The sequence below is a fragment of the Choloepus didactylus genome, chromosome 6 (genome assembly GCF_015220235.1).
Source record: "Choloepus didactylus isolate mChoDid1 chromosome 6, mChoDid1.pri, whole genome shotgun sequence".
NCBI classification, from domain to species: Eukaryota; Metazoa; Chordata; class Mammalia; order Pilosa; family Megalonychidae; genus Choloepus; species Choloepus didactylus.
In genome coordinates, this window is record NC_051312.1 from 83,840,172 (window position 1) to 83,912,260 (window position 72,089).

The window sequence follows — 72,089 nt, forward strand, 5'->3', positions numbered from 1 at the left end:
CCTTCTGCTTCATGGTCTCCAGAATGCCCTTCTGCCAGAGCCAGGTCATTCCTCAATCATACTGTGAGCACATGGCTGTGCTGAAGCTGGTGTGTGCTGATACCAGAGTAAATCGTGGATATGGGCTCTTTGTGGCCTTCTCTGTGGTTGGTTTTGATATAATTGTCATCAGTGTATCCTATGTCATGATCTTGAGAGCTGTGCTGCAGCTGCCCTCAGGTGAAGTCTGGATCAGGGCTTTTGGCACATGTGCCTCCCATATCTGTGTTATCTTAACTTTTTATATCCCAGCCCTCTTTACTTTCCTCACCCACCGCTTTGGCCATCATGTGCCCCAAGTGGTACACATCATATTTGCTAATGTCTATCTACTGGTTCCTCCCATGCTCAACCCCATCATCTATGGAGTTAGAACCAAACAGATCTGGGACAGAGTTATACTGGGATTTTGTGGGAAAGACCCCTGAGCCAAGGGTCATAGCATTGTCATCACTCTAGTCACCCCACCATCCTGGGGACATTAGTGAGAACATTTGCAAAGGCATCACTTATCAATGCAAATTCACATCTGTGAACAAGCAGCCCAGATGTTGGCAACCTTTCTGAATCAAAGGAACAATTGCAGAACAAGAGAGAGGTCTGTGGTCCAGATTCTCTGATGCAGAGAGATGAGATTGATAATAAAAAATTTAGTTGACCTATGTTCCTCATTACAAGAGAATAAAAAATACTTTCATTGGTCAAATGATTTAAGATTTTTAAAAGGTTATCTTCCACAGATGATTAAGTTGAAAACAATTATTTGTATACTGTAGGCAAAGTATACATTGGTACAACATTACTTATGGGAAATTTGCCTTAAGACAACTAAAAGTACATTTATTTCTCATCATCTGGGAATCTCTATAGATATAGAATTTGTGAAAAAAAGCATGTACAAATATTTCATAAAATCACTAAGTATAAAAAATAAAGGAAATAATTCAAATGTTGGACTATATGAAACAAGATGATGCAAAGTAAATTGAGTATTTTTTGTCATTTACCCACTGGCATACCTTCTTTTATTGTGCTTTTCCTTATTGTACTTTGCAGGTATAACATTTTTTCAAATTGAAATTTTGTGGCAACCCTGCATCAAGCAATCTATTGGACCTATTTTTCCAAGAGCATGTGTGTATTTGTCTCTGTCACATTTTGGCAATTCTCACAACATTTCTAACTTTTCCATTATCATTGTGTCTGTTATGGTGATCTGTGAACTTTGACATTACTATTGTAATTGTTTAGGTTAGCTGTGAACCACATCCATAGAAGGCAGTGACAATAGTCAATAAATTTTATGTATCATCTGACTGCTCCACCAAATGCCATTCCCCTTTCTCTCCCTCTCCTCAGGCCTCCCTATTTCTGCAGACATAACAATATTGAAATTAATAACACTACAATGGCCTTTAAGTGTTCAAATGAAAGGAAGAGCTTTTAAAATCAAAAGCTAGAAGTAATTAAGCTTGGTGAGTAAGGCATGTCAAAATTCTTCATAGGCCAATAGCTAGGCCTCTTGCACCAAGCAGTCTGCAAAGTTGTGAAGGCTAAGGAAAAATTCTTGAAGAAAATTAAAAATGCTACTCCAGTGATACACATGAATGATAAGAAAGTGAAACAGCCTTATTTCTCATATGGAGAAAGTTTTAGTGGTTGGATAGAAGATCAAACCAGCCACAATATTTCCATAAGCCAAAGCCTAATCCAGAGGAAGGCCTTAACTCTCTTCAAGTCTATGAAGACTGAAGGAGGTCAGGAAGATGCAGAAGGAAAGTTTTTAGCTAGTAGAGGTTGGTGATTGACATTTAATGAAAGAAGCCATCTCCATAACATAAAATGCAAGGTGAAATAGCAAGTGTTGATATAGAAGCTGCAGCAAGTTATTCCAAAGATCTAGCTAAGATAATTGATGAAGGTGGCTGCACTAAACAACAGCTCTTCAGTGTACACAGAACAGCCTTCTGGTGGAAGAAGATGCCATCTAGGATTTTCATAGTGCAAAGCTTCAAAGGACAGGTTAATAGTCTTGTTAGAGGCTAATGCAGCTGGTGACTTTCAGTGGAAGCCATTGTTCATTGAGGGTTCTGAAAATCTGAGGGCCCTTAAGAATTATGGTAAATCAGAGACTCAGTTTCCCATTTGGAAGATGAGCAGAGTCATCACAGCACCAGTCTCCCCTCAAGTAACACACATCTAAAACATGAAATAGTGACTAAGAAAGACAGAACCTAACAACGTCAGCCCCTGCCAGGTCATCTCCTAGTCATTTTTAAACATTCATCAGCGTACATCTGTGATCTCTGTGTCCACATCTAGACTATTTTCAGAAGGAGTATTTTCATCTGTACCATGTACTCTTCAATGAACCAAACACAGAATTATTAGTAGGATGTCATTTCAAAGTCAAATTCAACAAGCATTTCTTGATGGTTTAATATGAGCCTAGTGCTAGGGGTGTTGCTGTGAATGTAGAGATAAAAATGCATAGCTCCTCCTAGAAACTTTTCTTTGTGTTCCTACAGCTTCTGCTATATTCCATTCTCATCACAGTCAATGCTTTATCTCTAATGATCTGCTTGTGTGTCTGAGTGCACACTAACCCCCTTGAGGAAAATGGTGAGTTAGTCACCTCAGATCCCAATGCAATGCTAATGCAAAGCAGGCATCAATACATGTGTCAAAATTAATAGTATTCTATTTAATGGAGATGATAGGCATGTCAATAGATAACTAAAATACATCATTTCAACACTATACATTAATATGCATTACTGTATATTGTAGTGGATTGAATGTGTCCCCACAAAAGATGTATTCAATTCCTTACTCCTAGTACCTGTGAATATGATGTTGTTGGGAAATACAGTCCTTGCAGATGTAATTAGATTAAGATGAGGTTAGACTGGTATAGGCTGGGTGCCAAATACAATGAACTGGTGGCTTTATTAAAAAAATGTAGAGGGAGATTTGGATGCAGGGACTTAGGTCACACATGGAGAAGAAGGCCATGTGAAGACAAAGACTGAGTAATGCAGCTGCAAGCCACAGAAGTCCTGGGGCCACAAGAAGCTGGAAAAGCAAGGAAGCATTGTCTCTAGGGCCTTCAGAGGGAAAGTAATCCTTTGAACACCTTGATTTTAGACTTCTGGCTTCTAGAACCATGAGAGAATAGATTTCCACTGTTTTAACCCATGCAGTTACTGGTAGTTTGTTACAGAAGCCTGAGGAAACTAAGAACAATATCATGGATATTTATGCTGTGTGGGCATGGATGTGTTGCATTCATTTTCTCCTTTCATCTTCATAACAACTCCCTGAGTTAAGTATAACTTTTTGTTAGATGAGGAAACTGGAGTTGAAAGTGATTTATTACTTCCAATAGAGTAAACATCTTATGAGTGACTTAGAGTTCAACTGAAAATTTGAATAACATTTTAAAATTCTATGAAGATGTGAACATATATGCTAAATCTGCAGGTAAATATTTCATTGTGGGAAAGGAAAAAAGAGCATTCTAGGACTAGAGAAAGAATCTAAAAAAGCATAGAAGTTGAAAATACCTGGCAATTTTGGTGAACAATCATTCTAAGGATAGAGGTGAGGAAAGGGAAAGAGCACCAAGGATGCTAAGAATAGTGCTGGTTATCTTGGAGACCATGAGGTAGGGATGAGGTTAGTGATTCAGTTGGTGATGTGGGGTCAGATGTAACCAGAGTGTTAGGAATTGGAATGAGGACAGGATGGATCCCTTTTACTATCCAAACTAGTCAGAGGGAATTCCTCCTTTAGTCTGTCCTGAATTGAAAATCCTCATTCACCATGATTTCTCAGATCTCCAGAAAAAAAAAAAAAAGCCATTTTTGTTCAAAGGCAACAGTGAGGAATCACAGTGGTATTGGGTTCACCAGAAGGAGTTTGCTGGAACAGCTCATCAGTGTGTTCTAAGCCAATAAGCAATGCACTAAGGAGGGCTGTAACCATACTCCCTGCTTTGACACCAGCCTTCCCTACATAACAGTAACAGGGCTGTTTACTGGGAAGAGTAAATGCTGCTCTGACAAAAATAAAAAATAAGTCTAACATGATAATATAGGTGCTGGACCACTTGGGTTGGTGGCTCAACTCACAGAGAAACTTCTTTTTGAAGATTTGTCTACTGTGCCACAAGTGTACAGAGACTCATTCATTCCTTAATATATTCAATAACATTTCAGTGAACTCATCATGTGTCCCCTGTCTCACTAACCCTTAGCAACCATGGTTTTATATCCTCTCCAAATTGGTCATGAGTTTTCTGAGGGCAGCAACCTAATCATCCTTATTACTGCATGTCCAACCTAGACAGTGGCCTGGAATAGGGCATCTTCTTAACAAATACTTCTTGACTGAGCAAATAAGTAATGATGAATGCTGTGCTCTAAAAGGCTCTCTGTATAAGACTTTAAAAATAAAAAAAAATCCTCATTAAGCTCTTACTTTCACAGGGCAAATAAGTACATAAACCACAAAGTGTATACAAGTTTCCCAACTCACTGACAACAGCAATGCTTCAAGCAGCTATGGAAGAAGCATATTCACACCCTGAGGTGTCATCCCTTTTCTCAAGTTTCACTGTAATTAGGTCTAGGATTGCAATAGAAGCAGCAGGGGGTTGAGCAGAGCCCTACATAATCAGTACACTTGAGATCTAGTCCTGGCTCAGGATTTCCCTCAGGGTGTGGGTGAGGAAGTCTAGTCTCCTATGGACCAACTCCTTTGTCACCACTTCATCATATCTCATCATAAAATAGCAGTGACTGACTAGACCATCTCAAGAAACAAAGAAAATATCTGTGCATACAAAAGCACTTGATCCTTACAAATTTCTGAAATCCCCCAGTCCTGAGGGCAAAAAATTATTAGCAAGTGGTTCTAAACACCTAGACTACTTCCCTCAAAAGCAGGAAAAATTTTCTAAGCACCTACTATAGATTAGACATGTATTGGGCATGTGGTTGAAACTCAGACCAACTTTGAACTCTGCTCACAATCTAGTCAGGAGGCAAAGGCTTGAAAAATATCATAAATGCAGTAGGTGTGGACCAAGTAATACAATGGCTCAGTGCACAGCGTACCAATGGGGGAAGGCAGTTCTATCGGGGGACCAGGAAAGATATTGCTGATGAGGTGATGATTAATCTGTGTCTTTAACTGAGTGATTTTAATACATCAAACAGTAAAAGTGGGAAAGACATCCCAAGCTGAGGAATTAGCATTTTCAAAAACAACGAAGGACCAATCAGGAGGAACAGCAAAGTGAATATGGAGATAAATGAGACTGCAGAGCAAACTATGGGCACAGAAATCCCCTACTGTGTGTTTTAACCAACCACAAAATCCTAGATAATTTCACAGAAGAGATTGAAGAGACTTGTCCTGTTGGTACTCTTAGAGGAAAGTTGAGTTCAAGGCTACAGAGAAATTTCGGACAGGTAAATTTCCCCAGATCAAGAAAGCAAAATCATAAAAATCCTCAGGATGATGTAAAGAATTAAATAGAGCACAATGAGAAGGATGGGCATAACTCTGACAGCATTACTGCTCTATCCCTGCCTTCTTCCCTCCATCTGTCCCTGTCCCCCTCCAATCTTTTCAATTTTTCCAATTCATTATAATTAAATGTACAAAATGAGAAGAGTGCTCAGACCCGCCCATAGGCAAAATGAGAAAGTAATTTTTTAGATGCAATTGAATCATGTGGAAAAAGGTGTACAAAGATTAATATAGCATTTATTGTGACTCATTTCCATTTGAGGATTGAATATTTACAATGCTTATCTTCATTCTAGAAATCTGGACCTGTGATGTATAAACACTATCATCAGGTCAAACTGGATATAGCCCAATTTTATTAAGTTTAATTTAGAAAAAACAGGTGTATTTATTAACACATGAGAAGTGCTTTCTTGTACAGATAATTTTCTAATCACTTGCTCTCATAATGCCCACCTTACTCAAAAATAGTACATTTTTAAACTTTTCAGAGGGCAAGTACTACTCCTCCCACCAAATCATTGTAGTAATTGTGCCTTGAGACTGTATTTGGGGCTCTCTCCCACTACCCACTGTTTCCTTCATCATGCTTGGAAGCCTAGGGTGTGAGGAGTCTCAATTCTGGATCCTTTTCTGCTCTATGGCAGCAGCTATGCTGTGGCTGTTGTGAGAAACATCACCCTTCTTTCATGTACTCTGCCTTCACTTCTGTGAACCCATGTATTTCTTCATGATCCTGTTGGCTTTCCTTGTGGAGGATACATCCACCCAACTAAGATGAATATTTTATTGATTCAGCTACCATGCCTGCTTCTCCTCTACCAGGTCTGTTTCATTCATACTTTCCCCAGTCAGGGGTCTCCTTGTGTTCTGTAGGTATTAGATGTGGCCATCTGCTTCCCACCCCACCATGCAATCTTTCCCAATCATTAGCAGCCAAGCTGGGAACAGCTGTAAACACAAGCACTGCTGTGTATGAGCTCCCTTCACTTCTTGTTTTCTTGAACACCCTTCTGCCCCAACCACATCATCTCCGAGACTTACTGTGAACAAGCTTCCATGATGAGATGCTGTGTCCTGTCACTAGATGATATGTATGGTCTCTTGTGGCTTTCTCAGTGGTTGGTTTTGATATATTTTTGCTTATTACATCATATGTTCTTATACTGCAGCTGTGCTGGAGCTATAATATGCAGAAACCCTGCTTGAGGCATTTGGCACATACACCTCTCATATCTGTGTCATCCTGTCCCTCTACATCTCAGTGCTCTTGTCCTTCTTCTCCCATTGCTTTGCCCACCATATACCCAGAGTTATTCCTATCATACTCCTTAGTGACTACCAACAGGTTCAAATGTTCAAGACTTTCATTTGTGGGAAAAAGACCAGGCATTACCCAGAAAGCCTTGCAGAGAATTTTCATGGAAAATTCCATATCATAACATCACCAAATTGATTTTCCTCCTTCCTGTCAGGCAAATCCAAAGAGGTAAAAGTAACCAAATTCATGTCAATTCTCGATTGATATGGAAATTTTATGAAATTATCTAGGTGAGTAAATGCTTAGGATGCCAACTCTTGAAGGACAAGTACCCAGAAAACATTAGAATGGAGATGAAATTATTCTATATTCATTTACCATGTCTAAAAATATTGCTTAACTGATTGTGATTTGATATGGAAAGATTAATCAATTAATTTGTATTAATTGAAGAAAGTGAAATTTAATATACGTACTACAGAATGTGGCATTTTAAATCCATTTGTAAATAGCAAAATTTTGAGGTGTGACAGTAAGGAAAGGATATTGAAGGGTCTGGGTGCTTCTGCATTGTACAAGGGGGTTTGCATCTGAGAGCTGGAGATCTCATAGCAAAGACAATAGAGATAATTTTCGCTGACTTTACAGGGTGGATGTGATCTCAGTTTAGTTACCATACTTTGATAATATGGTCATTATAGTATCATCAAAGTAAGTTTGTAAAAATTACATGAGATAGCTTTTGTAAATCTAGGAATTCCATTAATCTTGTTATGAAATGTGTTCCCACATAACACAGCAAATGGAAAAGTGTTAATTGAAATTTACAGGGGTTTCATTATCAGACAGATACCTGACTTAAATTCCCCTCTTCATCTTATCAATGTCTTATATGGGGCAATCACTCTACATATCTCATCTTTTGTTTTCACTAATAGAAATTAACAACCTGCTTGTTTATAGAGTTATTATGAAATAAAACATAGAAAGGGAGTAACAAATGTCTGGCCCAAGGTATCTGGTAAATTTTCATATAATGAATTAATAACCATACATACAATATTATTCCTTCTTTTCTCTTTGTCCATCTAAAGACCTGTAAACCCAGCCCCAGGCAGTTAAAGGATTACCTCCTTTCTGAACATAACAGAAGTTCATGTTCAATCAAGTCACCAGAACTTCCTTTCAATTCACTGATTTTTTAAATGTGATTTTATAGAGACATATTCACAAAGCTCAATTCATTGATTTTAATCCTCCATCTGGTTCCTTATAAGCTGTCATGGGCCAAGTACTGTGATAACTAACCCATGCTACTGAAGGGTGAGTGTTCTCTCACTCTGACCTGAGAGAGTTAGAGGGTCCCTGCCCCTCTCATTCTTCCATCAGGACAAAAGAGAAGGTCTGCACCATCCATAGACCAGGTTGCTCCCCCTCAAGGTCACGTGAGGTTGATAAACAGGATTGTTTGCCCTGGTTGCCCTAGTCCTAGAAAACTGACTGAGAGATTGTTTATCAAAAGCATCTTTTCCTAAACATATTGCTAAGGGTTGGTGAGGGAATGGAAGTGGGGCAAAAGGTGGTATTTGAGCCCTTTGAAATCTCTTCCTCTTTAAGTGAAAATTTTCCTCTCAATTACACATTTCTATAGATACTTAATTTGTGTTTTCCTTTAGGTTGTATCTGTCTTTGTAAAGGGGGGTGAGTGATATGTGTTTTGGATGCACCCATGCTTATGAAGTATAGCCATGTTAGTGAATGTGTGTGAATACATCTATCTTCAGAATAGTGTTATTGTTCTATCTTATTCTTGTTGTTTAATATGAAAACATTAGGCTAGACAAGCAAAAGTGGGCAAGTGTAAAATACTTGTCAACTCTAACCAGCCAAAGTCTACTGTGATTTTATTAGTAATCAAATGAAATAATCAAGTGTGATTTTTGTCACTCCCTTTTCTCATTTTCAATGTTCTCTTTTCCTAAGTGCCCAGCTCTTAAGAAAATTTAAAGACAGAGTTATCCTAGTCCAGATAAAATTTTGGGCAAACCAGTTTACTGATGGTATAATACCAGATGATTTCAGTAGAAGAGAAATAAAGTGGTGCTCATGTGGATAAAGAAATGAATAACCAATGATTGATCTTTCATGTGGAATGAAGTAATTTATAACCCAGGGCCCAAGAATTTTCTAGTTGGTCAAATTATCCTGCAAAAAATCCCAGTTGTATCAGTGACTATTTCCATTGACTACGATGGAGCATGTTGGCATATGGGCAGCATGATGGGCTATTTTTTTCCCTGAATAGTATATATTGGGGCAAAGAAATAGAAAAGTATCATGGCATAAGTAAGGATTCATTTAAAAATATTTTTCTTGCAAACATACTTTGTTCCAGATGCGCACCAGAGATAAAATGGAAATTAGACAAGCTTCTCCCTTTGGGGAGCATATATTCTAGTGGACAAGTCATCAGACAAAGTGCTAATCTATAATATACTCTAACTTATGCAGCAGTGGTTAATAATAAAGGCCACACTTATATTTCACCTGTAATATACAGGCACTGTTCTAATGGTTATACATATATTAATTCATTTCAAATTCTCTTTGTCTAGTCTATGAAGTAACAGTGCTCTGCTCTCAATTATACAGATTAGATGAGGAATCTGTGGCACAGAGAGATGAACTAATTTGCCCAAGTTTGCATTGCTATTAAATGAAATTTAGGATTCAAACTCAGGCAATAAATCTCAGAATTCACCACACAATGCTTCTCTGATAACCCAAAGATTGCCTAAACAGTTGGGTAGAGTAATTGCTGGGTAAATAGGGAGCAGGCTCTGGGTAGAATCTAGGCTGGGCAGGACTCTGTGTGTGTCCCCTACTGAGGTGCAGGAATGCTTTGGGGACAGTTATCTTGGGACAGCCTAAAGCTGCAACTCAGTATTGGGGGATTGGATGCAGTAAAGGAGACCTGGAGGCTAGTGTTTTTGAATAAAACCCAATTCAGTTTTCAACATTTTGCATCTTGCACTGTGCTAAGAATTGTAGTTATAAACAGAGAAGCCTACCTTTAAGAAACTCACAGTCCAACAAAAGAAATAAGACAAGAGAACAAACTGCAAAAATTAGGGGCAAAATCTTTAAATGTCACAAGGCAAGAACAATTTGTTAGGGGAGTATTTAAAAAGTTGATGTTCCAAGAGACTCATCTAAAGATCAGAGAAATGAAGCAGCTGCTTTGAACTGGATGTGGGTACAGAGTGGAGGGTTGGTGAGGGGAAAAAACAGGGCATCAAGGTCCAAGCAGAAATAAGCTATCAAAACTCTCTTGAATGCTGGGTTACTGAGTCCTCCACTAGGAAGAGAATTTGTCCCAGAACCTCTAGGGCCTGTGGGAGATGATCAGTAGTCCTAGAGGAATCCAAAGGGTTAATCCAAAGAGTGAGCTGAGCTTTGTAAATAGAGAGATTGTCAGTCTCACCTTTGTATCTCCAATGTACCTCATAGCTACACTTGACAAACTTACTCAACTGTATTGCAAATATTTATACCTACTGCTAGCTTCTATAGATTCTAAAAGGGTGAATTGATGACAAACTCTCTTTATTCTTGCCTGTCTAGAATATCCCTTTATTTTGCCCATACACTTGATTGTTAGAATGACTGAATAAAGAATTATAGGTTTTAATAATTTTCCCTCAAAATGATTAAGATTTAATATAGTATAAGACTATAGTCCTATAGCCAGCCAGAGATAAAATTCTAGTTCTCTTGTGTCTATGCTGTGAAAACCTGATCTCTGTGAGCCTTGGTTTCTTCACCTATAAAATGATGACATTGGTGCCTAGATCATTGGGCTGTTGTAGAGAATAAATAATTATATGGTTTAAAAACCCTTAGAACACAACCTGGTTTTTAGTAACTATTCAACAAGTCTTACCTCTTAAGACTGGGGAGAGTAAAACTATTCTTTTGTGGGACACTTTTTCTCTCTCTTAGGCTCTACTTTTTATTTGTGATACTTTGAAATTCCAGCATTCTCTTAATATATGCTTTTTGTTTGTCAGTTTTGTCATTCATTTCTTTTCTTTCTGAATAGAATTCCATCATCTAAATCTAGCAAAATTTGTTTGGCTATTATGCTATCAACAGATATTTGGATTCTTTCCACATTTGGGCTGCTATGTATACAACTGCTATAAATATTCTTGAACATTTTTGTGGGAATATGTAATAATATTCATTTTATTACAGGAATGCAGCTAGAAGCAGAATTTATTGGTCAAAGTATGCTTCCTTTGATGAGAAAATTCCAAGTGATTCCCGATGTGGTTGTCCTATTTTTGTTTCCAACAACAAGGTATGAGAGCTACAAATGCCCCACATTCTTGTCAACAGTGTTGTCAGCGTCTTTAATTTAGCTTCTTCACTGTGCTTGTGCTGGTGTTTTGTTATGGTTTGAATTCTCACTTCCCTAATTATTAATAATGTTGAGCATGTTTTCATATGTTTATTGAATATTTGGCTCTCTTTTTTTGTGAAATGCCTCTTTAAATCATTTGCTTACAGTTTTAATGAGTGGTTTGCCTTTCTAATAGTGATTTTGAAACTTTCTTTGTTACCTATGGATATTTTCTCCCTCTGCAGATTATGTTTCACTTTTCTATGGTATCTTTTAAAGTATATTTTATACATAGTTCAATTGCTGAGTTTTTTCTTTTGTGGTTAATGCTTTTCATTTCCTCTCTAAGAAACTGTTGTCTTCTGAAAGGTAATGAATATATAACCCCATTTTTCCTTTAAAGCTTTATAGTTTTAGCTTTTACATTTTAGTTTAAATTCCAACTCAAATACAGTTTTTTATGCTGAGTTAGGGGCTAAGTTTCATTTTATAATTTTCATATAAATATCCAGTTTTTCTGACACTTTAATGACATTATTCTCTCATTGAATTTCCTATATGCCTCTGTTGAAAATCAATCAATTATATATATATTTGGTCTTATTTTAACTTCTCTCATTTTTCAATAATGCATTTGTCTCAACAAAATGAATACAAGACCATTACAAAAGTATGTGGAACACTAGGAAAATAAGTTTTGTAAGGACCCTGTCCAGATTAAACAACTTAATTAAAACTGTATTTAAAAATTCATGGATCCATGTGAGGAATGATTGTTTACAGATACTTAGAATAATGGATAGATTTTTATCCCATCAGTGCACATGAAAATTCTTGACTATCTGCAGTTTCTATGGCCTTCACTAAATTGTTGGCCTCAGCAAGGCTCTCCCTGCCATCTTCTGTCTCCCAGTTCTGTGCAAGAAGAGCATGGACATGAAATTTCCCCTGTAACCAGATCTGATTTCCTTAATTAATTGCTGTAAGAGGAGATAGAGAGAAACCTATGATTAGCTGATAAAGAACAATTGAAGCAGGCAAAACCCTATCTTGTGCTTCCACAGGTTAAAAAGGAGGTGGTTTTCTTTTGTTGCTCAGATGTGGCCTCTCTCTCATCCAACTCTACAAATAAACTCACTACTCTCCCCTCTATGTGGGACATGTCTCCCAGGGATGAGCCTGGCCCTGGCATCATGAGACTGAGAAAGCCTTTTTGACCAAAAGGAGGAAAAGAAATGAAACAAAATAAAGTTTCAGCAGCTGAGAGATTTCAAACAATCAAGAGGTCATTCTGAATGTTATTCTTATGCATTATATAGATATCCTTTTTTAGTGTCTAGTGTATTAGAGCACTAGAAGGAAATACCTGAATATGTTGAACTATAATCCAGTAACGATTCTTGGTGATGAAGAAATATAGAGCTTTTACCATGTGACCATGTAACTGTGAAAACCTTGTGACTGACATTCCCTTTATCTAGTATATGGGCATATGAGTAATAAAACACAGACAAAATAGATTGTAATTCTTTGAGTGTTTCCATGGAGATGCAACCCCCCAACTGTGGGTGATGACTCTGATTGGACAGTTTCCATGGAGGTGTGAACCCACCCATTCAGGGTGGGTCTGAAATAAACTATTGGAGAACTATATAAGCTCAGATGGAAGAAGTAATCTTGCCACAGCCAAGAGGGATGCTTTGAAGAATGCACAGAAGCTGAGAGAGTAGCTGCAGATGAGAGACAGTTTGAAGATGCCGTTGAAATCAGACTCTTGCTCCAGAGAAGCTAAAAGAGGACAAACACCCAAGAGCAACTAAGAGTGACATTTTTGGGGAACTGCAGCCTAGAGAGGAATGTCCTGGGAAAAAGCCATTTTGAAAACTGAACTTTGGAGCAGACACCAGCCACATGCCTTCCCAGCTAACAGAGGTTTTCCAGATACCATTGGCCATCCTCCAGTGAAGGTACCTGATTACTGATGTGTTACCTTGAACACTTTATGGCCTTCAGACTGTAACTGTGTAACCAAATAACCCCCCTTTTATAAAAGCCAATCCATCTCTGTTGTTTTGCATTCCAGCAGCATTAGCAAACTAGAACAGATTTTGGTACCAAGAGTGGGGTGCTGGTGCTGCTGTGTTTGCAAATACCAAATATGTTGGAATGGCTTTTTAAATGGATAAAGGGAAAGTTGTGGAAGAATTGTAAGGAGCTTGATAGAAAAGGCCTAAACTGCTTTGAGGAGACTGTTTGTGGATATATGGACTCTAAAGATCCTTCTGATGAGGACTTGAGCAGAAATGATGAATGTGATATTGCAAACTGGAAGGAAGGTGATCCTTGTTTTAAAGTGGCAGAGAATTTGGCAAAATTGAGTGCTGTTGTTGGATGGAAGGCAGAATTTGAAAGCAATGACCTGGAATATTTGGCTGAGGAGATATCCAAGCAAAATATAGGAGAAGTAGCCTGGCTTTTACTTGCAGCTTATAGTAAAATGTGAGAGGACAGAGATAAGCTGAGAAATGAACTCTTGGTTCCAAAGAAACCAGAAATTGATGGCCTGAAAAACTCTGGGCTTCCAGGGGTGAAACTCCAGAAGCTACAGCCCAAAATGAGGATGTAACCAAACATGGAACCTGGCCACCATTTCAGTACAAGCAAGATTGGAGGAGTTAAGCAGAAAGGATTTGTGGAAAGTCCTATTGTCTGATGGCTTTGACTCCTGTGTGCTTCATGTGAAGCCAGCAAAATTTTTGTGAGCTCTTTACAGAGCTGCTGCCAGTCAGGACAGGAGGAGACAGACAAGGAGCAAATTGAAGGAAAAATTTTTTCAAGGTCAGAGCCATGGAGGTTGAGGTCTGGAGTCAAGAGATCTCAGGCTGGGAGAGTGGAGTGGCCCACACGCATGGAAAGGGTGAGTTTGCCCTGGAGGTCGACGTTGGGCCTTCCACCTCGATGTTCAGGAAAGGTGTTGCCACCTCAGGCCTCAAAGAGGGTGGAGCACATTCCCAGGGGAATGGGGAGAGCCTGGCCACCACCCCTCCATTGTGAAGGGGTTGAGCATGTGCCCCAGAGATGGAAGAGAATCTGGGTGCTGCCCCGATGTTTGAGGAGGATGGGGCTGAAAAGGTAGTCTCCCCAATGTGTGAATATGTTGGAGCACTCACCCCAGCATTTGGAGAGGAAAAGGCTGCCACAAAGGCCCTTAGGAAGGGTTAGACTACCACTCTCTCAAGCCCCGAGAATGCAATGTCATTCTGTAAATGACTCTCAGACTTTGAAATCTAATGGAGTTTGCCCTGCAGGTTTTAGGAACTGTTCTGGTCACTTAAACCCTGTTTTCCTTACTGTTTCTCCTTATAGAAATGGGAATGTTTATCCTATGACTGTCCCTCGTTTGTATTTAGGAAGCAGATAGCTTGTGCTAAGTTTCACAGGTACAGAGCCTGAGGGAATTTTGCTTTTTGACAGACCACACCTGTAACTTATTTGATGAGATCTTCTGCTTAACTATTGTTACTGAAATGATTTAAGTTTCTGTGATACTGTGATGGGAAGAACATATTTCGTATATGGAAAGACCATGTCATTTTGCGGTCCAGGAGGTGGAATGTGCTAGCTTGAATGTACTATGTCCTCCAAAACACCATTATCTTTGATGTAATCTTGTGTGGGCAGACATATCAGTGTTGATTAGATTGTAATTCTTTGAGTGTTTCCATGGAGATGCGACCCACCCAACTGTGGGTGATGACTCTGATTGGATAGTTTCCATGGAGGTGTTACTCCACCTATTCAGGGTGTGTCTGAATTAAATTATTGGAGCATTACATAAGGTCAGACAGAAGGAGCCAGCTTGCTACAGCCAAGAAGGACACTTTGAACAATGAACAGAAGCTGAGAGATGACCTGCAGGTGAGAGACAGTTTGAAGACAGCAGTTGAAAGCAGACTCTTGCTCTGGAGAAGCTAAGAGAGGACAAACACCCCAAGAGCAACTAAGAGTGACATTTTTGAGGAACTGCAGCCTAGAGAGAAACATCCTGGGAGAAAGCCATTTTGAAACCAGAACTTTGGAGCAGACACAGCCACGTGCCTTCCCAGCTAACAGAGATTTTCCAGTCACCACTGGCCATCCTCCAGTGAAGGTACCCTTTGTTATTGGACACTGTATGGCCTTAACACTGTAACTGTATAACCAAATAAACCCCCTTTTATATAAGCCAGTCCATCTCTGGTGTTTTTGCCTCACAGCAGCGTTAGCAAACCAGAACACCACCTTACCCTCAGACCTTCCAATTACATCTATCTGGACACGGCCACCCTGTGGTTAAGTCAAAACCTGAGAGTGATTCCCAATTCTTCCCTCTCCCTCTTCTCATCAGCAAGTCCTGTCATTTTAACCCCAACATCTTTCACCCACTGTAGACTCCTCTGTATATCCACAGCCACCAGCCTACTCCAACTACCATTCTCTGTTACATGAACTGCTCTACTAACTGATCCCCACTTCCACTCTTGCCCCTCCTGAGTTTTTGAGACAGCAGGAACAATCTTTTTAAAGGCTGAATCCACTTCATTCTATAACCTGTAAATTATTTCAACTATTACAAACTACTTCAGATTTTTCTACTTTTAATAAAACGCGGTTTGAGTCCACTGCTAATGACTTACCAAGAAAAGGTTTCACTTGTTTCCTCCAGACATCCTTGGATTTGTTTCCTGATGATCCCAATGTCCAAACCAATAAACATTTTATGTTTTAAGAAAAATTCTCAATATGAAAGAATTCTTTGCTCAGTTTAATGGATAATGCTTAAAAACTAAAAAACATGTGGCTTAGTTGTTTGAAATTCATCTCCCCAACAGAAACAAAAATATAACTTTTATTTAAATTAGGTTATTTCATTTGATTTCATTTTATAATGCATTTTTATAAAATAATGCCATGTTTTTAGCAACGATATGCAGCCCATTGTCTATCTCAGATTTTAACTATTGAAGGTCATTGTATATTTGTTTGTATCTTGTGAAATCATAAACCACAGGGAGATTGGGTCTTGGGCCTAGGATCCTCACATAAGATCCAGTTCTAACAGACAAAACACCGAACCCTTTTCTCCTGACAATGCTGTGGACTTGCATCAGTGTGGAAAGTATCAATGTTACTGATACTTTCCACAGCCCACCTGAGTGGGGATGAGGGCATGAGGATGGCAACTTGGAAATTCAGTGAGACTGTAGTGACTCTGAAGTCATCAAGATGACCACCTACCTCCAGCTCTTCCAACCGGCAAAGTGTTCAAGAGCAGGAAATAGGCTTATGTAAGTCCTCTCAGGTGGGCAGAGACTTTCATAGCCCTTGATTGATTGAGTAAGCATCATGGACTACAACCATAGAGCCTAATCTAATCATGAGAACACTGGGGGTGATGAAATCACCTAGGCCACTAATTCTCAACAGGGATGGGGCCACCCTGTGGGGAGCATTTTGAAATATTGGCTTAGCCCAGTTGGTTCTCACAGAGATTGGGGGCTGCTATTACTGATAGTGGCCAAGACACTAGGGGACCTGCAATGCTCAGGACAGTGCTGCACAAGTCCGAGTTGTCGAGCATGTCACAGGACATTCCAGTGGCCTCTGGACATGAGTGTGGGTGAAAAACCTCCTTAAAATTTCCAGAGCCTATAAAAAAGTTCATTATACATGTAATCACAAAGTATTATTGCATGTTTTTAATATACAATGAATTTTCTGGAAGCGCAGTTATGTATATCAAAGGATGATTTCCCCAGAAATTCATAAAATGTTCACCAAAGCAGAAAATCACATTTTGGACAACATCTCTACTAATGTTATTTGAGGATTCACAACAACACAACTGAATATTTTGCATTTGTTACTCTTGAAAGCATACTGATTCTCCAGGGAATCTAGAAGTTGATGCAGGCCTTTTTCTGCTTTATGTCCTCAAATATAGCATGTTTAAACATGTCATACTGAAATACAATATGTCTAAAATTACTTTTCTCTTCTTGCCCTTTACAATTTAAGGCAGTCAAGTAGACTTAAAAATTATGTAAGGGGTACCAACAAATAGGAATAATCATGTCACTTCATAATGGCAAAAGGGGAAATATCTATCTATAGAGCAACATATGGTATTTTTCCATGTCACTCCTAATTAAAGCCAATCTCATATTTCAAATCCATCTAAATCAGTAAACACCTTAAAGCTGTGCTTCTCCAAGTGTGGGCTCCAGACCAACAGCATTAGCGGCAACTGGGAACTTGATAAAAATGCAAAACCTCAGACTTTACCACCAACCTTCTGAATCAGAAAATCTAGCCCAGCAATCTGGTTTAACAAGTATTGCAGGTTGAAAACGGCTCGCAGATGCACCGTGCTCCCCGAGGCTGAGCGCGCAGGGGTGAAACTGACACTTTGGGCCAGTCTCTATGGGGCCGCTCGTGGCCGCACGTCACCGCACTGCCGGCATGTCACGCCGGCTCGACGCTCCAGATACAAAGTAAAAATCATTGTTCCTTCTCTGTTCGGTGAACATATATAGAATTGATTTCACGGATCTGGTAACATGGCAAAAGATGCTGGTCTAATAGAAGCCAATGGAGAATGAAAGGTCTTTATAAACGAGAATCTTAGTCCTGGAAAAGGTGTGGTATCATTAGTAGCCATTCATCCTTCGACAGTAAACACTCTTGGAAAGCAACTCTTGCCAAAAACCTTTGGACAGTCCAGTGTCAACATTGCACAGCAAATGGTAATTGGTACACCTCAGAGACCCGTAGCACCAAATACTGTCCTGGTAGGAAGTCAACACACCCCTAACACACACTTTGTATCACAGAACCAGGCTTCAGACTCCTCAGCTTGGTCTTCTGGGAAACGCAACAGCAAAGGAGAGAAGAATGGCAAGAGTCTGAGGCATTTTTCAATGAAGGTTTGTGAGAAGGTTCGGAGGAAAGGAACCACTTCCTGTAACGAAGAGGCAGATGATTTGGTTGTGGAGCTCAGTGCTGCTGATAACCATATTTTACGAAATGAATCAGCTTATGACCAGAAGAATATAAGAGGATGGGTCTACGATGCCGCAAATGTCTTAATGGTCATGAATATTATCTCCAAGGACAAAAAAGAAATCAAATGGATTGGTCTGCCTACCAACTCAGCTCAGGAATGTCAGAATTTAGAGGTAGAGAGACAGAGAAGACTTGAAAGAATAAAACAGAAACAGTCTCAACTTCAGGAACTTATTCTATAGCAAACTGCCTTCAAGAATATGGTGCAGAGAAACTGCCAAGCAGAGCAGCAAGCGAACGGGCTGCCTCCCTGCAACTCCATCTTCCACCTCCCGTTCATCCTCGTGAACACCAGCAAGAAGACATTGATCAGCTGCAGTATTTCTAATGACCAATTTGAGTGTCTGTTTAATTTTGACAACACGTTTGAAATCCACGATGACATAGAAGTATTAAAGCCAATGGGAATGGCTTGTGGATTAGAATCAGGAAGCTGTTTGGCCAAAGACCTTAAAATGGCAAGAAGTTTGGTGCTTAAAGCTCTGGAACCTTATGTGACAGAAATGGCTCAGGGATCAATCAGCAGTGTATTTGTCACATCACAGGTTCAACTTCAAATGGCACAAGGCTTTCTGCCAGTGACTTGACCAATGGTGCAGACGGGACATTGGCCGCAAGTTCCAGGGGTCTCAGTACAGAGGCTCCAGGGTGGAGACGCCCGTGTCTTATGTCAGGAAAGAAGATGACAATGACAATGACTTTAACGAAAATGACGAAGAAGATGGATTTTCTTGGCTTGTAGACTCCTCTCCCCCCTTCAAATTCAGCCTCAGGAAAAATTTGTTAGGGAAGAGAAACCTTTTTTTTTAATGTCGGTTTTTGTTTCTTTTTGGCCTACTCCCAAGAAGATATTGGTATGCTATTGAATTTAGATATGCACCTCCAATAAGCAAGCAAGGGTGGTTTTACGGAGGATTTTTTTAAATGTGGTATGGATGTGTGTTTTGACACCAGTTTGCTGATGCAGAGTGTTTATTTACTTCTTAGGATTTTGTGTTTTCATTTTCTATTTTTTTTTTTAATTCAGAGTTCATTTTTGCCCCCTTAACAATTCTTGCTGAGTTTGTTGAAGAAAGTGTACATCATCCACATCAATGACAATAAAATGCTATCCTTTTGTGGAACATGGTACACTGAATGGCCATTTTTTTGCAGTGTGTTTTGAATGGTGCCACTAACCGATGGATAGCAAGATGACATAGCAAGTTTTTATTTGGCTAAATCATGCAGTGTCCAAAGAACCAAGCAAAATAGCAAAGCTCTACTTTTTTAAACATTAAGTGCCATAAATTTTATTATGCCTTTATTTTCCCTTAAATAATCTAAACTGTTGTGATTCCTTCAAGCTTATACTTTTTTTTGCTCTATTTTGCAGCAAATTACAAAGGTATTTTTGTTTGTTTTTGTTTTTGTTTGTTTGATAGAAGTTTATTGCCATGCTGGTGCAGCTATATAAACTATCTTGAAGGCTTGGAATGGTTTATTGCTTATGGTAAAATTTCCCTGATTTCTTATAGGCAACGTTTGGAAACTTTTTATTATACAGTTGTTTACTTACTTATAAGTCTATCATTTTAAGACATGTACTGAAACAAATGTTGTATTTGTTTCGTAAGCATCTTGCTATAATCTCTTATGAAGGTGAAATTAAATATAATGTTTTAGCAGCTTTTTAACTCAAAATTTGTCAATCATTTTTAATAGTTATTTTTTATAAAAAGAAAAAAGGAATTTCAGGACAGGCAGTAGTCTCTTTTAAAATTTATTCACAAAGTAGTTAGCTGCACAGTTGCTGTTAGCTGCCTTTTCTAAAATGACAGTCTTCTTATTGAAACACAGATAAAATTTTCTGTAATATTTTATGGAATATAAAGAGGCTTTAATTGTTTGACTTGTTTCAGTTGGCACTGTTTTTATCAATAAAACATGCATGGCCTTTAAACAAAAAAGGACGAAGCATTACAGGAGAGTCTGATGGATGTACTCTAAGTTTGAGAACTGCCCTAGAACAGACGTTTCTGAAACTTGACTGTACATTTGAAGCACCTGGGGATTTGTTAAAACTAGTTCACTCCAAGCCTGAATTGATACCAATTATATCTAGGTCTCTGGTGGTGGGAACTAGGTATTAACCAGGTAATTCTAATATGCCAAATTTGAGAAACTATCCCCTCCCTCAAATTACCTGCATTCAAATAACCTGAGGATCTTTTTAACATGCAAATTCATCAGTGCAGGGTGGGAGCATTTCCAAACTGTGACCAGCTGATGCCAAAGCAGTAGGCTGAAACCACCACCCTTTGAGCACCTAAACCCTAAGTGTTGTACTAAAGAAAGGCGATACACCAGGACAGCTCACGACAGAGTGTAAATATGTTTCAAAAGTAGATCTCAAATGGGATACTTCTCCCTAACTTTCCATCCCTGAGACTCCCTCATGTCTCTCTTCTACTACCCTGGCTCATGCCACTCTAGATTCGCAGAGCAGGCAGGGAAAGGAATACTTTCAAAAAACTAACCTGATCAGGATTCACCCTTGCTGAAAGACTTAGATGATTTCTTTGTTTTAAAAAATAAAAAAAATATTAAAAAAATCCCAAGCTTCCCTGCTTGTAAGACACTCTGTGGGTCTTATAGTCCTTATGGTTCCTTCAAGGTTACATCCTTGGTCAGGGTTCAGCAGCTTTGCCCAGGCTGTGTTCTAGTCTCTCCTCTCAGACTTCTCTGCACATGCTTCAACCACAGACATGTTGTAAATTATCTATTCATCTTTCAGATACAGCTTAGCAGTCATTTCCTCCAGGGGGGCCAGCTTCACACTCCCCAGTCTGAAACAAGTTCTCCTTTAAAATCCCATAGCACTCATGAATGTGCATTCATTTGTGTAATTACTTAATTTGCATCTTTCTTCCTTACTGGGACAAGACCTCCTGAAGTGAGGGGCAGTATCTATTTTTGCTTATACTGTTTCCTAGTAAACAGCGCAGAGTCTAGTCAGTAGTAAGTCGTCCAATAAATATTTGTTTAATTATTAATTAAAGATAAGACTTTAAGGTTTAAAATTTTTTCATTTGGGTTGTGATGGAAGCAGAATATTGAAAATGTAACTTAATCTCCTAATTGTATTCTTGAAAGTGGATAAAATAGGAAATTTTACATTGTATACAGGTGAGCACAAATTGAAAAAGCAATGTAGAAATGTGTAACACAAAAAGTAAACCATAATGTTATCCATGGACTATCATTAATCATATAATTAAAGTAATATTAACAAGTGCTTGCTTTGGCACCATATATACTAAAAATAATATTAGCACATCAATTGTAACCAAGGTATCACACTAATGCAAAATGTTAATAAACAGAAAAGTGGGGCATAGGTGGGACTGGATGGGGTGGTATACAGGAACTCTGTATTTTCTAAATGATTTTTGCGTAAACATACAACAACTCTAATAAAAAACAATAAAGTAACTTAAAAATCCAAAACAACACAATGTAAAATAGCTCGTATGTTCTTTTTAACAGGTATTTCAAATAAATTGCATAGTAAAACTCATTTACTCTGAGTATCTCTATTTGTAATGGGACATAGGGATAAGGGTTGAGCAAACAACTTCCATTACTGTTTTGATAACATTGTTGACTATATTAGAGCTCTCCAGGGAAACATAACCGACAGGATATACATCTATACATTTATAATATATGTAAATATTGTGAGATTTATTATAGGAATTGGCTTACATGACCGTGAGGATTGTCCGAATTCCATAGGGCAGGCACAGGGAGTTGGTCCAGGGAAGATTTCCATGAATTCCCCGGGAGAGGGGGCTGACCAAATCAGAGATTGAAATTATTCTCTCTGACTGCTCAGCTCATCAGTCCCTTAGAGGCTTTCACGGGATTGTTTGAAACTTCTCTCATTACTGAACACATTTTCCTTTACTGATTGCAGCCATCAATGCAATCACCTAGATTTATATCCAAGAAATTCCTTCACAGTAACAATTTTACTGGCCAAAGAACTGGACACTATACCAGGCTATGATGGTACATGAATTAACCATCACAGCAACATGCTGCAAGTTTCCAAAATTTGAGGCTAATTAATACCACACTCCAAAATTCTAATGGTGAAAATCAACACAATGTGCCTACATGCCAATAAATATGCTGAGCAATTTAGTCAGCATTGTTCTCATTCACTTATTGTTTGGAAATTCTTTACTCAAGTTTTTTTTTGCTTTTGTTTTTGATTTTTTTCTCAGTACAGAGCATGGAAGATACACTCCCAGAATTTCAGTATGTCTTCAAATATCTTTCACCTGACAGATCCGCCCCATTATGGCTCTGTGTCAGATTAATTGGGCACAGTCCTTTCTCTAAGTAATTCTTAATTGCCATTCCATGTAGTTCCAGCACTGGAGATACAAAGTCTAATTCCAGTGTGACAATGCTATTGTATGTAACATGTTCTTTTTAACTGGATGTTTGCATGATTTTTTCTTTCTCCTTTGAGTACAAAAATATCTCCAGCATATACCTTATTGCTTCTCTTGTCAGTTTAGCCTAGTGTTTCTCAACCAATTTTTTTTTTCATTAGCATCCCTCTATGAGGAATTTTTAGGTATCTTTCCTAAGCACTATGCCTGCCCTCCATGAAATTTAATTCCACCAATATCCTGTATATCTATTATCTAGTGTATGTATATCTATGACTTACACATAAAAATGGTAAGATTTTTCATCCTAGGAACCAATTTTCAACCCTTTGGGGGTGATAGACCATTGTGTGGTCTATCCCGAAAACACAGTGAGTCTTTTATTACAGCTCAGAGAAACACTCTACACTTCTTTGTGTAACTACTGTCTCCCCTTCATTAATGCCTTTTACTCCTTCTAGAACTCTAATTTATATTTTTTATACTTGATTTCTTTCAAGTTCCTTATCTTTTCCTCATGGTTTCTGAATAGTTATATTTTTGCTGCATGTTTTGAGATATTTCTCAAATCTAATTTGGACCTCAAGAAAGACCATACCTTCTGTCTTAGTCTCCCAGGCTGCTATGACACATCTTATAAATGAACTTCAAAGTACAGTCATGTCACCAAAATACTGCAGAGGTTAGGAAGAAAGCATTGCCCTGCTGATGCATTGATTTTGGACTTCTAGCCTCAAAGCTGTGAGCCACAACAAGTTCCTGTTGTTTAAGCCAACAAAAGGATTAATGATAGTAATGTTTCCCAAGTATTTTCAGGTACATTATTTAGCCTTACATGCTCATGCTACATTTAGTTTTATTCACCTACGTATCTGATAAACACAGCGCTTGACACAAAATCAGTGGTTAATAAATGTTTACTGAATTAATTTGTCCTGCACCTTTGAAGATCTAACTGTAATCTACAAAAGTGAAACACAGAAACAAGAAAAGGGAAGTAATTTTATCCAACAGTATTTGGACTGAAGGGTAGTTAGGCTTCATACAAATAAAATGTATTTCAAACTCAAACCTACAGATGGAATGTATTCACCATCTTTTGATATAGTTAGGGCCTTTCTTTTAATATAGGAGTGCAAATTGGAATTCTGTATCATCTTCTTTGCAAAAACTGTAATGCATCATATATGATTTCCTTTATAATAATGATGATGATTGAGGAAAATCAACTAACTGGCTCTCAGATGACCTTCAATTCACCTATTGGGAGCAGTGAGGATCTGCTAAGTGGAAAGTGAGCTGTGAAGGTTCAACTGGCTATGAGCATCAGTCAGTATATTTTAAAGAGGGAATGGGAGTTTCAGGTTGAGCTAGTATATTTGTTCAGTGGAAACTGCAAAGAAAGCTTTGTCCTAAGTGTAACTGTAAATTTTATAGTAGTAGGATCATGGGACAACAGGGTAAAAAGAGACTCACTAAGCATTACAGAAAATAGTTGAAGTATTTCCATCATACCCTGCCTTAGAAACCAGAAAACCAGGGTTCGAATCATTGTTCTGCTAATAGCTGTATGGCTCTAAGAGAAGACACTGATCCATAGGCAACAATTTCCTTACTAACAAAATAGAGTGATGAAATAGATGATAATTCAAGTAGTATAAAAAAGTACACAGGAATAAAAATTCATTGTCTTCTTGGCTGATGAAGTTTGCTTATAATTTGGAGACCCAGAGAGGCTCTTGAGGGTTTTTAAGCAATGATGTGATTCCATAATAAGATTGATCTGGTATTTGTGTAGAGGGTTAGTTAGAGTGATAGAAAACAGTCAAAGTATTTCCATTGTACCTTGCATTAGACATCAGAAACCAGAAACCAGGGTTCTAAACTTTCTCTGGCTAACAATTGTATGGCTCTAAGAAAAGAGACCTATTCAGAGTGTGCATCTCCCATGTTCTACACTGAGAAAAAAATACTTGAGAAAAGAATTTCCAAACAATAAATGAATGAGAACAATGCTGAATATATGGCTCAGCCTATTGATTTGCAGATAGGCACACTGTGTTGATTTTCACCATTGTCTAATGCAAGGTATGATGGTAATACTTTGATTATTTTCTATCATGCTTAGTGAGTCTCTTTTACCCTGTTGTCCCATAGTCCCATCACTGTAAAACTTATGGTTACACTTACATATAAAGCTTTCCATGCACATTCCACTGAATAAACTTGCTGAACCAACCTGAAATCTCCATTCCCTCTTAAAATATACTGACTTATACTTGTAGCCTCTTGAACCCTCACATCTCCCTCTCCAATTAGCAGATGCTCACTGCTCCCAACAGGTGAACTAAAGGTCATCTAAGACCCAGTCAGTTGCTTTACCTCAATCACCATAATTAATAAGAATTAAATTATATATGATGCATTAAGGATATAGTTTATGCAAAGAAGATGACATAGAATTCCAACTTGCAGAACTATTTTAAAACAAAGGCTCTAGCTGTACAAAAATGGTGAATCAATTCCATCTATAGGTTTGAGGTTGAAATAAATTTTATTTGTATGAAAGCTAAATTATATATATATATATATATATATATATATATATATATATATATATATATATATATATATATATATATATATATATATATATAAAACTGAGATTGTTCAGATATGATACAACTATCCAAAGATCCAAAGTGTACAATCAATTGCCCACGGTACCACCATAAAGCTGTGTATCCATCAATACAATTATTTTTTTTCCAATTTTTAGAACATTTTCACTGCTCCAGAAAAGAAATAAAGACAAAAAAAAGGAAACTGAGATACTCCCATACCCCTAACCATGCTCCCCCCTCCATTATTGATTCATAGTTTTGGTATAGTACATTTGTTATTGTTGATAAAAGAATGTTAAAATACTACTAACTGTAGTGTATAGTTTGCAATAGGTATATGTTTTTCCCTATATGCCTCTCTATTATTAACCTCTAGTTATAGTGACATACATTTGTTCTAGTTCATGAACGAGATTTCTAATATTTGTATAGTTAATCACGGACATTGTCCACTACAAGACTCCCTGTTTCATACATTCCCATCTTTTAACCTCCAACTTTCCTTCTGGTGACATGCATGATTCTGAGCTTACCCTTTCCACCACATTCACACACCTTTTAGCACTGTTAGTTATTCTCATTACATGCTACCATTACCCCTCTCCATTTCCAAATATTTAAGTTCACCCTAGGTGAACATTCTGCTCATAATAAGCAACCGCTCACCATTCTTTAGCCTCATTCTGTATCCTGGTAACTTATATTTCATGTCTATGAGTTTACATATTGTAATTAGTTCATATCAGTGAGACCCTGCAATATTTGTCCTTATGCATCTGTCTTGAAAATTTCACTCAATATAGTACCCTCAAGGTTTCTTCATCAACCCATTTTTTAAGATGGTTTTATTCAAACAGTATATATTCCCTCCTAAGTAAACAATCATTATTTCCCCATATAGTCACATATTTATGTATTGATCACCATTGCCACTCTCTATATAAGGACATTTCTTCCACAAAGATGGAGGAAGAATCAAAGAAGGCAGAGAGGCAAAAGAAAAAGGCAAGAGAAAGAGAGAAAAACAAACAAACAAACAAAAAAACTTGATAGCTGGAAACCGACAAAAGGAAAGATAGCATTAACCTAAAGTAGAATAAAGAGTCAGATGACATCTCCAATGCCAGAAGTCCCATACCCTTCTCTATTCCCCACCCCCCCATATGCAATTAGCTTTGGTATATTGCTTTTGTTACATTAAAGGAAGCATAAAACAATGTTTCTGTTAACTCTAGCCTCTAGTTGGCACTGATTATATTTTCCCCCAATCTCACCCTATTTTTAACACCTTGCAGTGTTGACATTCATTTATTCTACCTCATGTAAAAACATATTTGTACCTTTTATTACAATCATTGAGCATCCTAGGTTTCCCTGAATTACACAGTCATAGTCCTTATCGTTCGTCTTTTGTTCTGGTGTCTCACATGATCCGAGCCTTCCTCTTTCAACCATATTTACAGTCATCTTTGTTCAGTGTACTTACATTGCTGTGCTACTATCTCCCAAAATTGTTTTCCAAACCTCTCACTGCTGTCCTTTCCTTTCTGTCTGCAATGCTTCCTTTAGTGTTTCCTGTAGAGCAGGTATCTTGTTCACAAACTCTGTCATTTTCTATTGTCAGAGAATACTTTAAGCTCTCCCTCATATCTGAAGGATAGTTTTGCCAGATATAGGATTCTTAGTTGGTGGTTTTCTCTTTCAGTATCTTAAATATATCACCCCACTTCCTTCTTGCCTCCATGGTTTCTCTGAAAAATCCACACATAGTCTTATCAAGCTTTCTTTGTATGTGATAGATGGCTTCTCTCTTGCTGCTTTCAGGATTCTCTCTTTATCTTTGATGTTTGATAATCTGATTATTAAGTGTCTTGGTATAGGCCTATTCAGATCTATTCTGTTTGGGGTATGCTGCGCTTCTTGGATCCATAATTTTATGTCTTTCCTAAGAGATGGGAAATTTTCATTGATTATTTCCTCTATTATTGCTTCTGCCCCTTTTCCCTTCTCTTCTCCTTCTGGGACACCAATGACACATAAATTCTTGCTTTTCACTTTGTATTTAAGTTCCTGGAGATGTTGCTCATATTTTTCTGTTCTTTTCCCTATCTGTTCTTTTGTGTGTAGGCTTTCAGGTGCCTTTTTCTCCAGTTCCTGAGTGTTTTCTTCTGCCTCTTGAGATCTGCTGTTGCATGTTTCCATTGTGTTTTTCATCTTTTGTGTTGTGCCTTTCATTTCCATAGATTCTGCCAGTTGGTTTTTCGAAATGTCAATTTCTACATTATGTACATCTTGTGTTATCATTATACGGTTCATCTCTTTCACCATATCTTCCCTAAACTTTTTGAATTGACTTATTATTAGTTGTTTCAATTCCTGCATCACAGTTGGAGTGCAAGTTTGTTCCTGACTGGGCCATAACCTCATTTTTCTTGGTGTAGGTTGCAGTTTTCTGTTGTCTAGGCATGGTTTCCTTGGTTACCCCAATCAGGCCTCCCCCAGACCAGAATGGGCTAAGGTCCCAGAAGGAAGAAATATTCAGTATCTGGTTTCCCTGAGGGTGTGTCTTAGAAAATTGGTACACCCTGTGATGCCTTTGGTCACTGTGCTTTTCTGCCCAGCAGGTGGTGCCTGTTAGCCTATAATTCTTGACTGGTGTAAGTTCTGAATGAAAGGCAGGTAGTAGAGCTGGGCCCCACCCCTTTCCTCTTAGAGAAGATAGAAACCCTAGGGGAGGTCATTAGCATTTCAATGGTCTCTCTCTGCCTGTGCTATACCCTTGTCTGGATCACAGAACTGGGAACTGAAAATGGCTGAGGCTTTCTCCACTGATTCAAAAAAGGAACAGAGAGTCCCCTTCAGAGCTAGTCTGAGGTGACCCTCCAGCTCTCCAAGGTCAGTCATCACCCAAAGCTTCTGTCTGCTTGTTGGGAATTCTTACCCTGTAGTGAGTAGTTCACTCTTGCTACTTAAAACTCCACTTGGAGCTCAGCTGAGCTATATTCACTCACTGGGAGAAAGCTTCTCTCTGGCACCATGAGGATTTGTAGCTCAGGCTTTGGGGGGAGGGGTCTCCTGATTTGGATCCACAGTTCTTACTTACAGATTTTATGCTCTGATCTCAGGCAATCCTCCCAATTCAGGTTGGTGTATGATGAGTAGATGGTCACGTTTGTTCCCCCACAGTTATTCCGGATTATTTACTAGTTTTTTCTGTTTTTTTTTTCTTTTTTTTAGTTTTTCCAGCAGTACCACTTAGCTTCCACTCCTCTTTATGCCTCCATCTTAGATTGAGAGCCTAATTACTTTATTTTCAAAAATTATTTTAATTCAATTTTATTGAGATGTAGTCACTAGCCATATAATCATCCATGGTGTAAACTCAATTGTTCACAGTACCATTATATAGTTGTGCATTAATCACCACAATCATTATCACAAAAAAAATAAGAATACAAATTCAAGTAAAAAACTACACCCAAAACATCCCATATCCCTCATCCCTCCCTATTATTCATTTACATTTTGTCCTCATTTTTCTACTCATCTGTCCATACACTGAATAAAGTGAGTGGGAACCACAAGGTTTTTACAATCACGTGGTCGCACAGTGTAAGCTATATATAGTTATACAATTGTCTTCAAGAATCAAGGCTACTGGGTTGTAGTTCAACAGTTTCAGATATTTCCCTCTAGCTATTCCATTAACTAAAAACTAAAAATGGATATCTATATAACTCATAAGAATAACCTCCAGGATGACCTCTCAACTTCATTTGACATCTCTCATCCCCTGGAACTTTATTTTGTTTCATTTCTCTTCCCCCTTTTGTTCAAATAGGCTTTCTCAATCCCATGATGCCATGGCCAAGCTAATCCCCCCAACTCATTTCCCACATTGCCAGGGAGATTTACACTCCTGGGAGTCATGTCCCATGTAGGGGTGCAGGAAGTGAGTTTACCTGCCAAATGGGCTGAGAGAGAGAGAGAAAGAGAGAGAGAAGCCAAAGAATGAAAAATTTAATCAACTTTATTAGCTTGTTACATGTCAGTCCAAATATACTTAGATAAAATTACTTTCCTTTTCCTGTTTATCTCTTTCACTTCCATACTATGAGATGGTCTTCAAAGATGGGGAACAAATTAATTCAGTAAACATTTGTTGACAACTGATTTTGAGTCAGTTACTCTGTTCATCAGGCACATAGCAGATGAATAAAAAAAGCTTGTTGTAGCATGAACATCTAAGACTAAATATTGTACCTGAAAACACGTGGAAAACAGTAATCCCTGTACAGATGTTAATTAATATAGTCCCTGAAGAGCAGCCAAGGTATTTTTTCCTAGAAGTTGTTTCCACATGGGTTCCCCTACTGCCAAATCTTTCTTTCTCTTTTGAAAGGGTGACTCCCAGGAAGGCTCTTGATTTGTAATTCTATTTTACTGCTTGCTTCCTAATTATAGATTTATTCATTTCAACAGATGTTTCCTGCACACATACTAGGTACCACACATTATGCTATCACCTGGAGATACTATCAAAGCCTCTGTTATTCCACTTATTTGTTCACAAATTCTATTTAATAAATTGTTTATGGGAGGCACACAGCATAATAAAATACAGGAAGAAATACTGGAACTTCATCTTAAACACTGGATCCATCTTCAAACTAATGATTCAATTTTATTTTTAATCAAAACATGTAAAACACAGGGTTCAAGTGTCAAGATACTGGTTTCCTTTGATTCTTTTCCCTTTGTATGAGCACTCAAATCTACAGATGCCAGATAAGTATTCAGGGGGCAGAAATCCCCAAAGGGTACTTATCCCAGCTGGATAAATGACTACACATTGTTTCCTTATTAAAATTCTCCACTCATAGAGGTAAATGGGTCACCTTCACATACCCAACTTTAAATAAGGATAACCAGAAGTCCCCCCTCCCTGTCTAAAGACTAAGTGAAGCAGCTACTCTCCGAAACAGCATTTGGTTGAGTCCAATATAATTGCTTAGTGCTTTAAGCTGCATCATGAGTAACTTAGTTTAGATGAATGCAAGGAAGAATTTTTTGGAAGTGAAGTGAAGGACACTAATTCACCTGGTCTTCTGGCATTGCCCCTTCAACATCTAAATCTCAACATCTTGCAAGGTAAGACCCTCCCCAATTACTTATCACCTCTGATCTCCAAGCCCTTCAAGCTCCTAACTATATTAACTCTCCAAAGTTTTGTTCTCTTCTATGGATCTGATGCCTATTCAGAAACCTCAAGTTTCATACAGATGTTTTTTGTTTTCATCTTTTTAGTCATGGACACATTCTCACTATTGTTTGACTTACATTTCCAATCATTTTATGCTTATTGTTGCAAATTCCATTTGATCTTTTAACTCTGGAGCTAGATATTTCAGTGCTTCAGATCACCCATCTCATTTGTTATGGTCATGGCTTCACCTATATGGAGCTAGCTAGCTTTGTAACATTCCAGAAACACTGTTCCTAAATTCAGAAAAATATCATGAAGGACCATCATCATCCATCTCCAGAAACTGATACACTAATTAAATTTACTAAGTTGCATGGCATTTTCAATCTTAGGAACAGCATTTTGTCACTCTAGGAAGATTCTGTTGGCTTCATTGCTTTAACGTCACAATCTTCAGAGAGAAACAGATTTTCCTCTGCACCAGTATCTAATTCAGATCTTTCTTTATATAAGGATTCACTAATAATCTAGAAAATCAAATGTCATGTTCCTCTTCCTAAAAGAAATACTTTGTGAACTCTGGATAAAGTCCCTAAAACTCTCAAGGCACAGATTCCAACTCATGTCCAACTACCCACCCATGGGTTTTACCTGTAGAAGTTAGGATTTGACTGGAGTGAGGCTGACTGGGAGGTGGAAAAATGATACTAATCCCCAGACTGTCACATCTTGCCTGATACCAAACCCAGGCTCATCCACCAGTTCCAGAGCCCAGCCTTATGCTTCCACTCTAGAGAGCACAGTAATGCTAAGAACCAAACTATGCACAGCTTCATGTTGTTGAGATAGGTTTTTGTTAGATAGAAATCTCTTATTTTTTTACAGTTGCTTGTGACTGTCTTTCAGTTGGATGAAGACACACTGCATTGGAAAATACTGAAGGAACTTATATGTGAAAAACATAAATATTATTTTTCTCTCAGTAACCATAGGAAAAAGCAATCTGCTTTAGGTTCTTTTAAGATACATAAGGAACAAATTTAATTTCTAAATTTAAGGAATTCTGTGCAATATCTCATATATAATATATTAACTGAATTATCTTGACACCTGCATTTCAAATCATTTTATCATGATGGTAATGGTTTCTAGACTCACCCTTTTCTTCTATTAATCTGTGAATGAGTATCCTTGTGCCAATATTACAGTCTTGATTGCTATGACTTAAGAGTAGGTTTGAAATCAGATAGTATAAGTCCCCCAAATTTGTTCTTCTTTTTCAAAATCATTGTTGTCTTTATAAGTCATTTTCCTGTAAATTTCTAACAATAACAACCAAAAAAAGTCATCCTATAATGCAGTGAATTTATAGAGCCATTACAGTAGAATCACTGTCTTGATGATATTGATTTCTCTAATCAATGAACATGTAATATCTCTCAATTTATATCTTCTTTAATATGGCTTAGCAATATAGAGAAGTTTCTGTGTAAAAATCTAGCATTTTGTAAATTTTTTCTTATATGTTTTATTTTTTATCCTATGGTGAATGGAATTTCTTGCAAAAAACACTTATAAAACCGGCCTGATTTTTCTTTCTTTGGAGGAATTCTACTTTTTTCCTGCTTGAATTCTTGTAGATATTTTTAAATCTTATACAAGTCAAATATTCTGCCTGTCTTTCAGTTATCAATTATTTTATCCGACATAAAATGAGACATTTTATACTTCAGACACTATAGTCTTTTATACATTTTTTGTCATAGTCATTTTTCTTCTGTTTGTTATTGTTTCTTTTTCTAGGACGTTAATAATCTATATGTGGACTTTGTACTTTTTTGCCCTTCCCATCCATAATTTCCTCATTATTTTCCTTTCTCTATTCCTTTCCTATACATCCTGAGGTAATTTTTCAAATGTATTTTCCAAATTAGCATTCCTCAATTCTGCTTTTGGTTATGTCCATGCTGCACTTTAATTCTAGTATCTTTTCAGTATCTCATTCTTTCACATTTTCCTTCCAAAGCTTTTGTTTTTGTATTCTTTATGATGATGTATCAGATATTATATCTTCCTGAATTACATTAAGGACATTTTCTCCTTAGTTCCCCAGAAGTTTTAATAATGATGATGATGATGACTAATATTTGCTGTCTTTATAATTTGATAGACAATATATATGTGACTTACAGGCTGTCTTAGTTTCCTAGGGCTGCCATAGCAAGGTACCATAAACAGCAGCTTACATCAACAGAAATTCACTTTCTTATACTTTTGGAAGGTAAAAGACTAAAACCAAGGTGTCAGCCAAGACATGCTCCCTCAAACCTGCAGGGGAGAATCCTTCCTTGCTTCTTCCTAGCTCCTGGTGGTTTGCCAGCAGTCCTTGGCATTCCTTGGCTTCCAACTGTTATACTGCAATCTCTGCCTCCTTTGTCATGTGGCCTTCTTCTCTCCTGCTTGTCTGTGTTTGTGTCCAAATTTCTGCCTTCTTAGACACATGCTGGTTATAATGGATTAGGGACCACCCTGATTAAGCTCGGCCTCATCTTAACTCATCACGTCTTCAAAGATCCTATTTACAAATAAGGCCACAAACCAGGAGGGAGGCTTAGGACTTGAAAATATCTTTTGGGGAGCATGGCAGGTTGAATTATGTGGTCCAGAAAAAGAAAACAATTAATAAAACATGTTCTTAATCTTCTTCCATTCCTGTGGTTGTGAATCCATTGTAGAGAGGACCTTTTGAAGATGTTATTTGTAGTCGGGGTGTGGCCCAGCTGAATGAGGTGGGGCCTTAATTCTATTATTGGAGGCTTTATGAAGAGAAATCCACAGGAAGAAGCAAAAGCTAGAAGTCAGCAAAACCCAGAAAAGAGAGAAGACACCACTGTATGCATTGCCATGTTATTTCTTATACACCAAGCAAATTAAGCAACATCTCCTGCCCATTATAGTTAAAATCCCCCACAATTTGGGTTCAACTTTCCTTCAAAGTTTAATCATTCTTTTTCTCACTTCACACACTCTGCAGTCCAAGAAAACCTGTGTGCTAACTTCTTCAACATGTGCAGTTTTCCTAATACTAGACTTTACTGTCACCCACATCTACACCTTAAAGTTCTATCTGTGTATTAACACTCATCTTTAACTACCATCTTCATTAAATTTTTTATGACTGCTCAAATGGAATTTGACCTGTCCTCCTCATAATTTGCCTTTCCTAATGCTTTGTCTGTATCTTTTTACATAATATATATAAATTGTCAAAGGTTCCACATGACTGTATTTTCCTAAAGACAAAATTGACTTAGTTTTCTTTGAAACCTTGGCAACACCTAGCAGAATAACTTTTACATTTGAGCTGAACATAAAAGACAGCCCAACAGTTCATCTGAACAATTTCATGGATAACTAAGTCTCTTCTTATCTATGGCACATCTAGCATAATAAATTGACCTTAAACTGATACCAAATATTATCTGCTTACATTATCTAATAACTGATCACAGTTCTGACTTCTTGGAACCTGAGGTCATGGTCTCTGGAAGTTAACATAGTTTAGCATAAGATGAAAAACCCTTTGTGGAGAAGGTGACATTATCAACATAGCAACAAGATACAGTAACTGAAAACTCCTCTCCAGAGATTCAGTGAAAAAAACAGGGCAATTCTCTGAATTATTTGAAACTCTGGGGGAGGATATAGCCTGGAGAAGTACCCTGCATATGTCGAAATGAAGACAGAGAAGAAATATTATGTAGGAATCTTCTTTCCCAGAGCTGGTCCTCTCCCCTCCTCTCACTTGGGCTCAGTGTGGGAAAGGCACAGAATCAGCAGACAGGAACTCTCCCGCCAGGGACACAGATTTTTAAATCTCTCACAGCAGTGAGAAATACCCCCACTGTTTGAAGTCCCAGGGGACAGGGGAGGATATTTAAAGGCACAGGTCAGTGAGGGAGAAAGACACTGAGAATGGACAGGGAATGCATTTCCAGCCCTGGGTCTGAAAACCCTTCCCCCACCCTTGAGGGAAACAGCTGCCATAGGCCATTTCCTTGCCTTGAGGATGGCTGGCATACAGGATCAGCTGAGGGAATCCTCTGCTACAAGTGTGGCCCCACATTGAGCCAAATTTTGATGGAGAGATCAGGGCATAGGAATCCCACATTTTCAGCTCACTTGTGGAGACACAGCTTGTGCTTGTCGACAATGCAGCCTCAGAGGATGATTAATTACCAAACAACACCATCTTCTGGACAGTCCAGATAGTGCATGGAATGGAAACACTTGAAAAGATGCTTCAGATCCTTTATTAGGAGCACAGGACATTGTCTACATGCTTTGCACAGAAACCCAGCCTGGTTTTTGCTGAGAATTATGGACAACTCAACTGTGAAAACAGGGCTGTAAAACAGACCCAGGCCTTGCTGACTGGCGGAAAACAGAGCACCACTGGAAGCCATCAGGTCTATATCACCACACACAGTGAACTTGCTGGGGTGCCCTGTGCCTACCTCCCATCCATGTGGCAAATAATGGTGGGTGCCTAACTTTGGTGAAAGACTGGGGGACAGGGCCAATCTGACAACTGGCCAGCAAGAAGAACAAAGAAATATAGAGAACAAAGAAATATAGGGATCAAAGAAAACCATCAAGAAAACCCAAGAGAAAAGGGAGAAAACTACCTTCAGAATAAACTAATCAAGAAAATCAGAACAGCAAAAATTCATGAGCTACACCAGGAAACACAAAGATATGGCCCAGTAAAAGGAACAAAATAGCACCTTAACTGCAATTCAACAGTTGAAACAACTAATTAAAGATGTTCAAACAAATCTTATAAATCAAATCAATGAGTTGAAAAAAATGTGAAAAAAGAGATGAATGATATAAAGAAGACATTGGGTGATAATGAGGAAGAATTCACAAGCTTAAAAAACAAATGGCAGAATTTATGGGAAAGAAAGACATAATAGAAGATACAAAAACCACAATGGAGGCATACAACAGCAGACTTGGAGAGGGAGAAGAAAGGATCAGTGAACTAGAATACAGGACACCTGAAATCCTACACTCAAAAGAACAGATAGGGGAAAAAATGGAAACATATGACCAGTGACTCAGGGAACTGAATGACAACATGAAGCAGATAAGTATACTTGTTGTAAGTGAAGGAGAACAGAAGGGAAAAGGGGCAGAAAGAATAACAGAGGAAATAATCAATGAAAATTTCCCAGCTCTTATGAAAGACATAAAATTACAGGTCCAAGAAGCACAGCATACCCCAAACAGAATTGATTGAAATAGATTTACTCCAATACACTTACTAATCAGATTGTGAAAAGTCAGAAACAAAGAGAATTCTGAAAGCAGGAAGGAAAAAGCATCACATAAAAAGAAGCTTAATAAGGCTAAGTGCAGATCTCTCAGTAGCAACCATGTAGGTGAGAAGGCAATGGTATGATATACTCAAGATACTAAAGGAGAAAAACTGCCAACCAAGAATCCTATATCCAGCAAAACTATCCTTCAAAAATGAGGGAGAGATTTAAATATTTACAGATAAACAGACACCTAGAGTGGTTAGTGATTGTGATTAAATGTATAAAAATAAGAATGTTTTTCCATGAGGTAGAACAAATGAATGTCAACTTTGCAAGGTGTTGAAAATGGGATGGGATTGGGGAAAAAATAAAATCAGTGCAAACTAGAGTCTATAGTTAACAGTAACATTGTAATATGCTTCCATTGATTGTATAAAAAAGGCAATATACCAAAACTAAATGTACATAAGAGGGAGATATAAGGGAGGGGTATAGATGCTTGGCATTCGTGTTGTTGTTTGACCTTTTTATTTTATTTTATTATTTTTTTCAGTCCTGATTTTTGTCTTTCTTTTTCTTTTTTTCTTTTCTCTCTTTTCTCCTCTTCCTCTTTCTTTGTAGAAAAAATAGAAATGTCCTCATACTGAGAGTGGTGGTGAATGTATAACTATATGATTATACAGAGAACCATTGATTGTTTACTTAGGAGGGTATTTATGGTGTGTGAATAAAACTCTAAAAAATAAATAAAGGGATACTAGCACTGGAGACAATGTGGATAGAGGGATGTACTTAATCACCATTGGTGGGGAAGTAGAATGGTACAGCCCATCTGGAGGACAGTGTGGTAGTTCAATGGGAAGCTAAGCATGGGGTTGCCATATGGTCCTGCAACCCTTTATTGGGTATATATTTTGAAGAACTGAAAAGAGGAACACAAATGGACATTTGCACAGTGGGGTTTATGGTGGCACTATTCAGGATTCACAGTGGATGGAGGTAGCCTAAGGGTACATCAACTGATGAATGAAATGGCAAACTGTGGTGTGTACATACAATGGAATATTCAGCTGCTATGAGAAGGAATGAAGTTGTGAGGTATGTAACTAGGTGAATGGACATTGAGGACAGTATGTTGAGTGAAATAAACCAGAAAAGAAAAGAAAAACATCATAATTCCTGTGCTGGTTTGAATGTATTATGTTCCCCAAACGCCATTATCTTTGATGTAATCTTGTGTGGGCAGACTATCAGTGTTAATTAGATTGTAATTCTTTGAGTGTTTCCATGGAATGTGCCCCACCCAACTGTGGGTGATAACTGTGATGAGATATTTCCATGGAGGTGTGGCCCCACCCATTAAGGGTGGGCCTTGATTAGTGGAGCCATATAAATAGGCTGACAAACAGAAGGAATTCAGTGCAGCTGTGAGTGATGTTTTGAAGAGGAGTACAGCCAAGAGAGACACTTTGAAGAAAGCACAGGAGTTGCAGATGAGAGACAGTTTGAAGATGGCCATTGAAAGCAGACTCTTGCTACAGAGAAGCTGAGAGAGGACAAATATCCCAAGTGCAACTAAGAGTGACATTTTTGAGGAACTGCAGCCTAGAGAGGAACGTCCTGGGAGAAAGCCATTTTGAAGCCAGAACTTTGGAGCAGATGTCAGCCACTTGCCTTCCCAGCTAACAGAGGTTTTCCAGACACCATTGGCCATCCTCCAGTGAAGGTACCCAATTGCTGATGTGTTACCTTGGACACTTTATGGCCTTAAGACTGTAACTGTGTAACCAAATAAACCCCCTTTATAAAAGCCAGTCCATTTCTGGTGTTTTGCATTCCAACAGCATTAGCAAACTAGAACAATGCCTCACCTATCCAGACTGAATATGATGTGCAAACTTTGAGAATTTGACTCTGAGAACATAGATTATCAGGGGAAAGCTTATTGTAAAGGTTCCTTGATTGTAAGCTCACACAACAGTTACAGCTATTCTTGAGTTGTAATGGCTATTTCTAAATTTGGAGATGCCAAGTTCTTTGTGTATAACCTGGTCTGTCCTGCTTTGGGTATCTCTGTGACACCTGAGACTCAGAGCCAGAGTGTCATTACCCCATATAACAAAAGTTAAAGAGTCTGAAAAAGAGATCAGACTTCAATTAGAGATATGCCCATAATGGACTTGGGTAGTACTAAGGTAAATAAGAGTAAATGGTAAATGATGATATTGCTAGCATTTTAAAACTTCAACTTCTGTGTGCAAAAAAGAAAGAAATGTTTATTAGGTGCCAAATCTATACTTTTTGTAACACATTATATAATTTAACTTGTATGATCAGTTTATTCAAACACCATAATTACATGGAACTTTGAATAGGAAGCAAAATCTGGTCAGTTTGTACAGGTTAGTGTGAAGGTCTCATACATCCCAGAGTAATTTGGGCACAGAATAAAGCTGTGCTTGCAAATCTCCCTTGAGGGACTGGGGGAAAAAGGTAGAAATATTAAACTTCCCCACCTGGGGAATTACTGATATTCTCACAAGCATTGGGGACTATGAATTAAGAAGGCCAAGGCCATGATCTTGGGGCATGCCCTAATGAAGACTGTTACTGCAAAGGAGAGGCTAAGCCTACTTAACATTGTGACCAAGAGTTACCCCCTGAGAACCTCTTTTGTTGCTCAGATGTGCCTCTCTAAGCCAACTCTGCCCTATCCCCTACATGGGACATGACTCCCAGGGGTATAGTTCTCCCTGGTTCTCCCTGGTATGCAGGATGTAACTCCTGGGGATGAGGCTGGACCTAGCATGAGGGATTGAGAAAGACTTCTTGACCAAAAGCAGGAAGAGAAATGAAACAAAATAAAGTTTCAGTGGCTGAGAGTCTTCAAATGGGATCAAGAGGTCACTCTGGAGGGCATTCTTATGCACTATATAGATATCCCTTTATAGTTTTTAGTATTTTAGAATAGCTAGAAGAAAATAACTGAAACTGTTGAACTGCAACCCAGTAGTCTTGATTCTTAAAGATGAGTGTGTAACTATGTAGGTTACACTGTGTGACCATGTGATTGTGAAAACCTTGTGGCTCCACTTCCTTTATCCAGTGTATGGACAGATGAGTAGGAAAATGAGGACAAAAAGTAAATGAATAATAAGGAGGGATGGGAGTATGGGATGTTTGTGTGTTCTTTTTTACTTTAATTTTTATTCTTTTTCCTTTTTGTGTGGTAATGAAAATGTTCAAAAATTTATTGTGTTGATGAATGCACAACTGTATAATGGTATTGTGAACAATTGATTGTACACTGTGGATGACTGTATGGTTTGTGAATATATCTCAATAAAATTCAATTTTAAAAAAAATTGGGTTTTCCCCTTTCCCTAGTCAGTGTTCAGTTACCAGAATAGATGACAGAAGAAACCTTTCGGCAATGATGGGCAAACTCTTTACCATGTATGCTTTTCATGGGGATGCAGGGTCCTTCCCCCAAGAACTTGGAGTCTTATGCAGTAAATGAGTTCCAGATCAAAAAACTGGCTCAGGTCCAAATATTGGGCAAGGGATCATGACTTTTTATTCTGGAGATTACACTTGAAATACTGATCATCTATCCTTGATTGCTCTTAATTTCCAGAGCTCTTGTTGTCTCCCATCTATTTGGTCCTAGGGATACCAACTTCATAAATTATCTCTTGGTGACTCTGCCAGTATTTTAAATCTGTATCCCAAGAGACTGCTTGTAAATTGATAAATAATCCATTTTACTTTTTTAAAAATTCCCCACCCATTGATCCAGGACTCTTGGATCCCAACTCCATGCCCCTTATCCCACTATCAACTTCTCCACATTGGCTAAATCCTGATCCAAGGGGTGCAATTCCTTTCCTCTATTATAAGACCCAGCACGTCCCTGGGGTAGAGGCCTTGCTTCATCTCTTGCAGGGGAGAGGTTTTGGCAATGGCCATGTGCCAACCAAGGATGCGCTGTGTCTGCAGAAAGTGTTTAGCTTGATAAATCCCAAGTAATCAATTTCAGCTTTTCTTTTCTTTATCTCATTTTCTAGAATGTCAATAGAGTTTAGCAATAGCTACTTAGTTCCACTACTCTTATGGTTACTCTTTCTCCTGTACTTTTCCAACACCTGATACACTGCCATAGCTAGTGCAGTCCCTTATACCGGTGTCCTATCCTTGTGCAACAAGGTAAGATGTTTCACAATTGCAATTATCAATTGTGCCTGGGCTTTTCTGTGCTCTGCCTACTACCAGTTATTGGGACCTTTTGTCAAGTGAACAGTGGGTGATCCAGCTCCCAAAGCCTATCTTAGTATCTACTTCCTCAGAGCTCTTATGCCAACAACTATAACAGGTTAGGTTCCCCAGCAAGTAGAATTTGATATGGTAATTACATGCAGGAGGTTTATTATGTACTGATCTTGGGATTGCCCCTACAGGTTGGGTAATTCATAAATTTTAAAAATTAAGTCCAATCAATTACTCAACACTTACACCTTCATTCCAAGACAGTATTCCCACCCCACTCCCTTAGCTAGGGCTCTCTATAGGGAGGCCTCAGGCCATCTAGGGAAAGGCTACGTTTGGCTACTTCTCTCTTTCACACTCATATCTTACCTATTATTTTTGACCCTATTAGGGTCAAAAGTAAAAGGAAGAAAAAGAAGTCAAACCAACAGTAAAATTCTTATTTAAATGATCCTGTCAAAAGATGACTTGATATTAGCTAGGTTTAGAATTTCAGGGACAACTTTCTCTTTTTGTAGGGTTTTTGTAGGGTCTTAAAAGATCCCCCACAAAACTGGCCTCTCACCAGGTTTCTTTGATCTGGTGAATGAATTGTATTTCCTTCCACTGCCCGAGTTTACTCCCAGTTCTTTCTGCTGAGGTCCTACTGTGCCTGCAGGTAGCCCTTTTAGACATGATCTAGAGGATACCCTTGTTGGCTCTCTCTCACATGCACATAGTTTACTTCTGGTCCTTGGGACTCACACATAGAGTCTTTGCCCAAGCAACCCCTCAGAGAGTAGTATGGTCCCAATGCAACAAGAATTCTTCCTCCTATGTCAGAGAAGCTCTCCAGTAGCTCTTCCTGAGGGAGAAGTCATCATCAGCCCAATCGCCTCCCCAGCTCTCTCAGGATGGTTCTATCATGTCTCTTCCCTACCACATGACTCTTCACCCTGTGATGAGGGAAGGGGTGGAACTCATAACACAGCCTTTCTAGTGCACTTCTCTTCACTGATATTCTGTTACCAACTCCATCTGACAGCATCATTCACCATCAGGATTCTTGTACAACAGTTACCCTGTCTGCACTGCATCTGTTTCAAAGGAATTCCTGATCTCAGTAAAAGCAAAATAAACACTTCCTAGAAAATGAAGCTATGAAAACAACTGCAGACTGTGCTGGCAAAGAGAAACCTTGGTTCTTTCTTAAGATAATTAGCTACCTCTGCCCTTGCTTTTATAAAAGAACATTTGCAATTTCAAGGTCCCAAGAAAACTGTTCTATTTACTTATCCTTATTTCTTCTTTACTAACATACATGATTCTTAACTCAGTTTTTATTCATGCTCTTTATGTATATAATACATTCCTTAATTATGTTATATTCTTATTGTAGGTCAATCATCTGACCTGTCTTCCATCTGGATAACCTTTTCAATTTAACCTTTTTGGAATGTGGGATCTATTGTTTTCCTGCCTCAGCCAAAACTGGGGAGGAAAAATCCAATTTTGGCACTGGATTATAATGATCAAAATGTACACTATGCTATTGAATTCATTTAATAATGAATTCAGACTCCCTCTGCCTCCATACTCCTTTCTCAGATTTTCATGTAGGCCATATGGCCTTCTTATATATATAAGCACTTGTAATCTTCAAAACACTTGAGTATGACCCTTGCTTCCCAAAAACAGTATTAGCTCTTGTAGGGCTAGAAATGAAAACTTCTAATCTTTGCAGCCCACAAGGTTAAGCACAAAGTAAATAGGAGTAAACAGAGTCCTTTAACTTTTTGGCCCACAAGACACCAATAGGAGACTGGAGGCATGCAATTCAGATGGGAAATAGTCCCTCCTCACATATTTGGGTCTTGGCTCCCTGTAGTTCCTCCTCTGAGCTCCTGAGGTAGCAGCACCAGGTGAGATCTGTGCATCACCTTCTTCTTAGATGCCTATATCCAGCTCTGGAGAGACGTCCACCTAGTTTCTTAGTTTAAATGATTCCAAACTCTTCTCTTTGTTCCCATAGCTATATGAATGGTTGAAAGGTTTGAGACTTCTTGCAATTACTATCTCTATGTTATTTCTGTATTCTTTTTTTGCCTTTTCATTCCTCCAATATCTGTTTATCTAGCACATTGTATTAAATTTTTCTTGTGAAAAGAACACATGTGGTTTCTGTTTTCCTGTCTAGAGCCTGACTTCCATACTTACTTGGGTTTCTTTTAAGGAGAGGGTCCTAAGAGAGAATCATAAATCCAACCAGATTAAATTATTTGTGCATTTGAATCTGGTTTAACTCAGGACTACAAGAAAAATAATTTATTTGGAGATAAAACTGGGATTTATTAAGCAGTAATCTATGACATTAGTACTTCTGAGGAAACTACAGATTGGAATTGAATTAAGAAGTGTTATTTTTGAAAGAATTACTGCTGGTAAAAGTCTTCCCTAAAGAGCAGGGGAAAAGTAAGAATATTTCACCAGCAAAGATTACTGATGGAAGAGCGAAACTTTTATTGCAAATGATATTAGCTGTACTATGAGGAGGTAAGGGAGGCCAGAAGCAAGGAAAGGATGCAAAATATTTTGAAATAATTCACTAACCATGGGCACTGCAAGTTGTCTGTGGCACACTGAAATAAGACTCAGTAATTTTCAATTGCTAAATACACTTATTATTTTAATTTCTGAGCAAGTATGGTGCTATTTTTCTCTGTACCGGAGAAACCTAAAATATACAAGTAGCTACTTGCTCCTCTTCCATGTTTGAAAAAACAAAAGCCACCTAGAAAGTAAAGCTGGGTCATTAGGTCTTTTAGGTCACTGAATATCTTTCATCTTAAATAAAGAAATGTTCTTATTGTCTTTGTGGTTTTCCCAGGAAAATAGTGATACTTTTGAGAAAATAGAGCTTATATTTATCACTCAGCCTATAGTCTTCTAACTTACCCTAATGTGAACTTTTCAGAAACTATCAGACCAAACGTGTCTAAAGATGTTAATTTCTGAATGGCATTTTCTTCCTCTTCACAGTGAACAGGACCAGAAAAATGTGGAAGGCTAGTTTAGTTTTTTGTTTCACTAGAATAGAAAACTTTTAGCACAGCCCTGCGTATCTGTTTGCTCTTCACACTGTAGATGATGGGGTTCAGTACAGGAGGGATCAGCAGGTAGGTGTTAGCAATCAGAGTATGTACATAGGCTGGGGCTCGTTTCCCAAATCTGTGGACAAAGCACAGACTGATCAATGGAATATAGAATATAGCCACGGCCCCAATATAAGAGATGCATGTGCTGAAGGTCTTCTTCCTCTCTTCTGGAGATGCAATGCCGAGGACAGTCTTAATGATCAAAACGTAGGAAAGAAGGATGAAGATTGAGTCCAACCTAGCAGTGGTGATCAGGGCAGTCAACCCAACTGCACTATTGATCCTGGTGTCTGTGCACGAGAGCTTCATCACATCAGGGTGGAAGCAATAGGAGTGGTGGAGCATGTGGCTGCAGCAGAAGGACAGTCGTTTAAGAAGTGCTATGATTGGTGTCACCATTAGTGTCCCCCTGATGATAGTTGCTGCCCCAATCTTGGCTATTCTGGGGACAGTCAAAATGGTGGCATACCTAAGAGGATTGGATTATAGATGGCCGCAAAACAGTCAAAGGCCATGGCCAGCAACACTGAGGATTCCATCACTGTGAAGAGTTGGATAAAGAACATCTGTGACAAGCAGGCATTAAAGCTGATCTCCCTGTCATTGAACCAGAAAATACCCAACATGGTGACCAGCATGGATATGGACAAGCCGAGGTCAGTGGTGGACAGCATGGAGAGAAAATAGTACATGGGTTCATGGAGGCTCGGCTGATTGACAATGGCAAAGAGAATCAGGCTGTTTCCTGAGAGGGCAGTGATATAGAGAAAGCAGAAGGGAATGGAGATCCAGGTGTGGAAAGCTTCAAGCCCAGGAACACCAGTTAGCAAGAAAATGATAGAAGCAGATGTGGTATTCTGGAAAGCTGGCATGCTGATTTAAATTTACAAAATTCCAAGAGGGGAGTCTGAAATTTAAAAAAAACAAACTATATTTCTGTATATATCCAATGACAAATAATTTCATTCATCAGAAAACTAATCAGAGGGTAAAACATATATATTAATAATGTCTATTTTAAATTGAGAAGAAAAGTGTAAGACTTCAAATGCTATAGTAGCTACTTTTATTTATTTATTTAATTTTTTGTATATAACTCAGCCCAAGTTGTTCGCCTCTGGGGTCCCTCACTGGCAACTATGTTTATTCTGTGTGTCCTCACCCATTCCTCTCCTCTGACCATGGAAGAATAGACTAAGAGTAGATACCTGTAACTTTTGATGCTAAGATTTAGAGTAATGAGTGTGTCTTCAGGGCACTAAAGGAATAAATATCAGAAATACATTCTTAAACCTTATAATGGAAATAATGAGTTAGCAGAAAGGAGGCATCTGTTAAGTTTGGGGAATGTGGAGAAGGCTTCCTGGAAAGAGTGCTTGAAAGATTGGTTGAATTTGAATAAGTCAAGATGAATATTTCCAAGACTTTTAGAATGTCAATGTAAAAATACTGAGCCAGAATGAGCTTGTAATATTTCTTCTTCTTCCTCTTTCCTTACAGTCAAAGACATTTACCAAGCACCTACTTTGTGCATAGCCTATGCTAAAAGCTAAGGGATAATAGAAATAAGACCTATCTTATAGAGTTTATAATCAAGTGAGGGAGAAAGGAATGTAGAAAAAAAGTACTGCTTATAAATAACTTCAATAGCCAGTGTACACTGATGCATAATAAAAATGAGAATGCAGAGAACCACCATGCTGGCAATTAATTTGGTCATAATTTTTTATTTCATATACAATGATTGGGTTTTATTTTGGTCATTGAGTCCTGAGGCAATTTTATATGGGTTTGCTTGAAAAAAATAAACAGTTATCTGAAAATCTTCTCTTTCATCCCAACATTTTCCATGGTTCCCCTTACATTTTTTCATTAATTCAAACAATTGTTCATTGCATTTTCTCAAACTTCTTGGCAGTTGGTTTCCTTCCCCCTCTTTCTGAGAGATCAGAAAATAATACATGGCATCTAGTTTGGACCTGGTCTATGCTGAGCCTAGCAGAACAGAACCCCCTCAAATTCCTTACTTCCATTGCTAAAAAAATCTTCCTTCACCCTTCGCTCTTTTTTGCTGGGCTCTCAGGTGGAAAATTACCTTCTCCTTTCAATAACCAATAACCACCCCTATGGCATTGACCCTCAATCATAAACACTTAGTTCAGTTCAACAGCAAACATATATCAGGGGCTCACTCTGTGCCAAGCATTGTGTCAGCCACCAAGGATATGAAGCAAGTAAAATAACAGACCACTACAGGAGTTAGACATAAAGAAATGCATAGAATGAGTTATGGTTATACAAGGACAGAATGTGCCTAAAGAGAGATATAGCACTAAAAGTAACAGATTCCATGGGTGCATAAGTAAATTATCCATGTGTGTATCAAGAGGAGCTAATATCAAAGAATCTTTAAAAAAGTAGATGAATTATAACTTTGTAAAATTTTGATGGGGGGATGTGAATTCACAAGAATGGAGAATGGGAAAATGGTGTACTTGGCATAAACAACATGAGCATAACATGGAATAATAAAAATACAGTTTGTTGGGCAATCACAAGACAATTAGAATGCCTGAGTCCTAGTGGAAGATTGCATGTGGTGGGAGATAAAGCTAAGAGATTGGGTCATGCCAGGAAAATATTGAATTACATGGAAAGGATAATGAATTTAAAGTCATTTTCAAATATCTTATGAAAAAGTAAACAGATAATTTTCCATCTCTTCTAATTGTTCTCTAACAAAATTGCTTTCTGTCTTTACTATCTTGCTTAGTACCATCGTCTCCCCTTCTGCAGTGTACAATACTCAAGTTTTACATCAACCTAACAATAAAAGATTCTACACTTTTATGTAGATATTTGCAACTCCTTCAAGTCATCCAAGATGTATTGAGTATCTGTCATATTGGCCAGTGTGCTCAGATAATGTGGGATATAAGATAAAAAAAGTTTCTCCCTCAATTCCCTTTTGTATCTTCTTATCATGAAAAAAAAAAGACTTTGACAGTCTGGTTCTGTTTGTTATTCCTTCATTTTCAATAACTATCTGGATTCTTTCTCTGACTCTCAGAAAAACTTATCCAACTAATGTTACCAATGTTTTTCTAAATACCCAGGTCCAAATTTTATTTTCAAGTGGTTTTATCACTCACCTCAAATTTTTTGCCATGTTGACCACCTCTCCTTGAAAGTTTCTCCTTCCTTCTTGAAATGTGTTTCTTCATTACCTTCAACATAATTGCTCTGTGTTTTGTTTTGTTTTGTTTTCATATTTACTGATTTTTTGAACTCTGTCTCTTAAATCAGCATGTTCTATATGACTCTTCTGTTATCCCTTTTTCTTCTCCATATACCCTTCTTGGGATATCTTAGCTATTCCCAATGTTTTAAGTATCACTTTAAAAGCAAATATGCAATCTAACTAGGACTTCTCATGAGTTCCATATTTCAAAATTTTAGCAGAATCTAAAATTTTAGCAAGAATTCTGGGTTGAAACTTGAAGGCAGTTGAATCATAGAAGGACAGTGAAGTGATACAAGCTGTAATTTAGTAAAATAACTGGCAGCAGTGTGGAGAAGAGATCAGAGTTCTGTCCTTGAAGCAGATGGAATAAAGTGAACAAAATACTTTACTCCTGAGGGACTTCTCCACCCATAATTCCTCAGTCACCTCAACCCCAGTTAGAATCAAACTGAACTCATTCCCTCCTCCATGACAAACTTGGCCCTGCCTCCTTCATTTATTAATAAATAACATCAAACTCTAGAAAATCATCTGATTAGAATCCTCCCCTCACTGTCCTTACTGTCCCTCATTCCCTACATATGGATATTCATTTATTTTTATTGATTCTCCTTCTGAAATATCAAACACTAGAACCTCAGAAGGTCTACATTTGAAGGCTAAGTAAAAACCATCTCTTTGGAAGTGGGTACTTGAAGCTGTATTTCATTGTACTTTTCTGACATTGAAAAAACTTAGTTGTTCATTTCAAAGAATAAAGGGGGACAAATGGGATGTTAATAGAGGGAGGCACTAAAATTTCTCCATGCTACTCTTTTGTGTTATCTTACCCTCAAATTTATCCCATGCATCCTCTTCAAACCAGAGACAACCTTCATTGTCTCTTGTGTGAAATATATAGTCTCTCAACTAATTTTACTGTCTACTTAGACCCAGGGCTATTCTCTTTCATTGCACTGCTATGAGAAATAGCTTGTGGGTAATGTTTTCAGCTGCTGAATTAGATCAGATGGCTTCACCTGTATTTTCCAAACTGTGTTCATAAACATTGCTGTACATGCATGACAGATCTGGGTTCTGACCCTTACTCAACCACTAACTAGTTTTAAGACCTATACAGCAATTACAATGATAAATTTTTTTAACAATAGCTACTATTTTTTTGGACATTTGTTCTGTGAATGTTCCTGTTCTAAGCTGTATATAAGCATTCTGTCTTAATTTTTACACCAGTTGGCAATTATTAATAAATTAATTTTTCTGATAAAGGAACTGAGTATTCAAGAGGTTAAGAAACATTTAAGTTTGTACACAACTAGTGAATGTTGGAGACAGGATTCTAAACAAAGTTCTTTTTCATTCCAATTCCCAAGCTCTCAAAAACTATTGAAAACCTACAAGTAATTCAAACTTCCTTTGCTCCAATTTCCTCATCTGCAAAATAGAGTATGCACTGTGCCTAATACTTGCCTGGCTCTAATGTGTGTTCAAAACTGGTAATTGTTCATTTTCAGTGAGACTCACTGAGCTTAGAGATGAAGATTTCAGTCACTGGCAATGTCTGTTTTTTTTTGTTTTTTTTCAGGCACAAAATCACTGACCATGATAAACTTAGCACACCAATTCAGACATTTGACTGAGGTCTAGCCAACCTCCTCCAGGTGGAACAAAATGCCCATTTTTCACAGATTTCCTGGGAAGAACTGTTTTTACCATTTTCTGTAACTCACTGTGCCACTGTCTAATCTAATTCTGCACAATGTGAGGAAATTCTTCCCTATGGATAAAATAACTCAACTCATCCAGAGTCTAGTATTTTCATTGAAAAAAAGAATTTTACTTACAGAGTCCATACAGCAGTACTGCCTGTCCCTCTCAGGCTGACGGGGAAAGCTGAGGAGGAGCTGAATTCCAGGCGAGGCCAAGCTTATAAGGAGCTGCATTCCAGCCTGATTGGAGACACACACACTGCAGAAAAGCCAATTCCTGGTCGTGCTGCTAACTCCCTGTGTCTCTAGGGAGTGGAGGTTCCCAGAACACCTCTTCTGCCTCATAGAGACTTCTTATATATGTTCCACTATTAAATTATTTTGGGGCCATGTGCCCTGTAGGCTGATAAAATTCTTTGTTCTTGGACCTCAATTTAATTTCATTGAAGGGCTGTTTTTTAAACAGATTTAATGAAACATAATTTTCATACCATAACATTTTGCCATTGAAAGTATACAATTCAATAGTTGTTAGTAAATTCAAAGTGCTGTGCAGTCATCACCACAATCTAATTTTAGAAAATTTTCATCGTACAGAAAAATATGCCCAGTCACTCCACAGGGGATTTTTTAAAAAATGAAGTATTTTAACTAAATACTAAAAGGTATTTCCTATTAAGGCTGTGTCACTCTCTATCCCATATCCCCTTAGCATCTATACTTATTTACAGCAGTACTGTTTCATTAGCCTACCTGTGCATCTTAACAACCTCCTTCTTTTAGTCAGGAAAATAATTCATTTTTTAATCCACACATATATCCAGCAAATATTTCACAATAGTCTCCTATATTCCAAATATCATGCTAAGTGCTAGAGATAAAAAAAAATATGGAAAAAAACACATTTATTAGTATGCAGGGTTTCCTAATATAGTGTAGAAGACAGACAGGTTAACAAATAATTACATAGCAACCAATGATATGATTATCTTAGAGGTATAAACCAAATGCTAGGTAAACATAGTGGGTAAAAATCTCAGTCTACATATAACATAGGTGTTCGGAAAATAGTTTTCCTTACTTTTTCATAAATCAACCTAATTGCTCTTTTGAAATCCCAACCTATTGAGTGGCAGAACATAAATCACAATAATATGGGTTATGCCCACTTGTGTGCAATTCTGGAGGTCTTATATTGTACCCAGGATATGGGATAAGTGGTTGATGAATTTGGCTCTTGATATCCTCTGCTGTGAGATGACTATTGCCCTCTTTTAGTCTTTAGTAATCAATACCCACAGATTGCTATGGATGGTCCATCTTCTCTGACCTTACAGGCACTAGATTATCAGATCTTTCCACCATTTCTGGACTACTCTTGGGCATATCAGACATGGAATCATTCTTGATTTCTCTCTTTTACAACTTACATCCAATCCATTGGCAAATTCTGTCAGCATCTTTGGAAATTTAAGAAGAATTTGTTACTCATCATTGCCTTAAAAATTGCTACCTTTATGTAAGTCAAAATTATCTCTCACTTGGATAATTTCAGTAGTTTCATCACTATTCTCTCTCTTTCCATCCTTATGTCCTTCCTCCTTCGCTGTCTTTTTCACCACTGCAGAAGTCTGGGCCTAAAACATTTCATTCTGTAATGTGGCAACAACAATGACAAGAACAAGGTTTATTGTGCATTCTGTGCCCAAGATAATATGCCAAGTGCTTAGGGTAAGTTATTAATGGCCTCCCTTAGATGCTCTTGTCCTCATTCCTGGATCCTGTGATATGTTGCCTACATAGCAAAGGGGCTTAGACATGCTTAGTGTTAAGTACCTTGAGATGGGGAGATGATCCTGGATTGTCCAGGTGGGTGCAATCTATTCACATGACTCCTTAAATGTGGAGAACCATAGAGAGGGAACATGAGAAGGACTTGATCGGCTGCTGCTCACTTTGAAGATAGTGGAAGGGGGACACATGCCAACATATGTGGTGAGTCTCTAGAAGCTGAAAAGGTAAAGGAACTGATAACCTGGTTTTAGCTCAGTGGGTCCTGGGTCAGATTACTGACCTATAGAAATATAAGATAATAAGGGAAGCAATTAAACTTGATGGAAAGAATGAATCATTGATGGACAGTGAGGTGATAAAATCTGTAATATAGAAAAATAACTAGCAGCAGTGCAGGGAAGAGATCAGGGATCCATACTTGGAGCAGATGTCATAAAGATGAATGAATTTCTTGACCGCTGAAGGACAGCTCCACCTACAATCCCTCAATCACATCAACTTCAGTATAAGCCAAAGAGAATACATTCCCTCCTCCTTTACTAATCAAATATGATTGCAAAATGAGATCTGAGGAAATGAGAAGGATTTTCTCAGGGGAGTAGGGATGAGGACAAGAATCTAGAGGGTAGGGTAAGGAGAGGATAGAAGGTTGAGGGAATGTTCTAGCCACAGTGAACAACTGTGCTGTTTTTTTCCCATAGAGAGGTTGAACACAATATTAAAGTGCTGCAAGGCAGGGGAATAAAAACAAAAACAAAATTCAACTTCTGCTAACTTATCTATAATTTTGAGATCAGGAAGTCTGAGTAAGATGGAGGGGCAAGTGGTGGCATAGGGAGGTGTGGAATTTAGTTAGTCCTCTAGAGCAGCTAGTAAATAGGCAGGTACTGTCTGGAACAACTGTTTGAGAGTCATCCGTGACTGGACACACATCATACACCAGTCTGGAAGGGTGGAAGAGCTGAGATCACAGCATAGAACTGTAAGTAAAGCCCCCAAACTGTGGTGGTTAGTGCCCCTCTGCCACTGGCATGAAAGGCTAAATTGGAACACTTCTCTGTGGGAAAAATGAAGCAGTCTCTACTAGAAGCATGGGAAGGTAGCTCAACCAAACTCCAATTGAAGTTTTAACTAGCAAATTTGGACTACTGAATACAGGCTATGAGCACCTATAAACCCAGAGTAAGCAAGAAAGGAACCCTGAGGTGTATCCCAGCAGAGAGAAGGCAAGACTGATGAAAAAATAAAATAAAATAAAATAAAATAAAATAAAATAAAATAAAAAACAGATGGTTTTGGAGTCAGCCAAACTCAGAATACTGGAAAAGGGATGTTCCCCAACAAAAGGGGCACACAGAACTGGGTAGCAACTAATTCTTGTCTGATGAACCTTGGGGGCAGGGGACTGGCTCTGAAAAGGGGATTTCTTGCTTTTCTTTTTAAACTATTCTAAGTAGCTTATTAGAGAAAGCCTCAGGCATTTTCAATTGTCAGCACTGATCCAGGCAAGTGTGGAGTTAAGATAGATCTGAGAGACAAAGTAAGGAGTCAAGTGAAGGAGATAATTCACTGAAGGGCATAACTTCCCCCAGAAAAGCCTGGGGGGGGGGGGGCAGATCAAGTATTGGCCCTGCTTCAGATACTTCAGTACCCAGGGCCTGGGAAAAAAGAAAAACAGAAATAGCTTAAGCTTGCCTTCTACCTCTGCTTCTGTCTCAGCCATGCCCCTGGCAGGTACAGAATCAGCTGAGAATAAAATGCACCATACCTGTTTACATCAGTGGGGAGCTGTGGCATGACAATCACCACTTTCTAAGAAGGAAAGGAAAATAACTGAATCTAGTGGCCTCACAAGAAAGTCTGACAACTTTCTGGGTCTCATCCTCAGGGAAACTTGATACTGATTACACCCTCCTCCTGAAACCTGAGGCTCTCTGGTCTGGGAAAATCTGATTGGGGTCAATCATATCTGGATAGACCCTCCTCAAAAAAAAGTTTCCATATAGGCAGGTCAAGAACCAGAATAACAAGAGCTGAAAAATTCTGATAGTTAAACAGAAGCTATGCTAGAGGGTTAGAATAAGTTGAACTGAATGCCAAAGAAAAGATAAAAAACAAAGCCAACCAAAAATAATACCCTAGGTAAAAGGGTGAAAACAATATCTAGAATAAACTAATCAATGAAACCAGATTCCTAGACACAAACAAAAAATTACAAGTCCTACTAGGAAAAACAAAGATATGACCCTGCCAAAAGAACAAACTAACACTTCAGACGAGATACAGGAATTGAAACAGCTAATAAAAGATGTTCAAACAACATGCTAAATCAATTCAAAAATCAAATCAATTAGTTGAGGAAGGTACAGTAAAAGAGATGAAGGATACAAAGAAGATATTGGGCAAACATAAGGAAGAACTTGAAAGTTTGAAAAACCAATGGCAAACTTATGGGAATGAGAGGCACAATAGAAGCATTGAAAAACACAATGGAGACTTACAACAGCAGCTTTGAAGATGCAGAAGAAAGGATTGGTGAGTTAGAGGACAGAACATCTGAAATCGTACACACAAAAGAACAGATGGGGAAAAGAATGTAAAAATATGAGCAGGATCTCAGGGAATTGAATGACAACATGAAGCACATGAATATATGTGTCATGGGTGTCCCAGAAGAAAAAGAGAAGGGAAAAGGGGCAGAAAGGATAATGGAAATTATAATAATGGAAAATTTCCCATCTCTTATGAAAGACATAAAATTACAGATCCAAGAAGCACAGCATATCCCAAACAGAATAGACCCAAATAGACCTACTTCAAGACACTTACTAATAAGATTGTCAAATGTCAAAGACAAAGAGAGAATTCTAAAAGCAGAGAGAGAAAATTGGTCCATCACATACAAGGGAAGCTTGATAAGACTATATGTGGATGTCACAACAGAGACCATGGAGGCAAAAAGGCCATGGTATGATATATTTAAATACTGAAAGAGAAAAACTGCCAACCAAGAATTCTATATCAGGCAAAAAATGTCCTTCAAAAATGAGGGAGATTGTGCCAGTAAGAAGAAGCTGACCAAATCCCATGCACTCAAAGTAAAAGCCAAGATCATTGCTGAAGATGCCAACAGACCAACAACTCCAGAAGCTGATAAGGTTTTTCTGGAGAGGAACATTATGGCTATTTCTGATCTCTACTTGAATGCTGGAAGAGTGACAGTGACAAAGTAAGACAGTGTCTTACTTTGAAGTATTTAAATCATGTCAGCTATGGCTGTCTGTCCTTCAAATATGAATGAGAGTCTATCTACCACTTGGTAATGTCTGTTCAAGAGAGTTTGGAAAGAAAAAATGGAAAGCACAGTGGAACTATTCCCACTGTACCCACAGCAGAGTTCCAAGACAGGATATTGGGGGCATCTGAGAAAGACATCATGTACTCTGGCTTAGTGTACAACATGGAGCGTTCTGCCAGGCAAATCATGTGCATGGCCATGAAGTATAACCTGGATTTGGACCTGAGAATGGGTGCCTATGTCAATGCTATTGAGAAAGTCTTCAGGGTGTACAGTGAAATTGGGGTGACCTTCAAATAGATGGATCATGGCTGACTTCTTCTCCACCCTCTACCTGTATCTTCAGCAAACTTATCACAAGTTTACATGTAACCACAGAAATCTCTCTCTCTCATAACTTATAGTAATGTACACCATTCTCAACAAGTCAATCCAAATCAGCCCCATAAGAAGAAAGAAAGGAAGGGCTGGGGATCACGTACCCAGCTGATGAGTGTGAAAGTAGGGCCATATGAGTATTTTGCCTTTAAATAAAAACTCTCTTCCATCTGGCTATGTCTCCTTGCCCCATAGCTGCCTCCCAACACATTAATTACCTGTTGTTTGTAGTCAGCCCCTGTTGTCAAGAGCAGCCAATTGCTTGCATTCTTTTGATCTGGCCACATCTGGAATGTGCTAAAACTTTGATACATTTAAAAAGTGGTGTGTGGCATCTTCAAATGGTAGCATGATCTTAAAATGAGTTATTAGTGTTTCACATCAGCAACATTTCTCAACTTTACAGGTTGCAAACAACAATAAAGGCTATTTGTCTTTATGCATTTTATTCTTTTAGAATAAAATAAGTACATGTTGCTGAAATAAAATTGACTTTAATCACTAAACAATCCTAACCTTGACTCAAGCTGTAAATGCCTGTAAACATAAATGGAAAAAGCCAGTATTTTATAACATTTATAGTTTATCAGTTGTGTATTGTTGTCCAACAAAAATTAAAAAACAGATGGAGAATTAAGTTATCTTCATACCTGCAAATGATGTAGGAAATTTGTTAAGACTGCCTGAATTTTCTAAATGTAATTATGACACAGTCCAAAGAATGCAGCACCCTCCTTATCATGTCAATTAATATTTCTTTTCTTTGGAAGACCTATTTTGTTGATAATTGAATAAAAATTCAAGTAGAGTAACCCGGCGGGGGAGGAGTTCTTACTTGGACTGTCTGTTGGAGACAGGTTGGCGGGTCTGACATTGCCAGTGGCCCCAATTCCACCAACTTTCTGTCCTCATCTTTTTAGAGTTCCCCATTTTGCACACAAGCTTAATTAACAAAGTGAGCTAAGAGCAACCTTGGATTGAGTGTTTTATTTGGGAGTTATTTTGCCAGGCCTTTTGAAAAATAGTGTCCTAATGAAGTAATAGGTATTTATGTAATGAATGGGCCTTTTATTAGTAGTATTAACAATAATACCCTTTCAAAAATGTCTAATTACTTAGTAACTGCATGTCATCACCTGGTGATAAAGGCAGTCATTAAAAGTCTACTTTTAAAAAACAAATGAGGGAGGAGAAACTAAGATGGTGGCTAAGTGAAACAGGGCAAAAAAACACTTCTGTGAAAAATACTAGATAAAAACCAGAAAGTGACCCACAACACCACTTCCAGTGACGCACCAGCTGGACAAGGTCTGCTAAATCAACAGGGAACATGCATTTGGTGAAACCAGGAGCCTGCATTCTGAAATGAGTGAGTGAGTCTGCTGAAAGTCCCGCGGCTGCGCTGTGGTGTGGGGAAATGGTGGGCTGGTGTTTGGAGATGGACTAGTTCTTTAAAAAAAAAAGCCCGAGAGTGGCTGCAGATACAACAGGGAGAGCTGCACAGTGAAACATAGCAGGAGAGGGCTGGGCTAACACTTTGGTGTCTGGCATGGAGGGTACCCCTTCCCACACCTGCTGCTGATTGTCTTGAGACCAGAGGAGTGGAGAGAAGCCAAAAGGAGACAAAAACCCGCATTCCTTGCAGCCATCTCCCCAGTAGGGGGGAGACGCTCCTGCCTGGGGCCAGACCCACAGCCCAGAGCCACACCAAGAAACCCAGTGTGACAGGGAATCTTTCCTGCAGCACTACACACAAGCCACAATATCAGCCATGGACAGTGGCCTTTAATACACCCACAGCTGATTGTCCCAGAGCTGGGAGGGTGGAGCTGTGTGAAAAGGGGGAAGTTAACACATCCCATTCAACCATCTTTGAAGCAGGCTGGGAGCGCCCCTGCATGGCCCAGTGACCCAGGGCTTCCCTGGAAGGCCGGCGCGTACTAGTGACTGGTGTGGCCCTCCCTCAGCAGAGGTCCTGGAAGTGCACAGCTGGGAAGGGGGAACCGCTCAGATATCCCAGGGACCCTACGTGAATACCAAGGACTTCTGGGTCAGCGGCAGAGACAATTGGTGGAAAGACCGAAATGAAGGCTTAGGCTCCTGCAACAGCCTTAAATCTCTGGGAACACCTGGGAGGTTTGATTATTACAGCTGCCCTGCCTGCCTAACCACCCAGACACACGCCCCACATTCAGGGTGGACAGCACCAGCAACACACCCAAACTTGATGCACAAATTGGACCCCACGAGAATCAGACTCCCACACACCACAAAGACAAAGTGGAGGAGAACTGACTTGAGGGGAATAGGTGACTCACGGATGCCACCTGCCGGTTAGTTAGAGAAAGTGTACGCCACCAAGCTGCAGTTCTGTCAAATTAGGGAAAAGTAAAGCAAATGCCAAGAGGCCAAAAACAATAGAAAATCTTAAAGCATATGATAAAACCAGATAATATGGAGAACCCAAACCAAAACACCCAAATCAAAAGATCAGGAGACACACAGTACTTGGCACAATTAATCAAAGAATTACAGACAGGCAACAAGAGCATGGCTCAGGATATAAAGGACATGAAGAAGATACTAGAAGAGCATAGAGAACAAATTGCAAGAGTAAATAAAAAAATAAGAGATCTTATGGAAATAAAAGAAACTGTTGGCCAAATTAAAAAGACTCTGGATACTCATAATACAAGATTAGAGGAAGCTGAACAACAACTCGGCCTCCTCAAGGACCACAGAACAGAAAATGAAAGAACAAGAGAAAGAATGGGGAAAAAAAATCAAAACAGATCTCAGGGATATGATAGATAAAATAAAACATCCAAATTAAAGACTCACTGGTGTCCCAGAAGGGGAAGAGAAGGGTAAAGGTCTAGAAAGAGTATTCAAAGAAATTGTTGGGGAAAACTTCCCAAACCTTCTACACAATATAAACACACAAAGCATAAATGCCCAGCGAACTCCAAATAGAATAAATCCAAATAAACCCACTCCAAGACATATTCTGATCAGACTCTCAAATACTGAAGAAAAGGAGCAAGTTCTGAAAGCAGCAAGAGAAAAGCAATTCACCACATGCAAAGGAAACAACATAAGACTAAGTAATGACTACTCCATGGCCACCATGGAGGTGAGAAGGCAGTGGCATGACATATTTAAAACTCTGAGAGAGAAAAATTTCCAACCAAGAATACTTTATCCAGCAAAACTCTCCTTCAAATTTGAGGGAGAGCTTAAATTTTTCACAGACAAACAAATGCTGAGAGATTTTGCTAATAAAAGACCTGCCCCACTTCAGATACTAAAGGGAGCCCTACCAACAGAGAAAAAAGCTGAGGGACTTCACCACCAGTAGATCAGTCCTATAAGAAATGCTGAAGAGAGTTGAGCAGACTGAAAGGAAGGGACACTAAACAATTGACTGAAACTACATGAAGAAATAAAGGGTACCACTAAAGATCACATGGTAAATATAAATACCAATACTACTGTATTTTTGATTTGTAACTCCACTATTTACTTCCTACAGGATCTAAAATACATAAACTATAATGATAAATCAGTGGTTTTGGACTCAATGTAAAATATGTAATTTTTGACAAGAACTACATAAAAGTGGGGGAATGAGGGAGTATAGGAACATGGTTTATGTGTCATATTGAAGTTAAGTTGGTATCAAAGAAAAACAAGATTGTTATAGATTTAAGATGTTAAATTTAAGCTCCATGGTAAACACAAAGAAAGTATCAGAGAATATGACCATAGAGATGAAAAGTAGAGAAGGGGTTCTGAGAAGTGGGGGAAGAGGCAATGGGGAGTTAATAAATGAGTGTAGGGTTTCTGTTTGGGTTGAAGGGAAACTTCTGGAAAGGGATGGTGGGAAGGTAATAGCATTGCAACGTTCTAAATGTGATTAATCCCACTAATGGAATGCTAGGGAGGGGGTGGAATGGGAAGATTTAGGGTGTATATATGTTTCCACAATTGAAAAAAAAAAAAAAGACAGTCTAAATAGATGACAATTAAATGCCAAGGATGATCCTGGATAGGATCTGAGGAAGGAGGACAGGAGTCTCAAAGGGACACAGTTGAGACATAAGGAAAAAAAAAGGAAATATAGAATGTAAGCTTTGTATCAAGATTGAATTTCTTGTACTTCTTAGCTGCATTTAATGGGATTGCATAAAAGAATGCTCTTGTTCATGGGAAATGTATGTGTGAATTGTAGTGTTTGTTCAAGGATGTGTGCAGTTTGCTCTCATATGTTCAGAAGACAGAGCAATAGATGATGGATGATAGGGAGGGAGGGAGGGAGGGAAACAAAGAAAGAAATGGTGGTGTAACAGGAGGTTAAAGGTGGTGGATCAGGTTATCAGGGGAGGAGGTCAGGGTATGCTGGAGATCTATGTATGGGGTTTGTACTGTTTTTGCAACTGTTCCTGTAAGTTTGAATTTATCTCAAAATAAAATTTCTTACAATAAAAAAAAAAGTATAGAATAAAATTCAAGCTGCTCAGACCAAAAAAAAAAAAAAAAAAAAAAAAGAGGAAGAATTAAAAATATTTTCAAACAAACAGACACTAAGAGTTTGTGAACAAGAGGCCTTCTCTACAAGAAATACTAAAGGAAAACACAGGAGAGAGAACTTTGAAGAAGAGTGTAGAAATGAAGAGTATCATTAAGGGGAGAGGGAGGGAGAGGGAAAGGGAAAGATATGACATTTAAAATCCAAACAATAAAATAGTGGATGAAAATACTGCCTTACAGTAATAACATGAAATGTTAATGGATTAAACTACCCAATCAAAAGTCATAGACTGGCAGAACGGATTAAAAACAGGACCCACTATATGCTGTCTACAAGAGACTCACTTTAGACTGAAGGCAAAAAATAGGTTGAAAGTGAAAGGATGGAGAAAAATATTTCGCACAAACAACAACCAGAAAAGAGCAGAGGTAGCTGTACTAATACCAGACAAATTAGACTTCAAATGTAAAACAATTAAAAGAGACAAAGAATGACATTATGTAGTAATAAAAGGGAAAATTCATCAAGAAGACATAACAACCATAAATATTTATGTACCAAACCAGAATTACCCAAAACAAATGTGGCACACACTGACAACACTGAAGGGAGACATAGACACCTCTACAATAACAGTTGGAGACAACAATATACCACTCTCCTCAATGGATAGAACATCTAGATAGGGGATCAATAAAGAAACAGAGATTTTGAATAGTATGATAAATGAACTAGACTTAACAGACATTTACAGAATATTCCACCCCACAACAGCAGGAAACACATTTTTCTCAAGTGTTCCGGAATCATTCTCCAGCATAGATAAATGTTTGGTCACAAAGCAAGGATCAATAAATTTTAAAAGATTGAAATTATACAAAACACTTTCTCAGATCATAATGGAATGAAGCTGGAAATCAATAACAGGCAGAAAGCAGAAAAATTCACAAATAAATGGAAGTTAAACAAAACACTCAAACAAGCAGTGGTTCAAGGAAGAAATTACAAAAGAAATTGCTAAGTATCTTGAGCCAAATGAAAATGAAAACACAACATATCAAAACTTACGGGATGCAGCAAAGGCAATGATAAGAAGAAAATTTATTGTCTTATATGCCTATATTAAAAAAGAAGAAAGAACAAAAACCAAGGAATTAACTGTTCACCTGGAAGAATTAGAGAAAGAACAGCAAACTCACTGAAGAGCAAACAGAAGGCAAGAAATAACAAAGATTAGAGCAGAAATAAATGAAATTGAGAACATAAAAACAATTGAGAGAATCAACAAAACTGGAAGTTGCTTCTTTGAGAAAATATATAATATTGATGGAACCATTGCTGAAAAAGAAGAGAGGATGCAAATACATAAAATCAGAAACAAGAAAGGGGATATAGTTACTGACTCTTCAGAAATAAAGGAGATAATGAGAGAATACTATGAGCAACTAGATGCTAATAAACTAGATAATTTAGATGAAATGGACAGCTTCCTATAAAAGCATGAACAACCAACATTGACTTGTATTAGTGATGATTAGGTTGGAATCTTCTGATAGAGTGTTTCCATGGAGACGTGACCCACCCAACTGTGAGTGACAACTTTGATTAGTGTGTGACCTCTTGATTGAATGTTTTCATGGAAATGTGGCCCCACCCATTCAGGGTGGGTCTTGAATAGTTCACTGGAGTCCTATAAAAAGAGTTCACAAACAGAGGGACCTCAGAGCAGATGTGAGTGACACTTTAAAGCTGCAACTTACAGAGACATTTTGAAGAGAGTGATTGAAAGCTAAGTTTTGCTTATGCTTTGGAGGTACTAGCCCAGAGTTTGCCCCAAGAAGCTGATACAGAGACATTTTAGAGAACACCATTTTGAAACACAACCTGAGAGCAGCTAAGAGTGGTATTTTGGAGAACTGCTGCAGCCTAGAGAGGAACGTCCTGGGAGAAAGCCCTTTTGAAACCAGAACTCTGGAGCAGACACCAGCCATGCGCCTTCCCAGCTAACAGAGGTTTTCCAGATTCCATTGGTCATCCTCCAGTGAAGGTTCCTGATTGTTGATGGCTTATGTTGGACATGGCCTTAAATGTGTAACCAAATAAACCCTTTTTTATAAAAGCCAATCCATTTCTGGTGTTTTGCGTTTTGGCAGCATTAGCAAACCAGAACAACCTACAATGGAACATTACACAACTATAAGACAGAATAAAGTCATGAAGCATGTAACAATGTGGATGAACCTTGAGGACATTATGTTAAGCAAAATTAGCCAGAAACAAAAGGACAAATACTATATGGTCTCACTAATATGAACTAACATTAATGAGTGAACTCTGAGAGTTATGTTGAGAACAGGTTATCAGGAGATGGAAAAGATGGTAGAGATTGGGCATTTGATGCTGATGGAGTACAAAACATTCAACAGGATTAATTGTAAAGATCCACAAATGTATAGCAAAGTATTATCTGATGGTAGCACAATATTGTAAGTATCCTGAACAAAGCTGAGTGTGAGTATGGTTGGAAGAGGAAGGCTAGGGGCATGTATGACACCAGAAGGAAAGACAGAAGATAAGGACTGAGACAGTTTAATGTAGTGAAATCTAGAATGGACAATGATGGTGATTAAATATACAAATATAAGAATGCTTTTACATGAAGGAGAACAAATGAATGTCAACTTTGCAAAGTGTTGAAAATGGGATGGTATATGGAAAAATACAATCAATGTAATTTAGAGCCTATAGTTAACAGTAACATTGTAATAGACCTCCATGAAAAGTAACAAAGGCAATATACAAAAGCTAAATGTCAATAAGAGGGAAATATAAGGGAGGGATATATTCTCGGCATTGTTGTTGTTTCTCCTTTTTATTTTATGTTATTTTATTTTTTTCTTTCTAATTTGTCATTTTTTTACTTTTTATTCTTCATTTTTTTCCCTCTTCCTCTTTCCTTGTGGAAGAAATGGAACTGCCCTCACATAGATTGTGGTGGTGAATGCATAATTATGTGATTATACCAGGAACCACTGATTGTTTACTTAGGATGGATTGTATGGTGTGTGATTAAAACTGTTTTAAAAAATGGAAAGATACAAGGGCTGGAAAAAATGTAGAGAGAGGAATTACCTATTTATTGTTGATAGGGAAGTAGAATGGTGCTGCCCATCTAGAGGGCAGTGTGGTGTTTCTACAGGAGGCTAAGTATAAGATTGCCTTGTGATCCTGCAGCACATTATTAGGTATATATTTGGAAGAATTGAAAGCATGGACATGAACGGACATTTGTACACTGGTGTTTATGGTGACAGTGTTCACAATTTGCAATGGATGTAGGTGGCCTAAGTGTATATCAACTGATGAACAGAAGGGTGAACGGTGGTGTATGCATACATTCGAATACTGAGCAGGTGCAAGAAGGAATGAAGTTGTAAGGCATGCAACTAGGTGAATGAAACTTGAGGACAGTATGTTGAGTGAAATATGGCAGTATTGAAATGACAAATGTTGTAATGTCTCACTAATATGGACTAAATATAATGTGCAAATTCTGAGAATTGAATTCAAGAGCATAGGTTACCAGGGGAAGGTTTATTGTAAGGATTCCTACATTGTAAGCTCTTACAGTAGCCACATCTCTTCCTGAGTTGTTACTGTTATTTCTAAATTCTGAGATGCTGAACTCTTTGTATATAACCTGATTGTTCCCTTGAACTTTCTGTATCTGTGTGATATCTGAGACTCAAAGCTCTAGTTCTGCAGCTGTGAAAGTCAGCATTACCCCATAAACCAACTGCTTAAAAATCTGAAGAAGAAATCAGACTTCAGAGATATGAATGAAGATGATCTGGTTAGGACTAAGGCAAATCAGACTAAAGGGTAAAGGAAAATATTGACTGTGTTTTAAAACTTCAACTGCTGGGTGTGACCAAAGGAAAAGATGTTTATTTGGTGCAAAATTTATGTCTTTTGTAGCACATTATCTAATTTAACTTGTATGGTCAGTTTATTCAAGCACCATAATTACACGGAAGCTTGAATAAGGAGTAAGATTCTGTTGGTTTGTACAAGTTAGTGTGATGCCCCAATATATCCCAGAGTAACTTGGGCAGAGAATAAAAAAGTATTTGCCAAGTCCCCTGAGGAACTGGGGAAAAATGTGGAAATATTAAACTTCCCCACCTACGGTATTCCTGATATTCTCACAAGCATTGGGGACTACCAATTTAATAGGCCAAGCTCTTGATCTTGGGGCTTGCCCTTATGAAAGTCAGTCCTGTAAAGGAGAGGCTAAGCCTACTTGTAATTATGCCTAAGAGTCACCCCCAGAGAACCTCTATTGCTGCTCAGATGTGGCCTCTCTCTTTAAGCCAATTCTGCAGGTAAACTCACTGCCCTCCCCACTATGTGGAACATGACTCCCAGGGGTATAAATCACCCTGGCAGTGTGGGACATGACACACAGAGATGAGCCTGGCCCTGGCATCATGGGATTGAGAAAGCCTTCTTGCACCAAAAGGGGGAGGAGAAATGAAACAAAATACAGTTTCAGTGGCTGCAAGATTTCAAATAGAGTCCAGAGGTAATTCTGGAGGTTATTCTTATGCATTATTTAATATCCCATTTAGTTTTTAGTGTATTAAAATAGCTAGAAGGAAATACCTGAAACTGTTGAACTGTAATCCAGTAGCCTTGATTCTTGAAGATGATTATATAACAATATTGCTTTTACAATGTGACTGCGGTTATGAAAACCTTGTGACTGACACTCCCTTTATCCAGTGTATGGACAGATGAGTAAGAAAATAAATACAATAAATAAATAAATAATGGGGGGGGATAAAAGGTATGGGATGTTTTGGGTGTTCTTTTTAATTTTTATTCTTACTTGTATATTTTTTGACTAATGAAAATGTTCAAACAATGAATGTGGTGATGAATTCACAAATATATGATACCATGAACTGTTGATTGTATACTTTGGATGATTATCTGGTATGTGAATATATCTCAAAAAAATGCATCAAAAAAGTCTAGGAAGAAAGATACTTTAGTTTTAATACACTTATAAATTTTATTTCAATATAAAAGTAAAATCTATTTTGAGTTCCCTTTGTGCAGAGTTTGGGACCCAATAAACAGCTTAATGTTGCCTTGGAGAAGAGAATGGCAGAAAGGTTAGAAGTGAAGAGAAGCAGCTGTATTCAGGGAAATGAAAATGAGTTGAGCATGGCTTCAGCAGACATAGAGGAAGACAGGATTCCAAGGACAAAAGTAGAGTGGTGGCAGGGCCAGACTCCTGAGGGCACCGGGAAGCCAAAGCATTGTAAGTAGGAGAATGTCCAGATCAGATTTGTCATATTATAACCAGAAGTGAAAACTCCTTGAGGATAGAGGCTCCACCTTTTCATCTCAGTCTATGGAGCACAGTATCTGACACATATTAGGCACTTAATGATAATGCCCTAAAATCCCAAGACTAATGCATGGAAATACAAATAATAACAAAAAGAATGAATAGCAACAATAAATAACATTTTCATGAGTGTGAAGTATACTGCACTAAGACCTTTCCATGGGTTAATATTGGATTACCATATTTATAACTCTATAAATTTATGAATCACATCTTACTAATACCCCATGTTAAAATGAAGAATTGGAGGTGGGATGTTTACTTAGTTAGCCCAAGGTCAGTGACAGAGCTGAGCCTTGGACCTAGTCTGTCTGGCTCCAGTCACTTTGAGTTTAAACAATGCTATGTCGACTCTTAATGGAGAGGTGGATGCAGGGAAGGTATTCAAAATATTTAAGTTCTGGGACAGTAAGAATGGGTATTATGTGCTCTCTGTGTATACCCCAGAGTATTAGGCCTGGGCTGATAAATGGTTTCAATCCCTTGGGAGTGGGCTGGAAAGAGTCTGGGGCTGTGAAAACATTGAACCATCTCCTGTACCCCTGATCCTGGACTAGCGCTCTTCAGATTGGTATCCTTGGCCTTTCCACCAAGGTTCTCAGATTTATATCCCAGAATAGATGTTACAGCCTGGGCATCTCTTTTGGTTTCTGTGTCTTGGAAACTTATATCTGAATTGTGCATTTTTTTCCCACTGAGTTTCATATATTTCTTGGCAAACATATTCAGAGCTGTGAAAATTTCTCCTCTGTCTGGTGAAGTGCTTTCTGTGGGAAGATTATGTCCAGGAGATAACTGATGAAGAGAGCATATTTTCCCAGGTTTTTGACGAACTTTTGGAAAAACTTGTATCTTTCCAGATGTTCCCAGGGATCTAGAATCTTGTGACATTAAATGAAAAAAAATTTTTTTTTTCAACAGGACATTAAAATCTCTTCTCTGCAGCAACATTCATGGAATAAATGGTTATGTCATTCCCTTCATCCATATGGCAGGCCTTGGAAGGCAATGTCTTCATGGTGCAGCTTCTTGTCAATAAACATGTTTAATTAGCTAATGTCCTTGAAACTTATCAACCTTCTCAGTTCGTTACTAATTGTCAAAGTCTGCATTGATGGACAAAGTTTGAAAGGCACTTATGGTGTCCCCAGTTTTAACAGAGGCTGTCCGTGAAATATGTTTAATGTTTCTATAACAACTGTAAATATACTGGTAGCAGCCTTATGCCAGGTAGCTAGACAGGCTAGCACTCATGGGCTGATGAGCCTCAAAATTTTGTTATTTTTATTTAGTTGCTGCCTTCTAAATATTATTTGCTATGCCTATGCACAGATCAGCACAGCCCTCAGGGTATTCAGAATATCCAGGGAAAGCCTTCAGCTCTGTACCAGATGACAGCTGCATTAGCTTCAGTGATTGTAGTTGCTCAGACAGCCCTTTCCATACCTGAGGTCTATACCTTTGATTGCTATGAGACTGGCAAGGGACTAGCAAGCAAACTCACAGTGATCCATGAACACTGTTTCTCCCTTAATGCTCATCCTGTGAAAACTTTGAACCACAGCCATTTAAGGGTCAAATTACACTTGAGTGGGAATTGGAATTGTTATCCATTTTCAGGCTTCTCCTCTAAGGAGGTAAGAGTGAAATCAGATTGAAAATAACTTGCCCTGTAGACTTCAATGTTTGGGGCACGAAGAGTTAGCAGGACACAGCTGCACAGAGCTCTCCCCTAGGAATTTTTTTCCTGCTGGATAAATGGCTCTCACCAGGCAGCTCCTGTGCTCCTTATAAAGGCTCTTTCTCAAATCTGATAGCTCTCCCATTCTTGAGCCTTCTTCCTATGTGTTCCCCAGGCTAAGAGAAACTCTTTGGAGGCAGCTTCATGGGGCAGGAGTGAGCAGTTTCCAGCTTTAGGCCAGAAGAACCTTTCTCCTCATAAGTTAGTGAGGTTGAGATAATTTCTCTCTCTCTCTCTCTCTCTCTCTCTCTCTCTCTCTCTCTCTCTCTCTCTCTCTCTCTCTCTCTCTCTCTCTCTCTCTCTCTCTCTTTTTCTCACCTTTGCTGTCTCCCCTCTAATGGTTTAATAGACTCTCTGCTGCCTGGGAAGACCCCTAGGATTTCAGGATCAAATGACCTCCCTTTCCAGACCCAAGAATTCTTCTGTGCATGAGGTCAGTGTTTGAGTGCATTGCAGCCTTTTCTAAATATGCCAGAGACTACATATACTTCAAAAAAGGTTATAAAGACCAAAGTAAAACAGGAAAGAGGGAAATTTCTGAGCATGAACTCAGTATTGTATAGTGGAGAAATTCATATATTATGTCAATGTAACAAACTAATTCTCTCCAAATGAGAAGTGGGAAGAATGTTTGGATATGTCTTGGAGGAATTCTCAGTGGTGGAGAAAGAAACATTTAAATATACCATATCAAGAGTATTTATTTAATATTTGTTTATCAGTTTTAGTGCAAGAAAACTTGGTTTAAGAATCACAGATTTCAAAAAAGAAAAGAAAAGAAAGTGAAAGCTGTCTTACTCCCAACTTTTGCTAATACAGTTCCCTGTGTTAGAAGAGTCCTACTCTATTTACCTTCAATTATAGGAGTTATAAAGAGAAGACATGTGAAGGACTAAGTAAAAAGATAAATTGAAATAAAGCATTTGGCATATAGGAGGTATTTGATAGAGCACCACTGTTTTTATTAGGGAGAAAGACTAGTGTTCACAATTCGACAATCCATTAGGATATCATTTCTCTGCTATAGTAAAATGAAAATTAAATTGAGAGCCTGTTTCCTCACCTTTAAAATAAAGACAGTGCCATTTTAAGATCCTTAACCATTCCACTTTATCTAGAAAATTTGTTTTTATCCCTGTTCCAAATTTGAGCAAAGTTATAGTCAGAAATATGAATGTCCAATTAATGGGAAAAATGTTATTTCTCTTCCTGTTTTAAAATACAAAAATGTGGTTACATGAAATTTACTTCTAATTTGAAGGGGCTATACAACAAGATGAGTGATATATGCCTGATTATTAAAAATGTAGAATGTACCACTATTTTCAGAATTAATTCATCGATTTATTTAACAAATATATTTAGCTGCTATTGTGCCAGGCATAGTTCCTAGCTCTGAGAACACAGGTCGGAAAAAAAAATGTGTGAGGGCTTCACAATTTCCTTGGGGCCTTTCCAGTCTCACCAGAAGGCTTTATATATATATTAGAGATGTTGTAGGTTTACAGCAAAATCATCCAGAAAATATAGAGTTCCCATATATCCCTTCTCCCCCATTAAGAGTTTTTATCTGTCTTTTCCTTAAATACTGCTGTTCCCCAGGGATCTGTCTTCAGTCCTCTTCTCCCTAAATTTCTGACTCATACATAATTGCAGTTACTCCTGTGACTTCTACCACAACCAACAGCTCGATAACTCTCAAACTTTTTAGCTATGTAGGAAGTCACCGAAATCCTTTATGGGTCCAGAGGCAGGTTTGTGTCCCAATTAATGGGAGAGTGTCTTTCAACTGAGGTCTAAGGGCTGACTCCAAAGCCAATACACTAAGTATTTTCTGGTTCAATGCTCAAGAAATCACCTTTGATGCCTGCCTCGGACAAATGTTCCTTATCCACGGCTTCACGTTCATGGAGTCCTCAGTGCTCCTGGCCATGGCCTTTGACTGCTTCATCACCATCTGTAACCCTCTGAGATATGCTGCAATCTTAACCAATTCATGGATTATCGAAGTGGGATTAGCAATTGTTATTAGGGGGACTGTGGCTCTGGTGCCTTTACTCCAAACCTTTGTTCTTCATTGCTTCTCAATTCAATTTTACAGCCCACGTGTATTTTAGTCCTTAAAGATGTTTTCTACATTGAGTATTTTTCACTTTTCCTCTCCTTATATAGAAATGCCCTCTTGATCCCACCCCCTGTAACCAATTATTCACACTCAAGTCCAGGCCCCATCCTGTTCATCTAGGAAGGGGAATGAAAGTCACCAAGTTAACTGTCCTCAAATATATTCTTTCCGAGTCATGTACAGACCTTCTTGGGGTATCAGCTTTAATTCCAACTCTGTCCAATGCACATTCTGGCTCTTTGTCGGTACTTAAATATTTGTTGAATGAATTCAAGTATGAATGGATGAATGAGGACCAAACACATAAAAAACTTAGCATTCTTTCTTTAGATGATAATTTGGTGGCAGAAAACTTAAGACAAGAACCAATATAGAGAAAATTTTTAGATCATACAGATTCATCGAGCTGGGTGAGTGCACAATCATAGCTCATATCCCCAAACAAAGGAGAGGGTTGTCAGTCTTCATCGACCTTATGAACTGAGCTGGTCTCAGTGATAAGTTTCTGAGTGAACATCCCCCTAAAAGACCATTTCTAAGACCCCTGTGCAAAAGAGAAAAATCAAGGAACCTTGTCAGGTAATCCTTCTCCAATTATTATTAATCAGCCTCCAATGAGAACCTTTGTTCTTCCTGAGGCTACCTCCAGGCCATCTTTTTCAGGCAGCATTTTCCTTAAACATAAGGTTTGCACACTACCTGTGCAAACCAATTCTTTACCTACTCTTACCCTCTGTGGGTCTCTTTGCACAGAATTGTTTCCCATTATTTAGTTTTATCAATGGCACTTGTGCATTTATTTAATAACAAATATTTTACTATTCAAGTAGTTAATATTATCTTTATTTTGCTATTTGCCAATGTTCATAGACCTCATAGAGCTGGAAAACATCTTAAGACTGTCTAAGCTCTCTATATCTGCCCTATGCCCAGATATAATATAGTGAAACTTGTGCTAGAACCCAGATTTCTTCATACAGTTTAGTGCTCTGTCTCTTCCCCTAGTTCACACAAGATCAATTCCAAATCTAAGAAAATAGTAATTTACTATACGCTTCCATTAAAGAATGGAATATGGTTTGCTAGTGATCTAAATTGTGTGATAGAGTGGAGACAGGAAAAACTTTTTTTTTTTCCCTATTGTTATAGGATGTGATCCTTTATCCCAGGGAAATCTGCTTCCTTCACTCATCATGCCATCCTTCAATCAGAGCATTTTCCACCCTGCAGTGTTCTTCCTTACCGGCATCCCTGGTCTTGAACTCCTCATGCCTGGATCACCAACCCATTCTGTTGTCTCTATGCCATCACCCTCTCTGGGAATGGCATGATCCTATTTGTCATCATCACTGAGGGCAGCCTCCATGAACCAATGTACTATTTCCTCTCCATGCTATCCTTCACCGACTGGGGTTTGTATCTGTCCACATTGGTCTCTACACTAAGTATTATCTAGTTCAATGCTCAAGAAATCAGCTTTGATGCCTGCCTCAGACAAATGTTCTTTATCCACAGCTTCATGTTCATGGAGTCCTCAGTGCTCCTGACCATGGACTTTGACTGCTTCATCGCCATCTGTAACCCTCTGAGATATGCCACAATCTTAACCAGTTCACAGATTATCAAAGTGGGATTAGCAATTGTTATTAGGGGGACTGTGGCTCTGGTATCTTTACTCCTGCTCCTTAAATGTCTGTCTTTCTGTCACACTCATGTTCTCCACCATTCCTATTGCTTCCACCCCAACACGATGAAGTTTTCATGCACAGATATGAGGATCAACAGTGGCTTTGGGTTTGTCATCTTCATCTCCACAGCTGGCATGGACTCTATCTTGATCCTGCTCTCTGACTTTCTGATTATCTGCTCCATGCTCAGCATTGCCTCCTGGAGGAGCAGAGAAAGGCCTTCAGTACCTGCATCTCACACATAAGTGCTGTGGCCATCTTCTACTTCCCCATGATCAGCTTGTTTCTGGTGCATAGATTTGGGAAGCATGCCCCTCCCTATATGCACACTCTCATTGCCAATGTTTATCTGCTCATCCCTCCTGTAATGAATTCCATAATCTACAGTGTGAAGACCAAGCAAATTTGCAAGGCTGTGCTGAAAGTATTCCTTCTGAAGCTACTTTAGGAAAGTTTCAGAGCACCTTTCTTTACAAAGTGAAAAGAAAGCTTGACCCAAGCTTTATCATTCACTTGTGTTAGTTATCCCCATACCTTTAAAAAACCTGGTTAAATGCTTTCACTCTATTCTAGTGATCCTTTTACCAACTACACAATTCTACACTGTGGACTCTGTGAGGACAGGCACACTGTTATGTGTACCTCTGAGTCTCCACTTTCTGTAGCTGGCACATAGTAGGACCACAGTGAATACATGAATACATGTCCACAGACAGGTACAGGTGACGCCATCCAGACAGTCCCACCTCTAGGGTATGTTGCCATGTGAGGTATTTCTGATATAATATCCATCAGTTGGAACAGTTTAGATCACAGTAATTTTTAGTTTATTGATAATGATTATTTGTTATTCCACAAAATGGATGATACATGGGTGAATAACACAAGCAAGCATGGGAAATAGGAAGAAATGTGAAGGAAAATCGTACTCTCTTAATGTTAAAAGAGTTCTTCAGGCCACTTTTGTAAATATGTTAATATTTTAATTATATACAACCTCTAACCTATTGATTCACCTTTTACGTGTGTGTCCCAAGGGGGAAAAATGAGTAAGAATGCAAAGATGTATATTGATTTTCAACACAACACTACAGTGGAAATTTGGAAAAAGCATAAGAGATTATTCTAGATTGTTGGTTAAATAAAATATGAAATGTCATGCAACAATTTGAATACCAATATAGAGCTATAGATCAAAATGATATATTCAGTGAAAATATAGATTGGTAAACAGGGTACTTATCACAGAATTGGTGTGTGTAAAAAGATAAACATAGACATTTCAAAATGTTAAAAGTAACTGTTACAACAGTAACATTGTAATATGTTTCCATTAAATGTAACAAAGGCAATATGCCAAAGCTAAATGTATATGAGAGGGGGATACAATGGAGGGATATAGGATTCTTGGTTATGGTGGTATTGTCTGACCCTACTATTATATTGTATTGTATGCTATTTTATTTTTCTTTTTATTACCTTTTTTATTATTCATTAAAAAAACAAAACTTTTTTTTCATAGTAATCAATACGTTCAAGTGCTGACTGTGGTGATAAATGAACAACTGTATGATGATACCATGAACAACTGATTGTACACTGTGGATAATTATATGGTATGTGAATATAGCTCTATACAATTGTAAAAAAAAATATAAACAGGGATAAAACTGCTGGAGAAAACATGGAGAGAAGGAAGTATGTAGTTACTGTTGGTTAGGAGGTAGAATGGAAGGCCTTTCTGCAGGACAGTGGGGCAGTTCCACACGAAGCTAAGTATGTGGGTGCCATAATGTCCTGCAACCTCATTGGTGGGCATTTACTTGGAGGATCTGAGAGCAGGGACATCAATGGACATTTGCACACTGGTGTTTATGGAGACAATATGCCTGATTTGCAATGAGTAGAGGTGGCCTAAGGGTACCTTGACTGAAGAACAGAATGGTGAACTGTTGTGTGTGCACACAATGGAATATTGAGCAACTGTGAGAAGGAGTGAAGCTGTGAGACACTCAACGAGGTGAATGGATCCTGTAGACAGCATTTGGCGTGAACTATGCCAGAAACAAAGGCAAACACTATAATGCCTCACAAATATGGACTAACTATAATGTGTAAACTCAGAATTGAACCTTAGAACACTTATTGTAACAGTCCCTAGATTGTAAGATCTTACAGCAGTCGCATCTATTCCTGAATTGTAATGGCTGTCTCCAAACTCAGAAATGCTGATCCCTTTGTGTATAACCTGATGATCCCTGGAACTTTGGGTATCTGTGTGACAGCTGAAACTCAGAGCTAGAACTCAGCAGATATGAATGTCAGTATTAGCATATATAGCAATGGTTTAAAAAGCTGAAAAAGAGTCCAGACTTCAACTGGAGATATGAAGGAAGCAGATGTGGTCAGGACTTGGACAAATCAGGCCAAAGGGTAAAGGACAATACTGACTGTGTTTTAAAACTTCAAATTCCATGTAAGACCAAGGGAAGGGATGTTTAGTTGGTGCAAAATCGGTATTTCCTAAACAATTTAACTCGTACAGTTTGTTCAAATACCATAATTACATGGAACTTTTTATAGGAAGTGAGACCTGGTAGGTTCGCATAGTTTAGTGTGAAAGAGCAACACATCCCAAAGTAATTTGGACAGAGAATAAAAATATATGTGCAGGGCCCCCCTGAGGAGCTGGGTGAAAATGAAGAGGTGTTGGGCTTCCTCACCTGGATTGTTACCGATGTTCTCACAAATATTGAGGACTGGCAGTTTCATGTGCTGAGCCCCCTATCATGGGACTTGTCCTTATGAAGCTC

At 38.3% G+C, this 72,089-nt stretch overlaps 1 protein-coding gene and 4 pseudogenes across 1 annotated transcript in view; 4 read left to right on the plus strand and 1 right to left on the minus strand.

Annotated features, from left to right (window-relative positions):
• The window catches only part of LOC119536097 (olfactory receptor 52R1-like), a 954-nt gene extending 487 nt beyond the window's left edge, over positions 1–467 (plus strand). The window contains exon 1 of the mRNA XM_037838718.1: positions 1–467. This exon is cut by the window's left edge and continues 487 nt beyond it. Within this exon, the coding sequence (XP_037694646.1) occupies positions 1–467 (467 nt within the window).
• A 17,375-nt stretch (positions 468–17,842) lies between these two features.
• LOC119537178 lies at positions 17,843–19,157 on the plus strand (annotated as a pseudogene).
• Positions 19,158–43,265: 24,108 nt separating this feature from the next.
• LOC119536095 lies at positions 43,266–44,221 on the minus strand (annotated as a pseudogene).
• An 8,907-nt stretch (positions 44,222–53,128) lies between these two features.
• LOC119537180 lies at positions 53,129–53,694 on the plus strand (annotated as a pseudogene).
• A 15,087-nt stretch (positions 53,695–68,781) lies between these two features.
• LOC119537181 lies at positions 68,782–69,724 on the plus strand (annotated as a pseudogene).
• Positions 69,725–72,089: the final 2,365 nt, after the last annotated feature.